Source organism: Thermobia domestica, chromosome 9 (assembly GCF_964235325.1).
Source record: "Thermobia domestica chromosome 9, izTheDome1.hap1.1, whole genome shotgun sequence".
NCBI classification, from domain to species: Eukaryota; Metazoa; Arthropoda; class Insecta; order Zygentoma; family Lepismatidae; genus Thermobia; species Thermobia domestica.
The window spans coordinates 61582387-61654475 of NC_137462.1; the positions used below are offsets into that span (position 1 = coordinate 61582387).

The 72089-nt window shown below is 33.5% G+C and overlaps 1 protein-coding gene across 1 annotated transcript; it reads right to left on the reverse strand.

Moving 5' to 3' along the window:
- Positions 1-32631: 32631 nt before the first annotated feature.
- Positions 32632-53571, reverse strand: LOC145694008 (uncharacterized). Its single transcript, XM_081770153.1, has 4 exons — positions 53440-53571; positions 46071-46178; positions 41359-41522; positions 32632-32688 (listed from the first exon to the last, which is right to left on the reverse strand). Exons 1-4 carry the CDS (start codon positions 53552-53554, stop codon positions 32662-32664), a joined length of 414 nt encoding a protein of 137 aa, XP_081626279.1. The 5' UTR covers positions 53555-53571; the 3' UTR covers positions 32632-32661.
- Positions 53572-72089: the final 18518 nt, after the last annotated feature.

Below are 72089 nucleotides of genomic sequence, written 5' to 3' on the forward strand. Positions count from 1 at the left end.
TGATAATGGTAAAATTAGAGAAATGAGGAATACGAGAGAAGCCTGAGCAAACACACGCATGGTGCTTGCTTACCATAAGCCCACTTGGCGTAGTGAGGATTGAAGCAGAAATCCCAGATAGGTGACCACTCTACTACTGACCCATCAAGACCCTTCTTAAAACTTGAAAAACGTATGATTATGTTAACACTGTTAAAAATGTGGTATTATTTAGTGATTTATATAACGTGTGATTATGTGAGAAAGGAGTAATATTTTGTTTCCTAAATTGTGAAAAATCTTAAGTTGATGCCGCTTTAAGTATAGCAAACAATGTATACAATCATAGTGTAGCTTAATGTGCTTCTATTTGTTGTAGAGCTCCCATGCTTTCGAAATTTTCCTAATATCTATAGTACTCTGTAGCAGAACACTTTTCGCATTGTACAAAATATTAAAATAACATATAAGGACATATCAATCTTAACATATAGGGAATTTAATTTTTTTCTCGGGTTTTAGAGAAATATATGCATAAATCATAGTAGATTGAAATATAAACAATAGTTTAATAGTTTTGTCATTTCGAGAAATGGTAAATAACATTTAACTTCTCTGTATGTAGTTCTTGGTCCCATGAATTACATTTAAACGTTCCGCATTGAAATATATTTTTTTGATAATGCAATGTGAGAAAATACAAAAATTTCCCACACTAATTGAAAAGAATTTTGATTCAAATAACTTGGATACTCATGACTGTTTATCTGATCTCCGCTCCGAAATAATATAATACAATCTGTATATTAAAAACATTTACTTTTTTATTTATTACTAATTTCATTTTACTTCATTCGGTTGCGTATGTGATCAGACTATGTTAGCTTTCAGAATATTATAGTAGATAATAAAACTACGGGATGTTTTTCATTTTAATTCACAAATTGATGAAACGAAAATCTATTTATAATCAACTTGAAGGTTTTAATAATTTACTAGTGCTTGAACAACACACTTGTTATAGAGAGTTTGAATACAGATGTGCCTTTGACTTCAAATAATACTTACAAACCTCAAGGATATAAAAAGAATATCTCAGACTATTAGTGTATGTAGATGATAAGAATGTTCATGTCTTGAAGAAAGTTCCAGGAAGTTCTGGATTTATTTATTCAGAATTAATATGAGAAAGTAAAGGACATATAAACGTCAATGTAATTGTGAAATTGTAGCGTAAATTACAAACCTTTGTAGCATTACTGAGACATGTAAAGTTAAATTTTAATCTTCCCTATGATGTGCAATTTACAGCTACATCCTTCATATTTATCGTTCAAATACCATATGATAAATTTATTTCATTCTTGTGAAGATTATTTTGTCACATACATTGCTCAAGGAAACTGTTGAGCTGTTCCAAAATCTAAAGAGCTGTGACAAATTATTAGAATATTGTAAGGAGATTACTTATATTTTATCTAATTTCAAACGTTAATTTCATATTTGAAAGTTTCATCTAGTATGTTTAATTTATATTAAGTCTTTACCTAATCTTGCCATTATTAAACTATATTCTGACATTAGTATTAAGATAGACAAGTGAACGCTAGTATTTATTCTTAAATATGGAAGTAGTTTCAAGGGCCAGATATGAAATTTCCTCTCGTACTATTGTTTTAGTGATAGTTCATTATTACTAAAAGCATTAGAAATGAATAATGTATCGGTACGGAAAGTCCACAGATGATACTGGGTATATGTGCAATAATTACCAATAATGTTATGTAGTACATAGCCAGTAGTGTATGTTTCTTTTTAATTTTCACTGATGTGATAATAATTACATTTACGAAACACTTTAATTCATTGTTTCAAAAATATTTATTTCGCCATATTGTCTCCAGTCTTTCGTTTGAATTTAATAGTCTTCTACGTACTATTCGTTCAACACAAACACATGCCCGTATTTAGGTAAGTGCTATTCTGTGCTAGAGCACAGGCGGCAAAATTTATGGTGCGTCAAAATTTGGAATTCTTTTTGCGATTCACAATAAAGTAATGTTTAAAACTAGCAACCCGCAGAGTCCCACATAAGCATGCTAATACATGTTAATGTGTTTAATTTTCTCCAATTACAATAGTTATTAATTAACTCGCTTATCTGATTATTTTTAAAAAAGTCATCTTCTCCCACCTCACCCTAAGGAGTGAGGATGAAATTGAACATCATGAAAACTGATACCTTTAAACTCAACGACCATGGAAACTATGAATCCAACACTAATATCTGCCGTTTTCGATTACTTTTAAAATATCGTTCTTTCCCTGGTGAGAACAGTATGACCTTGAAGTTGAATTGGATTTAACCTGTCATTATTCATCTCAGCGTTCCCAAAAACTATGAACACAACTCTAAGATTTGTCATTTTCTGGAGTGGCACCAAATTTTCTGCGGGAGCGGGAAATTATTTCGAGCACAGGTGCGCATAATATATAAATACGGGTCTGCACAAACATATGTATTTTTAAGTTCCTTAGATTTTGTTTCGCGGGACACAGTGATACAATGTTCTAACGCTTATCTCTGATACGCGGAGTCCTTGGAGTCCGAAAAAACAAATTTGTGGTGGACAAAGTCAGTTTCCTAGGTTATCTCTGGGTACTTCCCATTTCTCCTACATTCTTACTTCATCACCTTTTCCAGTATCATTTACCTACCTTTATCACATCTCCTTTAGCCCAAAGGCCATAGTTGTGGGACGTTAAAAGGGGAACATTTCTTTGCATTCTTATTTTTTTTAATATTCGATCGAAATGAAATCTTTCCAGGGTTATGCCGGCTAGGCTAAAGGAGATGGTGATGATGAGAAATGAATGAAATGGTGGAATAAAGAAACTGGGAGAAAACGGAAGAGTCCGGAGGAATCTGACGCACACGATATTTGTCAACCACAAAGTTCAATTAGCCCAATCTGTAATCAAACCAAAGACCCAATGCATCACGTTATATTCTAGTGTTTGGCCATGTAGCACAAGTTTTTGCTTTATCGGATAAACTCTTTTTCTGTAGTCCACTGCCTATATTATGTTCTTTCTTTCAGAACATGAAGTAAGGATAAACATTTTCAGGTGCATACCTACAACTCAGTTACCTATATAACACGAAGCAATATTAAGAATTGCTTTGTGTCATAGTAAATTCAATGTGACAGTCAATGTGACAAATGATGGATTGCAATGATAAATGGCGGATAAATCCCCTCTCCAGTCATTATTCTCTCGTTATGTTTTATTCAAAATCAAAGATTAGGAAGTATTTTATTGAATTGAGTACAGTTCAAGTCAGCACTACACAATTGTTACTACTGACTCATTTATAGTGCGTTAAAGGTGATTGAGAATGCTCAGAAAATTTATGCAATATTCTATCAATATCAATTGGTTTTTATTTTACAAAAATAAACTTAAACATATGCTGCCTTATGCAGAGTCGTTTTGACGTATGATTAGGGCCATACTAAAGGCCTCATTACTGCTGCAAACATATGTTAGTCGAGGTCTTTAGTATGGCACTAATCACACATCAGAATAACTCTGCATAAGGCCCATGTTGTTTATTTATGGAGGGAAGTTAAAGTGAATCCTATTTTTGACAGACAACTAATTCAAATAGAGAAAAATTATATAAACAGGGCAATAAACATAAACGTGTACTATAAAAAATATTTTTATAAACATTATTTTTAAATTGTAACTAAATGTCTTTAATCAAAGAGTGTAGTAGTTCACTCACATTATTATCTGATTCTTTAAGTCCCAATCCATAGAGAAACAGTATTACTTCTCAAAGAAAATGTACAACATGATGTACAAAACCGTCAATATGTTTTATGAAAAATATTATAAATCACAATTTCTAAATTGTGGGAAGTGTGAATTCACCATATTCTCCGTAATATTGTCCAACTCCAATGACCCAGGCAAAGTAAACAATAAGTCGTGTTGTAGTCGAATAATTGGAATACTTTATAAATTAAGTTTTTTTGAAGCTATAGACCCTATGTGCAAACTTTCAACACGAAATGGATTTTACCCCGTTATGCTCAGTTACGTATGCTGGATTATACTCTCAAACAACGGAATTATTTCCGCATGATGAGGAAAAGCACACAGAATTTTTATGAAAATTGGACGTTTTACAGAGTTATCGTAGAATAGACAATCGAACAGACCAATGTATACACAAATACTAATTGGGAAGAATGGTTGAAGCTTCATTACGCTCGTTTAATACCTTTAAAATTTTTGCAAATTATGTGTCTTAGTATTGCCTGAATTCTTTAAATTAGGTGAAATCTTTATATCAACAGAAATTAGTTTTACTGTCCAATACGCTAACCGAGGGAGCCAAATACATGGTATAAAATCATGTTATGAAATTTTCCAAAAATGCTTAAAAGTACTTATAATAGTCAAATCTTCTTAAACATTTAGTGAAGTATGTATTGCATTAAAATGGTGATATTTTTTCGAAAGAGAATTTCCTTTGTCGTAAAGAAACAAGAATTTGAGCCGCTTCCGATCAAAAAATATTTCTGTTTCTCGAATATATTATGAATTCCTTACTCCAAAGATGTACCCTGAGAAAATATACATATCTCTCCATTGTAGTACAATATTGACAACCGCCGACATAGTACATAGTAAACATGACATGCAGGAATTGATATTGGTTACATTGATATCTGTCGTGTGTAGTATTTTCATTTAAATTGTATTTAGATTTTTTGTCATGCTCCTTTTCTGTATAATTTATATTTGTGCTTTTGTGCGAAATTACGATACTGAAACATCGCTTTGTGTTAGTTTTATTATTACTAACACAATTAATTTGTGTTCAGTAAATAAAGGTCTAGTTAATTTATTTTTCTGTCACTAGCAGTAGTTAATTACCTTCAATTTTATATAAACATATTTATATACCAGTTATATATTTATATACCATTCTGGTGTAGAGGCTAACACGCATACTTTAAGTGCAAGTATTCCCAGGTTTAATTTTCGATATGAGAGCATTTGAAAACATTACTATGGTTTGGATGTAACCTCAAACTCTATCTTCATGTCTTATATTGCCTCACTGCTGAAAAGGGATGCTAAACAAATCGTTTTCATATATACTAATTTTAAAACGTTTTGCGTTTTAAAAGTTGTATATATTTCGTTGTGAGAATCATTCTAAATAGTATATCACAACCAAAAGGAGTAGAAAAACCTATCTAATACATTTCTCTGTGAATCTCGTAAATATTAAATTATAAATGTCTAAACTGTCTGCTAAACTAAAGTAAATTACTTATTTTATTTGTTTAGTTTAGTCAAATTTGTAATTTCAGCTTTAAGGGTTTTAAAATAATTTTCTATAGTTCTCTTTTGTGCGACTTTATTTCCATATTTTAAGAGTGAACAACATCTTATGTGATACAATTGAAAAGTTTTCTTCTCTGAAAGTATAAAAGACTAAAGGTGTACCTGTATACAAATATCTATCTAATGAGTGAAGGAAGTATGTACGTATGTATTCATATTACACAAAATTATGTTCAAAGATTTTGATGAAACATTTACCTAGAAATAGTCGTGCTTCTTTTTTTCACGTGATCAAGTGATTTTGTATTATATGACTTTGCGGACATATTATCAATATGTACGCAATATGTTTGCATGTGGGATGAAATTAATACCCTATAGTACATCAAAGTATTGTTTCACGAAATGTGAAATGCGCGACGTGATATATTAAAAATGATATGAAATAATTTTATAAATTGCCAAGAAATAATTTATGAAATTATTGAAATAATTTTATAAGTAATCAAGTCTCATTAGGTCTCTCTTCAGCACAATGTGGTATGCATGACTCATGTTTGAAAATTAGATTTCATATAGCCTATAATATTCATGTTTATATTAAATTTCAATTTATATTGATAGTATATTTTATTGTTGGAATATTTTGGTTTATTTATTCTATAAAAATTCAAGGAGTGTTGGTTTATAAAAGTCGCAACACATATCTAATGTAATTTGTTTGTAAATATATATTTTTATAAATTATATCACCGAACATCTTTATAAAATCAAACTTTATGGTACTTTACCATTTCTTGTTTACTGTTCTTTTATTAAATTCACACCAGAGGGGACCATTTCTAAGAACAAAAAAATATGTTCATTGTTGTTCCTAACTAAACTATGATTTACTACATTACTATGGAACACACTTTTTTCAATTCTAAGGAGGTTATCCATCCCTTTCCATCTTGATATATTTTGGCCAAGTTGTACGGATAAATTAAATATCTCGGAAAAAATTCTTTATTAAATAATGTTGTAACGGAACACCTATTCTATGTTATGCTAAGCTATACTAACTATTTTATGCTGTGCTATAATGGAAGAAGTTTAAACTGCACAGTTTAGATATTGAATAGATTTCTAAATCCGTATAATTCATAAATTACAATCTCAAACAATAGTTAATTTCCGCAAGTAGAAGTAGATCTTCTACAAAGATTTGTTAGAAACAAATGTTTGAGAGTTATTGTGAAACAGACGGACTGGATATTAGACATTTAATATACAGAAATAGTAGCTAAGGCGAATGGTCAAAACTTTTCTACGCTCGTTCAAATAACTTACAGTATATCAATTATACGTCTACAAATTATACATCTAAATAGTAGGTGCCCACATTCAAATTAAGCAGAAATTTTTACACAACAGCAATTGGTCTTTGCCTTCCAATAGTCTAACAGAGACAAAAGATATAATGCAATGTAAGGAAATAATTTGTAAGAAATATCTAAAAGTGTCTATCGTTACATTTTAAATCGAATATGTATTGCGTTCAAATTACTTCGATTGACGAAAACTAAAAGTTCCACGCAAAAAAGGGAACAACGCTTGACCAAATTTCGATGATGATTTCCTCTTTTTCCCAATAAATATTGCAGTCCTTATTCCAAAGATATATCCCAAGAAAATTCATCATCGACACAGTGCATAATAAAAATAGCATACCTACTAATGAATATTGGCTCCGTTCATATATGCTGTGTTTGTCAATTTCATTAAAACTCTATTTAGATATCTTTACCAGACTCACGTGTGACATTAGGTGTGCTGTGTGTGTCTACCATAATACCAATTCTTTGTTTCCTTTGATCAACATATATTACCGTTATACCTTATCTTTAAGTTACTGAAACTTATAGCACGGATATTTTTTCTTAAATAAAGCTGTATGTAGCTATTTTAAAGGCTCATATTTCCTTTGCAACAGGCAAAAATAACTTCTCTCTATACGCAACTTGGCGCTGAGAACCGACACTAACCTTCCACGTCCTAATGTCTCTTCTCGTGTGCGTGTATGATCACAACAGCGCTGACCACGTCGCAGTGGGCAAACATGAGTTCGAATATAGTCCAAAGAGTCAGAAGAGACATTTAAAAAGTGATCGTAATGCAAACGAAAAGAAAAGAAACTTGGGTTAGAACTATATAGCAATTAATGACAAAGATATTCCCGAAAAGCAATTTGCATTAGTGAACAGGTGCTGTAAAGGGATTTAAATGCTGAGGAACAAGAAGTGTTGTTTGCTTAATTGTACGGAAGTGGTTCAAAGCAACAATAGGAAGATGATTTCAGGCCTACTACAAGGTAGACGTACTCAGCCAAAGAACGAGACGTACGAACTCAGATGCTGTTGCTTGGTACGAGGAAGTGTTCCGTCAAGCCCAAACCATAAACTGAGAAAAAGACAGCGGGGATGCAGATTATCTTCATGAGTACGTTTTGCAAGCCATATATAATGCAAAGACTGTTTCCTGTGCGCAGGACTGCTACGTGTCTAGTTTGTACATAATGCATAGACTAATTTAACGTATTATTGTTACACATATATTCTTCTGCTTATTTTATAGTGGGTTCCTTACTTTGCAATTAAGTTTCTTAAGTCATTTTGACAAAGTGTAACACACAACTGCTGCCATACATATACGCGAGAATCCTGCAAAGTCGCACTTCCTTTTTTTTAAAAAGAAAGAAAAGAAAAAAGACTGCCTATGTAAAACCTTTCAAAAACATTCACATTTATGTTAAAGTGAAACTAACTGATTGTTTCTGTCCCATGAGATAGATATTAACATTAAGGTTGATGTATTCCGATTGACTGCCTGAGGTCGACGGGGTACCCGGTAATTTTTTAGGAGGTAAGGTCAACGAGAAGGTAGATGTGGTTAAGGTCGATAATATCCAACAAGACGAGGTGGTCAAAATAAATTTTCTTCAGTTATCAGCAAAGAAGTCGATGGTGATCCACAAAATCTATGAAAAGTCGATGGTAGCTGAGGGTATCAGCTAAAAGTTCAATGGTGATTGTGGAAGACGACGGTGAATTTAAAATATTGGAGAAAATATAAAGTTGTTTCACAGAGCTATTGAAATAATTCAGTTCAGATTGTAGTAAGACGGCAATAAACATATATATTATTTTCAAGATACTACAACTCTGTTCTCTGAGCTGCACAAAACTCGGGATATCGTGCACAAAAATCCACAAATTGGATACTAATATTATGCTTAAACGCATTGCTGCATTTAACAAAATTATTGGTTTGTCCTTACAGCGTAATTGTTGCCATTAAAATAACTTTATTTGTGTCCACTACTTTTCCCCTCTGTTTTATTTTGTTACCTCCTTTTAGCATTACTATACAAAGAGAAACAGAGAACAGTGTAAAGTTTCGCACTAGGTAACGTTGTGCGAAATATCAGCTGTGCCCATGTAAATATGTTAACCCCAAATCCAGTTACTTTATGATAAAAGAGTTCAGACAAGATGATGATGTGATGAAAACGGACATTTTAATTTGATATAACACCAAGTTCAGTGTATTCAAACAAAACATGCACAACGCTTGAGAATTAACTCTTAACATGAAGTTTCACATATGTTGAATGGTTGTATAGAAGGCACCACCAGAAATCAATGCCAAATTTTCTTCAGGCTGAACATCAGTTTAAATTGAATGTAGATGAAACTATTATTCTTATGCTATAAATATACCTGATCCTAAAATAATAGCGACAATGAAGACGCATTGTAGAAAGCACGTAGGCCACCAAGAGACAAGGAAAACGTATTAAACATTTGAAATTTGGAATTTCTCATTATTGTGAGGGTACAAAATCAAATATCGAACTTTTCTGAGAAAGTAAAGCTTGTAGAAGACGCTGGTGTTCTCAATTCTTGAATACGAATTGGTGGCGTTCGAAGTTAATGGTAATCCGTCATTATGAATTTAAAATTTCTCCTTAACTGTGAGGGTATAAAATGAAATATCGACATTTCCTGAGAGTACAAAACTCGTAGAAGACGCTCTTAATTATTCAAAACAAATTAGTGGCGTTCCAAGTTAATGGCAATTCAGCATTTTGAATTCGGAATTTCTCATTAACTGTGAGGGTACAAAACGAAATATCGACATTTTCTGAGGTTGTAAAACTCGTAGAAGACGCTGGTGTTAATAATTCTTCAATATGAACTGGTGGCGTTCCAAGTTAATGGTAAGACTTCATTTTCAATTTGAAATTTCTCATTAACTGTGAGAGTACAAAACGAGAAATGTCGAGGGTACAAGTGTCGAGAAAACATTTTCTAAGTGTGCAAAAGTCGTAGAAGACGATTATGTTCTTAATTCTTTAATACGAAATAGTGGCGTTCCAAGTTAAGAATTCGCCAATTTGAATTTAAAATTTCTCATCAACTGTGGGAATGCAAGATGAAATGTAGATATTTTCTGAGGATGCAAAACACATAGAAGACTCGGGTAATCTCAATTCTTTAATACGAATTAGTAGCGTTCCAAGTTAATGGTAATTCGGCATTTTCAATTGTGAATTTCTCATTAACTCTGTGGGTACAAAATCGAATATTGACATTTTTTAAGTCAGCAAAACCTGTAGAAGGCGCTCGTATTGTTAATTGTTGAAAAGAAGTTGGTGGCGTTTCACGTTAACGGTAATTCGTCATTTTAAATTTTAAATTTCTCATTAACTGTGAGGGTACAAAACGAAAAATCAACATTTTCTGTCGGTTTAAAATGCGCAAAGACGCTGGTGTTCTTAATTCTTCGGTGCGAATTAGTGGTATTCCAACTTAATGGTAACTCAGCGAGAAGACGCTGGTGTTTTTAATTCTTCAATACAAAGTGGTGGCATTCCAAGTAAATAGCAATTCTTCAATTTGAATTTGTAATTTCTCATTAACTATGAGGGTACAAAATCCAATATCGGTATGTTTTGAGGGTGCTAAACTTGTAGAAGGCGCTGAAATTGCTAATTCTTGGAGAGGAGTTGGTGGCGTTCCATGTTAACCATTCCTGCATGATTTTTTAGCGAAAAAAATCACTATTGGAAATCCTAATACGGGAACTTGAAAAATGAATTAAAACTCGAATTGTAGATTTTTCCCTTAATTCCGACGAGAACGACACCAAAATCTCTTATTGATACACACCAATATCTCACACAGCAAAGGAAACTGTCATTTTGTGCCTTTGATAAATCACAAAAAAGCTAAAGTGAAAAAAGGGTATGTGCCTAATATGGCAAGGCATGCAGTAAGGGGTTAATAGTAGTTCGGCATTTTAAATTTTAAATTTTGCATTAACTGTGAGGGTACAAAAGAAAAATCTCCATTTTCTGAGGGTGCAAAACTCGTAGAAGAGGCTCATGTTCTTAATTCTTCAATTCGAATTAGTGGCGTTCCAAGTTAATGGTAATTCGGCCTTTTGAATTTAAAATTTCTCATCAACTCTGAGGATACAAAAGGAAATATCGACATTTTCTGAGGGTGCGAAACTCGAAGAATACGCTGGTGTTCTTCATTCTTCAATGCGAGTTGCTGGCATTTCAAGTTAATAGTAATTCTGCATTTTGAATCCGAAATTTCTTATTAACTGTGAGGGTACAAATTGAAAGGTTGATATTTTCTGAGGGTGCAAAACGTACTCTACCTTATGGCAGGTCGAAAATTAAATTCCGCTCTTGTGGAAAATTTCGAATTTTGAATTTTGAAATGCTATTTTCTCGGTTTGGGTGAGGGCATAAAATTTTTGGAAGAGGGTGCAAAACGGAGCAAAACTACGAGATGATGATGGCCCACTTAAATCTTGAAAATGAGTCAGCATCTGAAACACAATTCACTTGGAACACCATTTTGAATTCTGAATTTCTCACTAATGGTGAGGTTACATTTTTTTTTTAAATCAAGGCGCAAAACGGCATTACATGGGTACAAAACGATGAGTTATAAGATAAAAAAAATTGTGATGGTGGAGTTCCAAGTTAATGGAGCTGCTGTATAAATCTGCTCAAAACTCGCCCAGGTTATATATTTTTTAAATTTGTTTTCGGTTGTAGGAACACAGGGCAGGCATACACTTGAAAATGTAAATTTGAAAATTTCTGTTTCTTAATGCTCACAAAACTAGAGATGTGTTGCACATAACGGCACAAATATTTACAGAATTTTGGTATAAGTTTTGTTTGAATTGGTCGCTGATGAATTCCAAGTTAAGGAACCTGAATTCCAAGTTAAGGAATTGGTTAAGTTACAATCAATTTCATATTCATTTTAAATATATATAGTTCAACAATATTAAACACTATTATGTTGACATGATTGTAATAATTAATTTGGCAGATTATAAACTGTATCACTCAAAGCATGTGTATGTATCCTTCAAACAGAAATGTCATTTACAAAACCATAGCCATTACTCTTTTGGATGTGTAGATATTGAACCCAGATCTGTTACAATATTAATATTCCAAAGTGTCGAACGTTATTGTTTCTCTTTTTGCATACTTTAGTGTTATGAAAAATGTATGGTCTTTATACCACAATATATTTTATAAAGTAAATTGTAAGTTGAAATATTTATTAAAATTGACTCTTGTAGCAGAAAGTGTCAAACATATACACATATTTAAGATATGAGAGATTCCAATTAATATTTATATTTACAAATTTCAAAACTATATTGTCGACTATGAATCTTCTCACATTTCTTCAATCCCATTTTCTAGGTATATTAGTTTTTTTTTTACAAGAAGAATCGCATTCTATAGAACCTGCATCATAAGTATTGAAGGTTAGTTGACTTCTCTTACTACCATCTAATTTTGTTCACTTTTCAAGTGTGAATGGTGTATATGTATGTCCTCCATTATATATAATAGTAGTACATACAGATGGTGTCTGCATGGGCTTTGAATTTACAGAATCTGAGCTCGCATACTACAATTATACGTTAGAATTTTAAAATTACTTGTTTCGTTTGGTGCTAGTGTTTTTGAATCAATATAATAAAAGGAGGACCAATTTTTATATTTTTCCTTTTTTCATTTCTATCTGCTAACCAATTTGCAAGAAAAAATACGAAAAAGAGCGCTAGAAATGTTCACAGCTACTTTTCCTCAAAAGTGTCGCACTTAACACGATCTCAAAATAATTAATACTTTCATTCCTGACCTTAAGATCGCCATTTTTATTTCTTCTGGGTTATGGAGAAAGTTATCGAAAGGTAAATATGAAAACGTATGAAGAGAAAAAGACACAATTGGTACTAAGTATAATACACTCTGTAAAGAAAAAATAGCGACACTCGCTCGGATATAGTTTTCACAACATACATTAACCAATATGAGTTTTTACATGAATTGCTGATGATATTACAATGCATATTCTTAATGAGCAGCTCATTCTTAATACTTGCGCCGCAGTTTAAGGTTTTTTATATGCATATAATGAATTTATATGTATATATTAGTAGCTATGTGTGTTTCCAGCAAAAACGACTGTGGGAAGAATTATACATAAAAGTATGAAAAATCAACAATAATACCACAAAACAAAAAACGTGATTTCTTAAAAGTAAGACATATTGTGTACGAACACTGAGAGGTACAATACATCAAACTAGATTTCGTATGTGGACCATGGGCTTTAGGAATTGCAGGGGAATCGTCAGGACTTTTGGTGACAAGGCTATTGCAAAATGCAACCTTGATTTCATGGAATCACTCCCAGATTATCTGTTCCGGGAGTTCTATTCTATCCGAGATAGTTGTCTATTGAGCCTTTTGCTCATATCGACCCAAACTTTACAATTGGATTCATGTCAGGTGAGTTTGGAGGCCACATGAGTCTTTGAATAGTCATATTCTTACACCACGTATTAACGATTTTCGTTCATTGACATGAAACATTTACGTCCTGGAAAATGAAGTAGTCCATATCTTCTTCAGGAAAGTTATCTTTAGCTGTTCGAAGAATTTTACGTACCAGAATTTGAAGACATTTTTGAACATCAAATGACTCTTCACATATATCAATTGTTCTGAGTCTTTGACATTGAAGCAAGCCCATACCATCACTCAGTAACTGAATATTTGCATCTCTTAAACAAAATCCGTATCAAGTTTCTCGCTCATTCGTATCCACAACTTCACACCACTATCGTTTCCAACTATTCTAAACATTTTAACGGAGAAAACAACATGCTTCCATTTGTCATAAGTCCAAGTAGCATATCGCCTCACAAACGTACGTGTTGAAGTCTTCAGTATTTTTGTTAGTTTCGACTTTCCAGACGTTTTTTTCTTCGTAATATCCTCCTCATACAGTTAAGACAATACAGTCGTACGACTGACTGCAGTTCAAAGATCAAAACGAATTTTTGGGGAAGTCATTCCTTAATTCTGCAGTGCCATTGATTTTATTTGGCGATCAGCTCTGGGTGATGCTTTCTTTTTTCTATTACACTGTTGACGAAGGGATGATTTCTTATACTATTTTAGCTTGTGAATTACTCTTTCTGCCGTCGAATGGTAAATTCTGAGTATTCCAGCCATCTCCCTTAACTTAGCTGTGCAAAGCAAGAAGTATGTCTTGTTCACGTGACACGTCACATTTCTTACCAATCATACTTGTTTACAGTTCACATGTAGCAACAATTTCATACAAAAACAACACTGCACAACAACAATATTGCCACTTGACACTGTTCAAACAATTACAAAGCATAGAACAATCACAAAATGCTAATTACCTGGGCTTACACATCACAAATGCAATGCAGAATTCTCACCCCAATAATTTACGAGACGCTCTCAGGTGCCATCTGGAGAGAATATTACTGATACATAAATAATTAGTAAGCGCCATTGTACACCATAGGTGTCACAGATAATGGAAATGAATTATCACACTCATAATTTCCTTTTATACCTCTTCTAGCCGGCTGCAACTATGGTTTTCTGTGTAAGTTTCCTTGAGAATTGAGGTGTCGCTATTTTTTCTTTACAGAGTGTAGCGGATAAAATGAAAAGTATATCCGCAATGTGGAGTGTATAGAAGGTTAATAGGGCCGCGGTTGCTCAGAGCTAAAGCGTTCACCTGTGGTCCTTGAGGCCCCGGGTTCGACCCCAGCCCCTGCGAAATGAACTTTGTGATGGACAAACACCGTATGCAAGGATTTCCTTGGGGTTCTCCCGTTTCCCCCCCACTTTATTCATTCCACTATTTCATTCATTTCTCATAATCTCCGTCTCCTTTAGCCTTGCCGGCATACTTGTGGGACGTTTATAATTTGCTGTAAGCAAAATAACAGTTATTGTTATTTGTTTCTTGGCGTTTAAATATATATACTAGAAACATAAAACGAAAAATTTTACTATTTGAAAAATTTAGAAATAAATTATTTGGTTACAACTTGTGATAAAATAAGCTTTCTTACAATTGATTTTTAAAAAATCAAAAGTAATTGAATTTAAAAATTCACAATTTTGAAATTTCAAACTTTGTTTTTAGATAATAGAATCAAAGTTACTTTGAATACGTTTTACTATAAGGAAGGAGAGTTAATTGATCTATACGCCCAGATATATATGGAAATGATTTTATAAGTCGTTAGAAATTCTCAATAATATCCTGATTCAGAGGATTGTTGGGAGTGTAATATTAGTTTCAAATATTACAACGTACAAATGTGTACATGTTACACAAAAGTAAGTGATAATTGCTTATTCTTGTATCCTAGTTACATCTAGTATCTTTGTAGATATAGTGTTTCAAGTTCCATTCTGGGGGTAAAATTGAATTTTATGCCTGGTGATTATTTTATGTTCTTCGAATATAATGTATAAATGAAATGTTGAGAGGTATGTCGTAAAAACCACACATAAAACGCATAACGAATATAATACAACTAACAAAAAGTATATGCCGTTATACAATAGTAATAATGGAAGAGTAATACAGTGTACATTGCGTACCTTTAAGTTTAGAAGTAATATCCATCGGTATGAAACACATTTTACCAAGTTTCTGATGCTGCGCAATACCTTGGTGATAAACTTCGGCTGTTGTGGAGGCAAAGAAGTTCATGAGTCCGTTCCGCAAACCTATCTCGTTTGCGAAGGATATCCCACGGAGTTTGTTGAGGGAATGAAACAAGTGGTAATACGTACCTTGTTTCATAGTACCATGAATATAGATGTTTAGTAAGCAAGGATAAACAGGTTCTCATTCGTAGTTTCTTTTCGCCTGCTGACAATGGTTGAGGTATTCACTTACTTATCTTATATGACTTCCCTGTCAAATGCATGTGATGTCTGACTGTTTTAGCGGAAACATAGAATCTTCCTGACAGTCCATCCATCAAATGTTAGACTACTGTCCTCCTCGACATCTGATGTCAGTTTCCCCGGCATCCCACACAAGTATGTTGTTCACAGCGAGGTTAATCCTAAACGTTCACATCTCCCGAACAGAATTTCTAAAACCAGTACATGGTGACATTTTCGTTGACGGCGTACACAGCAGCTGGCAGGCCTACTTTAAAGTCATAGAACACACACGCGCGAACAAGCTGCTTGGTACCTCTAGTTCTCTGAGATACTGGACGAACTATGACTGTTGTAGGTGTGCAATGTGCCTGTATTACTGAAGTTCAGACTAACTCCGGATCACTGATCAGGGACTGCGTCATTTTGTTTCTTCCTTATGATTAATGAGACGTCAAAAACGCCAGGAACGTTATTCGTTACCTACATCATAAGAATTGTAGGAAAAACCAATCCATTCGAAATCGAGAAATACTTGTCAATAAATGAAGAGAACACATAAAGTAAAGAAAAAACAATTTTAATGTCAGGAACTTATCGGGCAAGATATTTTTGTAACGTAGACGCTCAACCGGCCCCTGTCAGGCGCAGTATATATTTTAAGCACAGAACACGCAAAATTCAATGCCTATTGTCACATACTGTTCCGAGTAAAGATTACAATAGCCACTTGTTCACTATATAATTATGTGGCCATTTCATCTTATATTTCACAGAAATTTCACTAAAGTTATACAATGCCTCCTAGACCTCGGTTACGTCAGGAAAGATTTTCATTAAAACAAAATACATTACCTTTACCAACTCGATACATTAATGATTTTAATTTCCACTAAGGATAGAATAATTCAAAAGTTTATGTAATATAAATATGTATGGTTATTTACAAATTCGAAAAAAAGAAGCTACTGGGCATGGGAGGCCCCGGTTGCCCGAATAAGGGTTAAAGTGGAATTGATTTCCAATAATTTGTGACTTCCGGTATTTTGATTCTCTCTCTGAAACAATGTTTAGCAATAATAAGTATTCACATTATTTAATTCCAAAATGGAACATCATAAATTTATCGTTTATCCTTAAATATATCTTTAACTGCTTTGAGAACTTATTACGTGGTGCTAGACATAAATATTTTCATAAACGAAAAAGCGAATGGGCTCTGCTTCAATCCAATATATGTTAAACAACATCGTTGCCTAGCTTTGTCGGAGTATTTAGTTTTCTCTACTTTTTAATTCCATCTTCATTTAATTGTATTTGACATCTGTCTACTTTAGCCTACGAACACAAACTGATGATGAAATTTATCTTGCGTCAAGTCTTTTAAAGTCAATACTGTTACCAATCTTTCTAGTTTGAATTTTCACCATATCTTGGCAACTCTGACACAAAAGTAGAAAGTTAGAGAAACTGCAGGAATTTTATATTATTATTTCTATTTTCTTCTCCCCCTAATGAATACTCTTAAGTGATGAGCTGATTGAGAACGTTTGTACTGCATACGTTAATTTCTTTTATTTTGTTGTGCAATTTAATTTTCTCTCTTTTTCTAAATACGTCACATAGTTTTTCCCTCTAGAATGTATCGACTAACCTTGGAAGCATAGTACTTACGTCAGAAATCTTTGCGGTCCTTTGGAAGTCAACAAACATATTCCTCATTTTAATAAATTGAAAAATTTTCTTTCCTTCCTTGTGGGAGTTTTGGTTGGATCCCTCTTCCGTGTGTGTTTAATATACACCAGGTAGTATGTGGTTCGGTCGTTACTTTGACCTCTAGAAGCACGTCTTGTATAGTCTCGATGCTCAAATAAGATGTTAACCTTGAAACCAACGATCAAGTGAAATTCCTACACATAGCATAATGAATACTTAATAAAACTTGGAAATGATATTCAGAAATAAATACGTAATCATCGTTCAACCTCATTACAAATGGTATAAAATTAAATTTTATTATTATGGTTAAGTAAAAAAAAACATTACAATCTGGTATGAAATCATGATGTTTATGTGCTGTAAAGAAAGGCTATTCTCACAATATAGGCTTAGCAGAAACTTAATGTGTTCTCTTTTGCTGTGTGTGTGGTTGCGTATTCATACATTTTCTAAAATATGTCAAACATGTATAACATATTGCATAATTGACAAGTACGCACTCAGATTAATACAGTAAAGTATTAATTGAAGAGTTTTGGTAAAATATTAAATAAACATTAGTACTAATATTCATTTTGGAATGTATCTTTGGTGCGATCTATCTACTAGATTGTTTGCAACATTTGGTTAGGTTAGTCAAACTCTGCAGTCTGTGCGGTCTGCAATTTTGTGCGGTCTGCAATTTTTAAGATAGTAATAAACTATGAAACAAATATCTCCAATTCTGTTTACAAAAAAAATGATAATTCATTAAAAATTACTACTAGTTTAGAAGGCCTGTGGTAAATCAGGCTATCCATAAAGCCAACATACTTAGCCAACTTTCAAAAGACAAAGAGGTAACTGAAGACATTTCTTGTTCGAGTCGAACTTCAGAAACTCTTCTAGTCTAAACAATCGACAAACTATGTATAAAAAATGATGGAAAGTCGTCATACAAGCAGAATAAAGACTGTTATGGATGAGAAGATGGCTCATAAAAATGTAATAATGAAATGTTATATTTGTTCAATGAGAAGAATTTGTGAAAAACAGAATTTCACAAAGGAAAAGAATTTATTGAAATTACAAAGTACGGGATTAAATATGTACACGTAAAGTGGCGAGAAACTTAAGTTTGTTCTATACTGCTGAAAGAAACGTACGTAGTATATTGACATATAAAAAAGTTCATTAGCCACCGGTAGTGGTTCCAATTCGTCATTAAGCTATAAAACCATGTATCTTATATATCTTATATGGCCATAATCTTATATAGCCTCAATCCTGAAATGGACATTAAACTAAAATCACATCAATTCAAGTCAAATAGTACAATAGTTTGGGGATATCTGAAGATTATTTGTATTTTTAATTTGTAAGTTGGTTTGTATTTCCTTCTACCACTCAAGTATTTTAAAATATACTTATGGTCACATACCTTATAATAATAATGATGTATAATAACCAACAAACATGATAATGGTCTCTGTTGCACAATATGCAATGATTATATGCATATTGAGAACTGTTTGCTTTCACAATTTCTTATTTTCTTTCTTTTACTTTTATTTGATTTAATATGTTTCATAGTTTCTGATTCCATACCCGAAGATGCATATATACAGTCAATTCCATATTAAATTATAAATCTTTTTTTTTATTAGTTACGATATTCGGAAACTAACAGTGTAGGGTAAACAGTGAATACCATAGATTTGTTTCCGCATCAAAAGTTATACACGCTCCTAAAACACTCAATATCAAAATACAGTACCTTTAGTATAAAGTATAACTTCCTTATTCTTTAGATAACTTAGAATTTATACAGAAGGAAGTTATTCAGAGCACATAATACTCCTGAGGTAATAATAGACGAGTCATAAATTTGACTGATGGAATAGTGGATATGTATAATTAGTGTCTTACGTAAGTCGTATGAAACGTATGATCAATATAGCAGAATTGTAAATCAAGAAGTAGGTATTTGTAAATAAAAATGGAGAATAGTGTTTATTACATTGTTAATAACTTTATATTTCTTTAATTTGAAGTGAAATTACAACACAATTTGTATCTCATCTGTAGGCACATACATTACGCTGTCGCAATTGCTGTGCTGAAACTTCTAATTCATGTTCAAGTCTGGAAAGAGACCAAAAATGTAATTAAAATTAGCAGCTTAAAATTTGAACGAAATCTGCAATTATAAGCATTGTGAATCATATTTAACTCACATATCTTATAACAATTGCGTCCAAAGAAAGATTTGTAACTTGATTCGAGAACAAGCTTAAAATAAGCATAAACTATGTCGAAAATAAAGAAAAATTACCTTTTCTGTGTCAGAAGCTCACACGAGCCATGCACTTTACCAATAACTGTTGTTAATGTTTCCCGTGTGTATACGTTATGCCAAAAAGATGCACTTTATGCATTGTGCTACTTATACATTTTTTATGGAAGAACAGTACATTTTGATGTAGTTATTATTGCATTTCATAAACAATTTGCTTTATTTTTAAAATATAAATATGTTTCAACACTATAATCATATGAACTTGTGGAATTTGTTTGATAAGACAAAACACATCCCTAGAAATATCTCCGTTTAGCCTGAGGTTTCAATAGGAGGAGTTGTGTAGGAACGGCTATTTGTGTTCAGCCGATTTCCACTCTTGGAAATGAAGGATGCAAAACAGCCATTACTTATATCACATTTTCAGCTACTACTTTCTATATGCATCAAGAAATAGAATAATACTTATTTTACACAGGCTGTCGCCCATACCTTTCTTTCATAACCGCAAACAAATAAGAAAACAGTTATCATCTAATGGGTAGTGGTAGAATTTGAGCACTTATCATTTATAATTAACATTTCTCTTTTGATTTAAATTATTTCACCAATATTTATCTGGAATTGAACCAAATGTGTCTAACTACCATGCGTGTAGAATTATGCATTATCATGTCATGAACCAAATGGTCCAAATATATATTTCACAAACACTCACTCTACATTTTATTCTTAGGAATTCTATTAATATATATATAATGCGTTTTCCATAAGCACTGGGTTCCATTTCATTTCAATCTCCCAATAGTATTTATATCTATTTTATTACTTTGAAACAATTAATACCATTTAAAGCCATTTGCATAACTTGACGGTAGTGATTTGATGTTTGAAACATTATGAAGTCGTAAATTAACAAAACAGTGTGTTCTTGATTACTTACAATAATAGAGAGAAAATGCCTCGCATGTCATTTGCTACTTCTTTGTACATTTGGTGATTTATTGTAACGTTATAATTATGGTCCTTTTAACGTCAATAATTCCAAAATGTTGTATAAAAATTATCAGAAGTTGTTAAGAATCCTTCAGCATTATACATTTTACAATATGAATAAATGTTTGCAATTTAAAGGAAATGTTACTAATATAGAGAATGTTGGTAGGAAAATCTAGCAAATATGTAAAAAGGATATTTTTGAAGAAAAATGAGGAAATCTAGAATAAAAAGTAGCTTTGGCTCTCTGGTTAAATTTGATTTTTTTTTAGCAATTGATTCTTCTTCCCTCTCAACTTCCTCGCTGTCGTCCATCTCAGAGCGATGTCTGCAGCTCAGTGATGACATACTTTCAAATGCAAAGAAGGTATGAAGACGGGTATGACCGGTATGACCTACAGCGCAAATAATCCGTAAAACACGAGTAATGGACAGATAACGCGTCCAAGTTCGTACAAGGAGAAATACATGTTCAACGAAACAATTGATGTTACAATTTTCCGAAAGGCTATAACTTTCACACCATTAAGGACAAATAGTAAAATTTAAAGAGAAATTATATATACAATAGATAAAATATAAAGACATCCTTAATTATTATTTTTAGAAAGACATGATAATACATAATTCTACACGCATGGTAGTTAGAGTATACACACTAGGTTAGGTACAGTTTAGCTACACATTTGCAGATATATTAATTCTTTAAAAACACTTCTGATTATCATCTTTTAATTTACAGACGTGTTTCGGCGAAAGCCTAACGCAAAACTCTCATTTCAATGTATACTTCTAATCAGTAAATATTAAATGATTAATTTAGGTAGCTTAATCAAAAGATGTTATCAAATTATTAATAACAGATTAGTGAGAAAATTGATTTCACTTAGAATAAGTAATAAACTTTTATAAATTTATGGTGTTTATAATTAAATTGAATTCAACGCCCATTTCCATACCCAAAATTACAAAATTACTTACAAGTGTTTATCATTTGAAATTTTGAACTTGTAATTTGAAAATTTGTTCCTTGATTATCACTTTTTGCATGACGTATTACATTATAATTTGGTTGTGTTTTCTCTTTTAAACTTTAGAACCTATATGAATACACACTTGTGCTCTGACCAACAGTAATATTTTGTGGAACTATGTACAAAAAAAACAAATAATATATAAAAATGCTGTAAAAACTGATAATTAAAAGTTCAACACAGATAAAAATAAATACAAGACATATAATGCAAGTGAGTGTCACGAAATCTGGAGCATTGCAATTTGTTGGCACCATAGCATAAAAAAATAAATCTAATTATATATAATTCGTTATTTAAATTATTTACTTGTTGAATATGTCACATTCGTTTTCCAGGAATTTTGTGCTCCTTAAGTGAAAATTCTAAATTGAAAATATTTATAGATGCCTTCTTTATAATGGAAATTCATTTATGGTTCGCTCCTACGACTTGCATCAGGAAGAAAAAAGTAATTTCTAATTCAAGATGGTTGTCTGATATTTAAGGTACTTTAATAATCCACCACAATCTTAGATAACATACAGAGATTTTGCTTGAAGTATTGAGCTTTTTGCTGATGTTTTAAGACATATATTCCTTCATAGGAACGCACTTTGTGCTCTAATTTGACATTCGGTTAATTTCTATTACCATAGAGAAGAAGGGAAAGTAAAGCATATAGTGTCTTCGAAGGATGAATATTGATAACACGACACTCTTAGTTCTTTATGCGAGTTTACTTCTCGAACATCTTAAATGATTTTTTTAAATAATGTAAAAGACTGGACAAGATATCTAATTCTGTTACAACTGATCACTCCCACAGCATCAAAGGAAGAGAAATAGAGAAAGCAGCTCGCTGAGAGGAAAATATTTCAGCAATGTATGACTTAGATAATAATATCCTTTCACAGTCAATGCTATCTGTGATACTAAAAGTTAAAATGGATGGTAAAAACTTCTTTCTTCAAGTAAGTATTAGAGTGGCAGAGAGTAGTTGGAATATTCAGTTTCCCCTGAGGTTTTAAACCACCCTTACTTTGAGTAAGTACTGGAACTGAAACTATGCATTAGAACAAAATAATGGTTTTGCTAAGCACGTATATTAAGGAACAACACAATCGCTATAGAACAATTTGCAATTTGCTAGCCAGTCGGGACTTTCGACTCTCTTGCAGGAGAAACAAAATAACAAATATGTTAATATTTGAATAGTGTATTTTATATTACAATTTTATACTACAAACCTACTAACATTACCTAGGAAGAATGATATGTCAAACAAAACAATATACTATGTAATCAGTAATGAACTGCACAAATTGTGGTTCTGGAAGGGAATTTCCCACATTAAATCGGCTAAAATGAAGCATCAGCCATGATTTTACTTGACGTCAAGAACACATCAGACATGAGCCATATGTCTCTTCAAATTTAAGTGAGAAATAATTCAAACCTTAAGGGAAATTATAGATGTGGTTCCACAAATGCAAACTACTCATCTCCTGAGATTCATAACGAAATTGTTGAAATCACAGTGTATTTAGTAGGGGAGGACATTACTTTTCATGTAAATTATGTAATTCTGCAATTTGTACTCTGAACGTTTAATGTACAAGAGATAAAACTGATGTTCCGCATCTCTCGGTAATCGTGCGCTTTGTAATTTAATACCAAATGTGTGAAATAATTGTTGAAATTATATAGATTAATGATCAAAGTGGATCGGGAGAAGGAAGTATTAGGTGTGTTGAAGAGAGCAGATATCAATAAAAAAAAAAAACATTTTTGTCTGTGCTACGACGGCGCACATATTCTGTCAGGGAAATATGATGGCGCGAAGAAATTACTACAAGACTCAATAGTAAAACAAGTTAGTAAGTTCAATGTTCTGGTGATTTGTTGCATTTTCCTTATGCACGGATTTTCCTCAGAAAGCAGTATCCGACTGTTTTTTGGGGTATGTTACACAATTTATAACTATGTCAGGAAAAGTAATATTTGAACGAAGTATAAGAGTATTATGTTCAAATTTCTGTTGGAACAGCGATGCACCGAACATTTAGCAAGAATAGAATTTTTGTGTCCAGTTTAGAGGAACTAATAGTACCCTCCAGAATAATAAAAGAGTTTACTGACTTTGATGGTATTCCCTTAATTGAAGCTTCATTCACATTACATTGGTGAACACACATTTGTCTTTTTATTAAGTGCCACCACCTGAACATTAGGACCTCATTTAATTTATTCTAGCTACACCATTGAAGATTTTTTCTGTTTTTAACAGTTCTATATAGTTAGATTTCTAGAAGTTTTAGCTCCTATTGATTCGATGCTTTCAGTGCGATGCAATTTGAATTCTTGTCTCAACAATATTGTATTCAGAACAAAAATGCATGTAAATCACATTTTTGACTCACACAAACAATTAAGCAACAATGCTAATCATAATGATTCATAAAAACAATAACTTAATTAAACTAATTATGCCAATTTGTCTCGAATGTTGGCCTACAATGCTAATTTTACATCTTTTCCTCTCCTATATCATTATTGTGCTTTTTTTCAATATATTCACATCATTATATAGTTTTCTCCTTTCTATTCTGGATCTTACAGGATGCTGTGTCTCTTGTAACGTACACCTCTTACGTTTTACAAATTATGTTTAAATAGGATAACTTTCTAACAAGAATCAGGCTGATTTCGAACTTTATAACAAACGCGCAACGGAATTTTATTTAAATTAGACCTGATAACCTTTCAGCGTTCTTGCATTCTGGAGCAACCAAATGAACTTACGAACTTATAAGGAACAATATCATTAAAAATGTAACCAATCTTACCTTACTAATTCATTCATTAGTAGTCTGTTGACAGTCTATCTCTTCTATCGGTATTTTGAAAACACACACACACACACACACACACACACACACACATATATATATATATATATATATATATATATATATATATATATATATATATATATATATATATTACTTGGAGTATGTTTATTGTTCAAAAATCTTCGATAATACAAGGTTATAAGTCTGTTATATCCAATGTGATGAATGAGGACGCCTGAGAAATAATACGCAGCTTTAGCCAACTTCAGTAAAACGACGCACTAATCTACTCTCAGGGACGCAAGACAAGGACGACGTACATAATAGCACCGGTCAAGTATACTGCTTTACATCATTCAATTATAAAATTTGGACATATTAATGATTTTCCTTACACACCTTCGTTTTCTCTGATAAGAGCGTGAAACAATACACCTACAAATTAGTTCTAATTACACAATTACCAGTAAGAGTAATAACATTTACTTTGCTTAATATATGAAGGTATTAGCGCAGCCGCCGTGACTTACAATAAATAATAATACTGTCAAAAATTAGTTCCGAACCACTACAAACGGGATTACACTTTTAAAATACAAAAGAAGTCAGTATTGCTCTGACAGCGGGACGTGCGATTTATTCAGCAACAGTCACCCAAATATATTCACTGGTGATACGTGCAATTTACTCAGCAACCGTGACTCACCTCTCATACATCTGAAATGTAACCTGTGTAGACGGAACTCAACCGTAGTATCATCTATTTATGCCCATAAACTTGACGGACTTCACTGTACTGTGATGGTGCACTTCGACAAAATTATCAGGTGTGATAGGAATATTTCGTAATAACTTTCCAAATCGGGGTAGGTAGTTTCGCGAAACTGATGGTAAACGCTTACTTTCCTATTTTGACTAGAGAGCATCGAGGAGATGCACGTTCTTTTTATCAGAAGCCAGTTCTGATTAAAATGCACTGAAATACGTAGACTGAACCTGACAAATTATCTGACAGGAACTGCTCTTCGGTGTCATCTCCAATGACATAACACGCTTTTGTTTATGGAATAGTAACGATGATAAACACAAAATCAAAAGCACATTATTAGCATAAAAGCGTAAATATTTCGAAGCAAATTATATACTGTATTGAATACGAATAATGGCAAGAAATACCAATAAGCATATAAAAATTTCTTCTAAACACTTTTAGTTGTTGAATTTTTAATGGTTGAGGACGGGTGTTTACGCTAATAGGAATGAAAATTATCGAAGTTGTGGGAGCTCACTGCGGGAAAACACGTTTGTAATTAAGCACTCATTGTAATATTTTGCCACGAGACTGCTCAAATATAAATAGATCCCTTGTTAAATTATAGTAATCCATGCAATAGTTTACCTCAATACACCAATAAGAAGACGTTTTATTACGATGAAAAAAAAGAAAACAGTAGTACCCGGACCCTACAATTTATAATAACAAGCCCCCTGAGAGCTGGCTTTTGGCTCAAGAATTTCCAAGTGATGAAATGCATTATAAACCATCACTTTCTGAATATCAGATGATAAATCTCCTTGTTTATACTTCTGTAAAAGCCACAGTATTTCAAATATAATTAGAAATGTGTTTCCATGCAGTTCGTCCCACTGGCATTGCAGACCAAACGAATTTCTTCCAAAACATCTTGAATATATATACACTTAGTATCTAAACTTTAGCTGCATACGGAGCAGAAGAGGCGGAAAATGTAAAATAAGCCACCATGAACTCAGATGTCCACTTATACTACACTTCAACAATTATAAACACGTTTCCACATGTTGATGTATCACGGCTTTCTATATTTTATGATATCGTCGTAATTATATAAGTAACGACGTTCCTTTAACACACAATCAACTCTGTATGGCTTGTAATTTCTTTCTTCAAATAATGTTCTTCCATGTTAAATCTATTTGACTAATTTAAAACACTAATTCTGCGTATTTTTATAAGTAATAGATTGTACCAACAATGATATTTTGACGTTTTTGTTGAACCGGGTTTTCTTTCTACCATTATTCCTAGCGTGAGCTACGGTGAAGTACGTACCTATATACGTTATTTATCTTATTGGCTTTTAATACGTAAATACACTTACAAAAACACAATTGAACATTTAAACTTCCTTTAAATGGCTTATTTACTAAATATTACAATAAATATTTGTATAAAAAGCAAGAAAATTGAATTTTCTGATAGCTAGCCTCGTGCCGGGTCTGCTTTCGCAAATTCTGAATAACACAAACAGAAATATTTGAAATGGTATTGCCAAGCTTCGGAAATTTCGGTGTAAAAGTTACTGAAATATCTATACATTCTTACGTACAGAGAACAATAATATATAATTAACTGAGACGTAAAATCTGTCCGTCTCACTCTCAACTTCTTATCGTTTCTTCTTCAAGATTTCCATCTGGTTTTAAACTCGACTTTTTCTTCTCCTTACAACTAATGTTTATGTATAGTTAGTTATAGGGCAACAAGGACTATAGTCCGATACCCCATGATAACAAATCTTGTGGCCAGACTTGTTTAAGCTTGTTTTATCTGTGCTGTTGAGTATAATAGGTGAGGAAGCCATTGTGGATTGAAACGTATTTTTCATTTCTGCGAAATGTATTATAAGTTTCAGAACTACAAAGTTTAAAATATCAAAAAGAGTTTCTTTCAGAAATTACTGAAGTAGGGATTGGTGGTTATTAAAATAATTGTAATTGAAATGAAAAAATAAAATTTAATTACATATGTGTGTATTACGTTCTTTCCTTTTTCTGTAGTCTTAACAAGGATCCTAGGTCTTCTTCTTCTCTTAACACTTCCTCAACTCATATTTCTTAATATATTCTTAGTAAATTTCACTCTGTTCTTTGGTCATTTTCACTGTCTCCTTTTGATAGTACTATTTCTTTTTGTAATTTATTCCTCGTCCTTTATTTGTGAAGTAACTTCTCCATTTATGAAAACCATTGTACTTTTGAAAGAGTACAGTTGAATATCTACTGATCCTGAAGCTTCCCAACGTTTACGTACTATTTCCACTGTTGTTTGACATTGTGGTAGAATAGATACTACACAGATTTTTTTCTGTTAAAACATAACCTCGATTAACGTATTATCGTCTTTGGCAATATTTATAATTTTACTACATTAGGGCTTGGGAACAGCGTATTTTTCATCTTCTACTTGAAGCATTAATTGGTATTGATATGTATTTGCATATGAACACACAAAGGATTATCTTCCAAAGTTTCTTCACAAAATTAATAAATAATAAATTTTCTCTGCTATTCTTCCACTAGAGTTTCTATTAATACTTGTGTTTGAAAAATATTTTGTTATCAAATTTACTTCTCACTTGATTCTAACAAGAGTTTTTACCACACATACCGACATGTTATTTCACAGCATATAAGTTTCATTTTTCAAATTGCAATTGGAGCTTTGAGGCCATATCTGTCTTTCTCTCGACTCACGTGTTATTCCTTTCTCTGCCGATTACGTAGAGATCAGTAGGAAATACTGTTGTTTTAGTAACAATCGCTCTTATGGGTTTGTTTTGAATCGACATTGTGTGACTTCTCTTCCAAAATGCAAGCAAGTTCAACAAAGATTGTTTCCAGGAAAAACGTTGGAATCAGCCGCATTCTCTTCTGTTTCCATTTTCTGTTTCTGATTTTACTTTCCTTGACTATTATTTTCTATCTATTATTACAGCATTCTTCATTTTATTCGAACGCCGTACTATCCGTATTCACATTATGTTTATACGGTTCAAACTCTTTCACTTAAATCCATTTTATTTTAACCCGGCACAGGGCGCGTGGTGAGGCAATCCCTCACTCCTTGCTTTCACCATGTACTACTGCGCAATGGTTATGCGCACGTGTATATCCTTCTATGTATTCCAAGTTCACTATTTTTAGCTTCAATCTGCAACTACAGATTGTTGATGAAGAATCGTTGTTTTTGTTAGCAGTGCATTGTTAGAAGCTTTGCAATTCAGTGAGATTTTATCTCACCTTGCGCCCTGTTACGTTACTATTTCTGGTAGTGTTGAATACTACAAATACATTGACTGTAGGTAAATATATTAAACATGGATGACAAAACTGCACAAAAAGTGTTACAATGGATGGATGAGGTGGAAAGGGAGATGAACATAAGGGAAGACGCAGATGAAAGTGCAAGTGAAATAATGGACAGTTGCAGTGACAATGAAGGGGATAACGTTGAGCAAGTTGAACAAAGTAGTGAAAGTGAGTTTTCGGGAATAGAAACAGAACCCGATGTTGTAACTTCTGACCAAGTTGTGAGAGATAGACCTATATATACAGCGAAAGATGGAGTTACAACGTGGAATGTTCACTCCAGAAACACGACGCATAAAACTAGGCATAGAAATCTGGTGAGACATTTACCAGGTGTCAGAGGGCAAGCACGAAATGTAAAATCGCCAATGGAAGCATGGCATTTATTTTTCCCTGAAGACACTATAAAACAAATTGTGGAATATACGAATCTAAAATTAGCAGAAATTCGTATAGGAATAACACGTGAAAGAGATATTCGTAACACTGATTATGAAGAAATGTTAGCTCTATTAGGTTTGCTGTATTTATCGGGTATGATGAAGAGTTCTCGTTTAAATCTAGAGGACTTATGGGCAACTGACGGAACAGCTCCAGAATTGTTTCGTTTGGTCATGTCTCAGAAACGGTTTCGTATGCTTCTACGCGCCCTGCGTTTTGATGACATCAACACCAGACAGCAGAGAAAAGAAGAAGACAATTTAGCTCCAATACGAGCATTATTTGAAGAATTCGTATTGAAATGTGCGGCCTACTGGACACCACATGAACATGTAACTATTGATGAAATGCTTGAATCTTTCAGGGGAAGATGCTCTTTTCGATGTTACATGCCAAATAAACCGGCAAAATATGGCATTAAAATATATTCCTTAGTAGACGCACATGTCTACTACACAATGAAAATGGAGATTTATCCGGGAACACAACAGCCGCGAGGACCATATGTTCAGGACAACAGTGCGCACGCAGTTGTCAAACGTCTCATCGAACCCATTACTAAATCTGGCAGAAATGTGACAACAGACAATTTCTTCACATCAGTTCCTTTAGCGCTAGATCTTCTAAAGAATCACGGATTAACACTGGTTGGAACTCTAAGAAGTAACAAACCTCAGATTCCGGTTGAGTTCCTGAGTACAAAGGGAAGACCGCCATTTTCAAGCATGTTCGCTCATGGAGAAGATATGTTACTTTGTTCATATGTGTCAAACAGAAGAAAAAATGTGCTATTACTCTCCACAATGCATGAAGGAGAACACATTGATGAAGCAACAAAGGAGCAGGCTAAACCGGAAATCATTACATTTTATAATATGACGAAGAGTGGTGTAGACTGTGTGGATGGGCTAAAGAGTCTCTACACAGTTGCAAGGAAAACCAACAGGTGGCCGTTACGTATCTTCTACGCACTCCTTGATATTGGTGCTCTAAACAGCTACATCATATATAGATTTAACTGTGAAAATGCTGACGCAAGGAGACTCTATCAGAAAAAGTTAGCAATGGAACTCTGCAAGCCATACCTCACTAGAAGAGCAACAATACCATGCTTGCCTACACTTTTGCGATCACAGATAAGAAGGATCCTGGGTGACTCTCCAGCACCTGTGCACTCCGAGGCACCAGCAGGGAATAGTGATAAAAGGAAATGTGGCTTTTGTCCCAGGAAGAAAAATCGATACACCAAAACACGTTGTGCAGACTGTCTTGTCCCAGTGTGCAAGGAGCACGCACCAGGTGTTCTCTGTTGCAGGTGCCGAGGGCGTGAACAACATGAAGACAGTGAGTGATAACTGCCACATTCCGAAAGGATTTTCCTCGGTTTGAATAAACTGTTTATCATTTTGTTCATTTGTTTGTTTCTTGTGATTCTGTAGCTTTACTGTATTATTCAGTGTTGGAAAATTATTGATTTTTTTTATTGTGTAGTGATATCAATAAACAATGTAAAATACCCTGCATATATGACTGAAATATTCTAAAGTTGTAAATTTACAATAAAATTCACAATTAAATCTTAAACTGTGTTAATAAGAGGGATTTTTCCATTACTTTCATAGGTGAGAGAAAATCTCACCACGCGCCCACTTGCGTTACTAGTAACCACGCGCCCGGTGCCGGGTTAACAAACATCTACCTCAGAGTGACAAAGTGATTTGCACTTTAATTGTAGTACTCACTTCTCTACCAATTGCATTCATATTTCATGAGATATTATTTTCTATCTATTATTACAGCATACTTCATTTTGTTCGACCGCCATACTATCAGTATTCACACTAGGTTTATAGGGTTCAAACTCTGTCACGTAAATCCATTTCATTTTAACAAACATCTACCTTAGAGTGGCAAAGTGATTTGCATTTTAATTGTAGTATTCACTTTTCTACCAACTGCTTTCATATTTCATGAAATATCATTCAACCTATTGGCTTCACATATTTCACCACTCTGAATTGTTTTCCAATTCTCAGCTTAAACTATTTAAGACTATTAAGGTGATACGTTTTTGATGTCTCGTTTATTTCCACAATATCAAATTCCATTTCCTGGATGTCATAGAAGTAGGAATCATAAAAGTTAGGTTGACACATTGCACGCTCATCTGTCCCAACCACTTCACTAACGTCCACCTAACAGAGACGTCTGCAGTTCACAGATGCGATATTTTTAAATACGAAGAAGGAATGAACACAATCATATCCAGTTGTCGATATTAGTTAATGTTGCGCAATGGTACCCCACAGTACAAATGTTATTCAATTGAATTGATTTAAAATTGAGGAATTACAACTCCTGCCGGCAATCGAACTCAGGTCTCCCATTGCTGCGTACACTAACCCCATAACCAGTAATGAGCGCTAAATGTTATTGAAAATGGAACTCGCTCGGAACAAAAATAAAGCCCTAACTGGTCATATAGAGCCAACACTTTATGAAACATGCGTACCATTCAGATAGCATGTACAAATTCCTTTAGGGAAGAATACATGCCCAACGAAACAAAGGTTGTTATAATTGCCAATAAGGGAAAGGTTTTCAGAGTTTAACAAAAAGTAATAAAATGCCAAGATATAATAGATAGAATAGGTGAAATTTCAAGATATGCATTATTCTTATTAAAAGGAAACGATAATACATAAACATAAGCATACATAAATTAGCAGTCAGGTCCTAAGTTAAAAAAAACATAAATTTTAGTTTAGTTTGAATTTACAGGTTAATTATTTAGAAACAATTCTAATAATTATAATCATTCTTTTTATTTCCAGATGTACGTCAAGAATAGAAGCAGAGGTTTTCCCGAGGATGTTACAGATGGTAAGTACTCGTTGTAACCAATACACTAGGCTAGCTATAAGTTCATTTCTAAGTCAATATCTAATTAAGTTAACTAAGTTTATAAGTAGTAATAAAATAGTTGCCTTGTGGTAAGTTACAAACTTCTTTTGTACTGTTAATAGCATCTTTACTAAGTACCATTCACACTTTACTTAAAGCAAAATTATTCAATCCAGTGAAATTACTACATTGGATATTACTAGGTCGACACATTCTTCTCTAATAGTCTGCTTTGTGGTGGACAAACACCGTGTTCGTGAATTTTCTCAGGGTTCTCCCGTTTCCTTCCACTTTCTTCATTCCACCATTTCACTCATCTCTCATCATCACCGTCTCCTTTAGCCTAACCGGCATAAGCGTGGGACGTAAAACTTAACGATTTCATTTCATTTTCTAATACTCTGTACTGTCACCTTTCATTGTTACTATGTTTGATGAACAACGCAAGGTTTAGTAGAGGGGGTGTCGACGACTTTTCCTTTATAACATGATCAATATAACAAATATATATTTACTATTAATGAGATGAATTTCTCTTTGTTGATACTGATTGTATTTTATTTAATTTCTAGTTCAAAATTTTCTGGCCAATCCTATAAAGTGACTTACAGACTTACCTGCTATCATAAGATGTTAGAACGTATGCTGCTAGTTGTCTACTCTGCTGTAAGTTGTCTGTATTGAACAGAACAGAATCGTATAAAACAATTAAATAACAAAGTTACAATGGAGCATTAAATAATTAAAAGTTAATATATATATATATATATATATATATATATATATATATATATATATATATATATATATATATATATATGTATCTTAAATGCGCATTAGTATTACGAAATCTAGTGCATTACTCTTTCAACCATTTATTGAGATAAATCGATAAGTACCTTCAGATTGCTACGAAGGTTTCCCTTTTTAAAATCTCATTGTATGTGGCGTTGACAGTACCTCCAGTCTCCTGTCACAGTACCTCCATTTCGTGTTTAAAATGAACTTAGGCTTGTCTGCAATCTATATATAAAGTTCAATGCTCATTAGTCTAGGTGAATAATGGCGTCAAAATTGATTTTGTTGGGCTACATCCCGAAGCATGTTTGCACCCACTAGGGGATTCCAGCCAAGCAGTGGAGTCATATAATTAATATTTTTAAATAGAGCTGCTCCAAAAGCGAGTGCCTCTTTGCATCAACAATCTGATAATGAATATCCGGGAGAAAATACTCAAATTTGAATACCTTGCACTGAATTGCTAATAAAGTTATGTAATGCAGAATTATGATGCTTAAAATGGAAGTACTTCCATAAATAATAATAAAAAAAACATGGTGATAGGATATAAAGAGTTTACCAGCGAAACAATATTTGAGAAGTATATTTTCTCAAGAAATTTCAAACTTGTTTCAACTTATTGTGATGCTAGAATCCATAGAATACCAAACAAAATCAGATACTATATATTTTTTCAAAACAAAATATTTCAATCAACGTGCAAAAATAACATTTAATACATGTTCTTGCAATGCATTTAAATACCATTGTTGTTTAAAAGTATTAATTCGCCGTTGAGAACATTCATTTCTTTCTTATTCAAAATGTGTTACATTACCTGAGAAAGATTAGTACAATATTCTCAAATTGAATATCTGTGATTTTTGCAATCATCCTTCTCTAACTCGCAATTAATACTTGAGACGCTAGTATGTGCACGTAAGTTTAAGGGTAAGTGTGGGAAAGGTAATTGTCTGCAGAGACATTGAGAAACGTGACATCATTTTTCTGTATTTGTACCATCGCATTAGCCAATTATTTTATCCTACAAGGAAATGCATCTTTTTATAGGATGACGTATAAATTATAGGCCACTGCATAAATACCTTTATGACGAATTAGAATAAATTAAACTGTCAAGGAAATCTTCCTCTATATTTCGAACGTCGTCAAAATCTGCGAACACTGCTTGAACACATTACAATTAATACCGATTCAACATATTGAAAAAAATCCCCACATCACGACAAATGCTTGTGTCAACTTAACACGTGCTATTGATTATAAATAACCTAGCAGACAAGATGCCGACACGAAATACACCGAGGAACGCCAAAAGAAGACGGAACCTCACGGAAGGACCCGAAGAGAACAGATAAAAGGCGGACCACCGAGGGACCCAGTAGCAATTGACCAACTGATCGTCCAACCTTAAACCCTGGAAGCTGCTATGAAGCAAAGGGGTTATCCTAATCATAACTAGTCCCTGGAGGTTGCTATGAACCTAACGGGATCGCCGTCTTGAATACCAAAGCTCTTGAGGGCTGCTATGAGAGGATGTTCCTAAAAAATAAATCCTTGAGACTCCCAGACGCTGCACGCAAGCCAAGGAGTTGTCCGTACGGAACACTACAACCTGTAACCTTGGTCATTGAAGATATATTTTATTGTCAGAACTTTTGTAGACACAAAAGACTGAATTTTATAATAAAATTGGTGAAGGGATAAAATCTCTGTCCATGAAAACTAAATATATGGAAGTGCGTCGGGACCGGAATATGGCAAATTATAAATGCGTTAAAATATTATATAATACTTTTCATAAAGTGAATAGTTTCAAATATCTAGAATCAATATTAACAGAAGAAAATCATGTTCACGAAGAAATTAAATGTCGACTAAAAGCAGGGAATTCGCGTTATTATTTGGTTCAAAATCTCATGTCGTCGCGAATTCTGTCGAAGAATTTGAAGCTTAAAATATAGAAAACGATAATCATGCTAGTTGTTCTGTATGGTTGCGAAACATGGTCACTTACTCTGAGGAAAGAACATAGACTGAAAGTATTTCAGAACATGATCCTGAGACGAATATTCGGACCTAAGAGGAACGGGAATGGGGAATGGCGGAAACTTCATAACGAGGAGTTACATAATTTATATGGTTTACCCAAACTTGTTAGGGTCGTCAAGTTTAGGAGGCTTAGGTGGGCGGGTCATGTAGCTAGAATGTGAGAAAGTAGAAACGCTTTCAAGGTCTTGACTGGAAAACCAATCAGAAAATGACCATTAGGAAGACCGAGGCGCAGATGGAAAAACAATATTAAGATGGATCTCGCAGAGATTGGAATAGAAAGTAGAAACTGGATGCAGTTAGCTAAGAATAGAAATCAGTGGTGAGCTTTTGTGAACGCGGCATTGAACCTCCGGGTTCCATAGGCCTCAGAGTTAGTTAGTTAGTTATTATTGACACTACGAAAATCATTACATGATGATAGGCACCGGAGTTTTCTACGGGACGCTCTTTTTTATTAACTTATTAACAGGCACAAGGTGAGTACCAAAATTTGTCTAAGTTTTGCAATCAAAATTCAATTAAAATTTATATATATTATTTCCCTCTCTTTCTTCTCTTACCTTCCTTAAGTGTGATTTATGCCGGAAACTAGATCAAGTAAACAAACATATAGACCAGGAGAGAATAAAACAAATATGACACAGGGTGCATTTAATATATCCTTTAACATGCCACACCAAACGATGTATGCGGGACACGTGCACGAGGACCCGGACAGGTTTTTCATGCTTTTCGACCATATGGCAGGAATACAGGCATGGTTACCGGCTAAGAAAAAGGAGAGATTCTAGGAAGATTCAATCGGAAATGGATGAGCCAATAGGCTCATACTTTTTACGTAAGCTTCGTGTAATAAGGCACTTACTATAAGAAGCGACTGAAGAGGAAACGTTGCATCAACTATCAATGGAATTGCAGAGGGATTTCCTTAATAAATTAGTATTGGAAAGGTTTGCGACGGTAGACGCTCTACAAACTAAACTAAATAAATTTGAAGCGGTTAAGACATTTTAAGGAAAAGAAAACACGCAAGCTATCACAAAAATTGCACATGTTATACCGCCAGAATCATATACCTAACCCACAGACTATATCCTATGGCTTCCCGACCGAACCAAAGACAATATATCCTGGACAACAGTTATATCACCGTACCTATCCTGCACAGACGCAACCTTTTACACAACCGATGAACAACTATGCACCTACATATTAACACCAAATTATTCCTGATATGGCAATTTCTCAACCAAACCCTCAAGAATTTTAAACCCCAAATCAAGAAGCTAAGACCGTTCCCCACCATGGGCAAAACCTTCCAAAAGTGACTTTTCTACACTGGCCAACAAAATGGCAGAATTTTCGCTGGTGATAGCCCAGAAGAATTACAGAAACCATCAAAAGAATAGGAAACAGGGAAACAGAAGGAGACATAAAAATAACAACGGTAAGAACAATCAGCAGGCTACGGAAGATCAAATTTTGTGTGCGCAATATGCCGGTTGAGGGGTTATCGCGAATCTGTTTGCTACAAGCGTCAAAAGACGTGGGAGGCATCCCCTTGACAAGGTGGCTGACAGTCATCATCACACGAAATGAGAAGACCAAAGAGAAACTCAAAAAAATTACGAAATTCGTGTAATAAAAGAACAATCAGGACAATTAGCAGAAAGAAGGGAGAACGTTCCATTAGAGAGGACGAAAATAAGAGGTCGCATTTAACAATTAAAAACTAAATTAGACCCTCAGAGTGGGATAATTGACACAGGAAGTACGATGTCCTTCTGGCCAGCCGATGTCCTTCACCCTGGGACAAGTCTAATTCCATTTCAGACAATATTAAAAGGAATTTCAGGCAAAATTTTCGTTCGAACCTAATAGCATTAATAAAATTTTAAATAAGTTAAACAACATTCACTCATTACTTTAGAGTAATTGACAAGACAATGCCAATAATTATAGGCAACGACTTTCTCCAACGTTTGCATTCCACAATCGATTTAAACAAGCATACAATCTCTTTTATTAAACGACCGAGGAAGGCACAGCCACCAGCTCAAAACACAGAAAATACATTGTCAGCTCTTACGACTCAGATAGTATCTCAGACAGACCAGAACTGTTTGTACGTGACTAAACAAATAACTTTACTCTTCGTTCTCATACATATATACAAGTTGCAGGAAAGAAAAATTGCTGATCAAGAATATCTGTATGTATCACTGCTTCTTGGAATACGCGAGAATCAGTTATTTTTATTTCAAATTCCAATGGTAAAAGCGTAACTTTAAAAAGGAATACACCAGTGACGGTTCTCGAGGAAGGGCACGAAATCTTTTAACGCCTTAGAAGAACAATCTTTTAGAAAAAGGGTATGAATTTAAGACAAAAGAGGAAACGGAAGAACGCCTAAAATACACAAAAAACACTTTTCAATAAAGAGCTATTTGACCTTAACCCCGACCTGAACAGTAAGCAAAAACAAGCAGTTTATGATTTATTATTTAAATATAGAGACGTTTTTACGTATGCCCCTGATGATATCGGGTATTTTAGGGGATACGTTCAAAATTGAGATTTCTAAATCTGCCGTATTTCACGACCGTTTCCCACCGATTCTATTACAAATTAGATGTCAAGAATACAAACAGATTCAAAATCTTATCAAGGCAAGAATAATCAAGCCTACTGACAAGAATTAATATTTCTCTCCACTTCTTGTGTACAAGAAGCCTAATACGAAAGAATTTCGAATAGTTCTTAATCTACAGAAATGTAACAGTTATACCAAGTATTTAACTGTGTCATTTCAATCAACAGAGGATGTTCTAAACTCTGTAAAGGGGAAAACCTTTAATAACAACGTTCGATCTCTCGAATACATACTTTTAAATCTTTGTTGCATCCTAAGGCCATAAATACGTGACTTTCGAGTTCAATCATACCAGAAAATCATATGAATTTTCAAGGTACACAATGGGGCATAAAAAAAGTTTCCAAATTTTTAGCGTTTCCATGAGAATGATTTGGAAGGACTACCAGATAGGATTACAAATTTTTCCGACCACCTTGTCACCAGTTCATATAATTTTCCACAGCACCTGCAAGATTTAGAATTGTTATTTCAGAAGCTTAGGAAATACGAATTTCGGGCATCACCCAAGAAGACACACATTGGCTACCAGGAGCCTAACGTATTAGGACACCTTGTTAGTGGGTAATGCATTAAAATATCTCCAAAAATAGCTAAGGGAATACGAAATTTTAAGAGACCGACTACTAAGCTGATTCTCAAAAACTTTATCGGCCTATGTTCATACCTCAGAGCTCATATCAAAGACTTTACAATAAAAATTGAGCCTTTCCAGCAATAAGTAACATCTAAATCTAAATTCAAATGGACGAAGAAGCACGATGCTCTTTTGGAACAATTGATAGAAGATATATTAAACGCCCTATCACTCGTTCATTTTGATGACTCTCAAGAAATACGCCTTTACAGAGATAGCAGTAAAACGCAACTAGGGGTCGCACTGGCCTGCTATGACTGAAAACCCGACACTGAAAAAGTTGTTGCTTATTGTTCTCGGAGGCTAACGAAAACTGAAGAGAAAGTTAGCATATAGCAAAAAGAGTTGTACCCTTTCATATAAACATTGCGCAAATTTCTATACAATGAACACTCAAGCGGGCAAGGTCGGGAAATATACAAGATACAAGCTATTCTTAGCTGATTATGAGTTTGATATACAGTATTTCCTGGATCCAAACATGCAACAGGCATCATCAGTAGACTTAAAAAAAACAGATATTAAGAAAGAAGGAGAAAAGGATGAAAATGAAAAATGGGGGAAGACTACCATTCTTTTAAATCAAATAGTCTTCAAGTTAATATTATAGAAACAGGAGATAACGAGCTTTTACCAAACATCGCAAGAGTACAGATAACAATTACACAGACATCATTTCTGTTTTAAGGGGGAAGATACCGACAAGATTTCCACGGTTTTTTGCCTAAAAAATGCCAGCAAGATTTTTTGCCTCAAAAATGACATATTCTATAGAAAACGAAACAACCCTGATTATGGCTAACTATATCTTCTATGTACACCGAAGTCGTTAGCCAATGTGTGGTTCACAATCTTCCACCGCCAGGCGATCAATCCACATCTTGGGTTTTAAAAATCGTACAAAACCGTCATCAAGAAATTTTATATCTCAAAAACTATCTTGCTCACAAAATACTCGCAAGGAGTGCAAACGTTTCAAGAAACTACCACAGAAGAAGCAAGCTGAACTACTACATCATCCAGTGGCAGAGATAGCAACAACATGGATAAATGACGAGCTAGGGACCTTCCCAAGCACAAGCAGAAAAGGAAGAAAAAAGTCCATACTAGTAGCCACGGGACTAGCCACACGATATGTGATTGCAAGAATATTACATACCATAAACACGGGAAATATAGAGAAATTCTTGGAAAATGATATTATCCTAAAATATGGAGCATTTACACGCTGTATTGGTACAGATATCCAGTACATGGAGCGACTCGTTTACAATGTTTAGCACATCAGTATGATATAGTATAAGTACTCACCCGAATATAGTGATGCTTCCATAGGACTAGTAGAACAGACTAATAAAATTATACAGAATTGTCTTACGTTTTTCGAACGAGAACATCATACGTACTGGGAAAGATGGTTACTGCATGTTATGTTATGTGACTGATGGCATCAACACTTACGTACAAGGAGGGACCAAATATTCAGGAAGCTTCTTATTGTTTGGTTACGAACCCAGGATCCCGACAGAATGTACACTCCAATCAAGAGAACATATACAAGTTGACAGATATAAAGTAGATGCCATCAGGAACAAAGTACGAAACAACCTGGAACAGGTGTATAACAGACAAAAGCAGTTTTACGATAAGAGCCATAGACAGACAACTTATAATCCATGGGATCTTGTTTCGGTATATTATCCCACAAGGAAAATAAGTTTACCCGAACACTTCACAGTTCCCTATGAAGACCCGGCACGAATCTTGTAGAAGCTTAATTCAAATTTATACCGAGTAGATTTGCCATCTAAATTCAAGGACAACATTCAACAAATAGCGATCGATCGCTTGAATCCATTCTACGAGGACCAAACAGATGGAAGACAAAATTGAGGAGAAAGAGGCACAAATCTAAAAAGAAGAATTTGACAAAATTCCACGTACTCACCGGGAACAGAAGAGGTACCAACAACAGAAAAAAAACAACAAAAGATGCAGTGACATAAATCCGCACTTCTTTATTTCAGCTATAAATTATATCTTATTCTGTTATTTAACTTCGCTACATGAGTATTTCTGTTCTTGCAACATGCAAGATCAACAATTTTTTCTCCTTTTTTAGTCTCAAAAGTCATCAATCCATGTAAGGTCGAAATACAATTCTTTCTTGCTTCTCGCATTGCTTCTTCGATAGGAACATACGACACTTCTTCACCTTATATAGGATGTTCATAAAATCAGGCCCTTGATTCCATTATACAGAGTGACCAAAAATTTATATTCTCAATTTTTATTTTCTTAGGAAGAGAAGATACCAAATTCCAAAATTGATTCCTTTCTTTTCATTCGTTCTAATAATAATTAATCTGTTCCTCGCCTTACATAAGTCCCGTTACAAAACAAACCTTAACCAATTGGCTAAACATATCTATACAGTGTGTCAGTGTAGATATCTCAATAATATCTACAAGTGTGTCAGTGTTGTGTGCAACTACTTTTCACTAATAACAAGTATGTGTTTTTTTTCAAATAATCTTCCAGATTATTTGTTTTTCAGTGCGGGAAATGTAAAGATCCCTACATCATGACAAAAGCACGTGTCAAGTTAACACGTGCTATTGATTATAAAGAACGTAGCAGACAAGAAGCCAACACGAAAGACACTGAGGAACGCCGAAAGATGATTGACCTCACGGGAGGACCCGAAGGGAAAAGATAAAAGGCGGACTACCGAGGGACTCAGCATCAGTCGACCAACTGATCGTACCTACATTAAACCCTTGAGGCTGCTATGAAGCTAAGGGGTTATCCTAACCACAACTAATCTCTGGCGTCTGCTATGAAGCTAAGAGGATCGACTTGAATACCAAACCCCGTGAAGGCTGCAATGACCGGCGGTTCTTAAAAACTAAATCCTTGAGACTCCCAGAGGCTGCACTGGAGGTAACCAGTTGTCCCTACAGAACACTATAACCTGTAACCTTGGTCATTGAAGAGATATTTTATAGTCATAACATTGTAGACACAAAAGTCTGAATTTCATATTAAAATTGGTGAAGGGATAAAATCTCGGTCACTCTACCAAAATCATTACAATATTGAATACAAAATCACCATTAAAACACTGTTCACTTATTAAAATTATTTTGTTTCTTTGATAATATTCTAAATTTAATAATTTGTGTCAAAATTCATTTACCTGCACTTTACGTTCGTAAGATACTAACTCACACACTTCTTTATATGTGGTCTCCTTATACTGATTACTGAAATACACAATCTTACACCTCTCCTGCTGGATTATTCTGTTATCGTACCTTGTTTCCGAATAGCATTGTCCTTCAGGACACATGCTTCTCGTTTCTATGGAAAGAATAAACAATGAAAAATATTAATTACATTAATATCAATTCAGGTATTATCAGTATAAGCTACAAGTATGAACAATAGTTGAATAATTTTATATATTTTATAAGTATATTTCCGAGCTGCAGAATGAAATCGAAATGATAGAAACACTCATGTAACAGATAACATTTCCTAGTAACAGTAAAGCTTAATGAACTGATAGTAGTTTGTGTTAGACAATAGTGAGTAGTAGGAGGAGGTTCATTCTAGATCCATTGGTTTTTCAAAACAAAACGATAATAATTATTTTGATCGTGGTAACTGAAGCAATGCAATGTAGTGCTAGCCATTGATATTGCTTCTCTATTGGAAACGTATCAGCGCTACAACATATCAAATAAACAAACATATTTTCGCGGAGATCACAAAAGATATCGTCTAACTTAGATATATCTTCAGATGCAACGGTTATTTCCTAAGATAACGCTTAACATTTAGATATTTGTCATCAAATGAATGACATTTGCACAAAGAAGTAATTTCCTACAGATACTATTTCCAAATGTAGAAATTCAAAGAGAACACTTCTACTTGCTAGTTTTCAAGGCAATATATGTTCTGGCTTGCCCACTGACCTAACCCTCTATCATCCTGTATATATTCTGTGTCTTCGTACACTTCAATCAACTAATGAAATTCCAGTCTCTTTCAGAGAAATGGATGGTGGTTAGATTTTAATGGATATACTCATAAATTAGTGTGTGCAGTCCTCCCAAACGAAATGTGGGTTCGACATTACCTATTAGGCATATTTTGGATGGATGTTCCTTTAATTATGTATCATTAGGATTTGGATACGTAAGGACATCTTTAATAAAAATTGCATACTTGATGGCGTGAGACAAAAATAGAACATCTAAATTAGCAACTGTTACAACTTCAAATGCTATGGAACAAGCATCGTCCTACTTTCAACGATCTGAACGTTGCTATCTGGTGTCAACCGTGGCCAGCCTCACTATTACATGCGATTTGCCACAGGAGGGAAGCTTAGTTGACTTCTAATACGGTAAAGGTTTTATCTTTGCGCAACAATTGTTTTAACTCTGAAATATGATTCAACTCGGGCAACGTTTTTGTTCTTGGAAAGACAAATAGGCTATTGGTGGAATCGCCTTGATAAATTTATGCGACTGACTAAATGCCTTGATAAATTTCTACTTTACAGGTTGTTGAAGTAAGAGAAGTTTCGGAATATGAATGTTTGTTCACAACCTACTTCTAACTAGGTATAATCTTTTTACACCACATTCAAACTCTAGTAATTGTAACATCTCATATATTAATATAATTGCAATGTATATGTATTTATTTATACATATAACTGGTAAAAGAATTACATATTTTTCAAATAACTATCGTAACAATATAATATTTAGATCACATTTATTTATACACTAGTGTAGTAAGTAGTTTTTATTCTCAGCAATAAATAAAATTATCTACTTGTCAAATATTTATTTAATATGTATAAATAATAGCCATGGAGAAAAAATACACTTATTGAAACTCATTCGCTAGTTTAGTGGGTATGCCCATTGAAGTTATAAAAATGGATTTAATTTTACTTCAGTTTTGATAGTTTTCTTAATTTTTGAAGTAGTGAAACTATTTATTTGGCACATATATATGCAAAAGCACACACAGCAACCAGAAGAAATAAAATGAGCCACTTCTTATGAAAATCGGTTGAGAAGTTTACTCGGTATAGCGCTAAAAATAAGACATCGATATCGCCATTAGTGGTCATCTTAGAAGTATGACGTCATGCACCGGCTCGACCACAGTTTGAGACAAAACACCAGGTAGTACACGATTCTATAGTTCATTACCTATCCATCGCCACCACTCATGTAATTGCTTCATTCAAAATTCCACGGATTTTGTTATATTTACATATGCCTCTGCACTATTACCTTCTAATACTTGTTCGAAGTCCTGAAGGTCATTATTGGCAATGCTGAGTTGGGGCTGCATTATTGTGTTTAAGCTACATTATTGTGATTAAAATTGCGATATTTTTCTTGGTTCTCATCTGCAGTGCTATGATAGCGGGAATGTCAGCATCACTAATATAAGGAAACCTCAGTGTTCTCTGATCTTCAATGAAGGCACGTTCTCTTTCAGGAAACTTCCTGGACTTCTCACAACTGAATTTGGCCAAATCTTCACATTTGCATACTGCTATGTCTAATAAACTGCTGTTTGCTTCATCCAAGAAAATCTTCATTTTACTTTGAAAGTTTGTCTTGCCTTTATCTTGCAGGTAACTTTTCATCACTGATCTGAATTTCTGGTGGTATGTCAATGGGAATTTAAAATTCGAGGTTTAGAAACTATTGAAATTGAGGCTTTCTATACAAGTTTTCAATTTTTGTTGTTACATTTTCTGCTATTTGAGAAAACGTGGGTTCCTGGTTTCGCAAGTCAGGTGGAGGATTGAATCTTTCTTGGAAACAACAACGCAGGACGTCTTCATAGGTCGGCAGACGAGATTCTGCCAGTTCCTTGGGAGTTTCAAATAACGGACATGTAAGAGTGGTGTGTGTTAAAAATTTACCACGCCTATCATATGGGCTGGATGTCATCTGTAATGTAGCAAAAACTACAGACAACTACACAAAAATGTTAAACTAACATAGTTAATACTTGTCGGAACACTGCAACCTTGTGACAAAACAATTAGCTTTCCTTTACGAGTTCTCTGTGTAGAGCAAGCACTCTCCTACTAACATGTAAACCGTCTAAGCTTGATTTTGTTTTCTTTCTTCTCGTGAATACATAGACATAATTGTTGGAGAACGTATTCATACACATAGACTCGTACATAGAGTTAATTGTTGAAGTATTTGTTATTATGTAAAAAGGTGTGATAAATAGCACCATGAGTTCTCCGTTTATTCAATTAAATTTGTGACTAGATTGTGAAGGTTAACAACTGTATTAAAAATTTTGTAGTACAAAACGCTCTTCCATTTCATTAAGAGAGGATTAGTTATTAATTGCATTCTCAATACTTAGAAAATATTTTATACATATTTTTCAATTTTCCAAAATTTCACCCCACCTCGATTCAATTTTATTGAAATTTTCAAATTGTTTATGCAAGAGTGTCGCAAATTTTTAGCACTGTCGCTATTTGAATGCCGCCTTTTATATCTTATAAAAATATAATTTTATACCCATTTTTCTCCATTTTTTGAAACTTTGATCCTCTTGCGGCTGTAAAAGACATTAACTAATTTTGTTCAAATTTTGCAGATTTATTACTTAAATCAAGTAGCAACTTTTGTATACTGTTTCAACATGAGTGTATCATTTTCGATCTTCCAAAAAATTGTGTTCGATTTTTGCATATTTCTTACTTAACCAAGTAGAAACTTTTGCATACTATTGCAATTTGAGTGATTCATCTCCGATCTTTGCAAAAATAACTTTATACCACTTTTTCCCCATTTTTTGAAACTTTGACCCTCTTGCGGTGGTAAAACATATTAACAAATTTTGTTCAAATTTTGCAGATTTGTTAGTTTGATCACATTGCAATTTTTCAGTGCTATTGCGATTAAAATTTCACAATTTGATTGTTTTCGACCCATGCTAGTAATCATACCATTTACGCTGAGTAACGATCGAATATACAGTTTTCTCTTGAATATTTATACAGTCAATCATATACAATCAAAACATCACATTTATGCGTTTAAGATATTATTCTATTTTTCTATTACAACCAATATTTAATTTTATATTCTAAAGTAGTTTCAGTGATTGTACTGTATTGATTAAATAAGTAATTAAAAGTAGTTAAAGACTAAAATACATGTTTCATAGTCATTTTTCAAGAAGCTTTAAATTCATCAATGAATAAAAATTTGTTATCGTTTGGTTTTCAAATATTCCAATAGGAATGTAACTTTTACCAAACGTAGAAGCCAGCTGCAAATGCGATACACTGATTACTCGCTTTCGTTCTACATTGGAACAGGAGAATATATAAATAAAAATATGAAAGTTTTATTTGTAGCATCGTTCAATATATACTGACAAGTGTAATAGAATATTAAATATGTAGTTAATTTTCCCAGAATTATGTAAGCAGGATAAATGAGTTCGATGACCTACGTGCCAGGGATCATAATGTCAAGTAAGTTTATAACAAACATTATGTGACTGGTGAAAGTACCTTCTGGTACAAGTCTTGTAAGCGACATAATACGCATGACACTATGACAATGGGATAAGTATGAGATGCAATAAATAGTTACAAGGACTATAGACATTTTTAAATGTTGTTGGCTTATTAGTGTATGGGAAAACCTCGCCTCTTGTGTTAATCTAACGAACGTTGCTAGGGGTTTTTTCACTTAATTTATTACACTTAGCATGAAGTAGAATATTCACACGTTTTTTTCATTGGCAATGTATGGACTAAAACTCACTATACAATTTATTTTTACATACTTTCTCTGTCACGCACAACTCATATATATATGCTCTTACCATTTGCGCTGACACATTTTACTATAGGGCGAAGATCATCATAAGGATTATATAGACATTTGAATCCTTCTTCTCTACATTTTTCACATTCTAGTTGATAGATATTCGCTGAAATATATAAGTAGTAACAAATACATAAATAATATTGTTGTCTTATCAAAATCATAATACGTACTTTCTCAGTTGCAAATTTAAAATAACATTTGACCGAAACTTAGACTAATAACTGGAGCATATCATTAGCAACAGAACCTTACCATAATCACAGTTGATATAATTCTTTTCAGCATAACTCCATATTTCAATTTAACCCCTGATCTACCAACTCCCGAACTCAATGAAAATATTCCATGTTACTCTTACTTTGTCATGGACAAGTTGTTAAATTTCAAGTCTTGTTTCCCACCTAGAGGATCAGAGGGTTACTTTTAAATTATGACTTAGCCCTACATCGGATAATGTGAGAACATTTGATGCTTTTAGAAACTCGTTATAGACTTCACGCGCAGTTCATACTGATATAATTCATCGGTCGTTTCATGCACTTCCGCACCCTGTATAAAATACACTTTGCTTCTTATACTTACAATAGAGCTGTTAGGTTTTTTTGTAGGTATTTAAAAATACACAGGCGAAAAGGAAATCTAAATTTGATAGTATCTTCAGTTCGCACATTGATGTCAAAATTAAGGCAAATTGTCAAAATTTGTCAAATTGTCAAAATTTGTATCTTCTAGAACACACTGTATAAAATAAAGTATTCGTTTTTATAGTTCTAACAGAACGGTAGTTTTCTCGTAGATACGTAGAAATACACATGAGAAAAGAAAATCAAACTAGGAAAATATCTTTAGTTCGCGCATTGCAACTTAAAAATCCCAAATTTTAGGAAAACAAAAATTCTTTAGGTTTTGATCTGTGAATATAAATGTTCTCTCATTTCTGAATTTAGAAATAATCCAGAAATTACCAAGGGAAAATGGCAGCACTTCAAGTAGCTAAGCAGCAATCATAACCATTCAAGATGTTTCAAATTTATTTATTTTATATTTCTTGTATACATTTGAAGTCAGACTTCTTACTGAAATCTGGCACTACAGTGCGAGACAAGAGTGTAATCTAATAAAACCATCCCTATTTAAGGAGTCACACACTTTTGTAGCAGCCTCTGTTACAAATTTCAAGTATCGTTCTACGGACTGCGTGTGGCATGGACATTTTACGTAGTCAAACTCTGATAGTTCCTACGTCTTTAGAAATGATCAAATACTTTGATTTTCGGGAAGAGGAAACAAAGTCTTCAGCTATATTATAGGATCGATAATTTCTAGTAAGAGTTCCAGTAGATATTGTGATGTCTGAATCAGTACAGACATCTGAATTTTCACATCTTCTACAAACGAATTATTTCTTGTAGTAAAGCAGACTAGTGTCTACGTTTTAAAGTACGATGCTAATGTTTTCAGTTCAAATTAAGGATCTTTCGTCGAAATATGTAAGCCCAAACTAAGATTTAATTTAGTTAGCCATCTTGAATGATTTATTGTTCCAGAATCCTTTACTGTAAGATATCTTAAGCATTAGCGCTGTTTGTGTCTGTCACAATATCAAGAATATATCTTTGGTCTTTGCTTAAGTTATTCTTTTTTGTTTGTTACGGAAATATCTTCAGATGAAATTTTCTCATAACCGAGAACAGGAAGCTGTTCACAGCGTTAAAATGACTTACCAATATTTTCAGAAAATGATTTTGGGGCTTGAAATCTCACCATCTAGGTACTCGACTAAATGTCGGTAAAGTATTTTTATTTAACGTAGTCAATGAATGAACCACTCGAGTGTTCCTCCTATTCTGACCTCAATATTATGAATAATGTCAATTTTCCATTTCGTATTGGTTACTGGGCCATCACAGGCGATTGCAACCAAATCATTTAAATCCATGTCCTTGTAACTTAAATAAGAATGTATATTCTCAGATATATTCTTCACAGATTCAATTCTAGGCGTTAAATGGACAATAAACTGACTATCTGACTCATTTTAATGTATTACCAAGGACGTGTTCGATTCAGTAATTAAAACAAAATCCTGTAAGAAATTGCAAGTAAACGTTCGGATAAACCGAAGTCGCTCTGTCCGATAAACCGACCCGATCACTTGCTAAAGCTGTGGAAGTCAGTTTAAATCGCATTTGGTTTTGCTGGTCAATGTGATGCTTCTATGTTTCCTTCAGTGTTGTGTTCAACAGTTTAACAAATTTCACATATAACTGTTCCCAAGTGTAACACTCCGATTTTGATAAAACTTGACAGGTACACATAAAATAAACGTACGTCTTTGAACTTGAACTTTTGAGTGTAATGAGACACTCGAAATTCACTATATTGGTTCATATTTTTAGGTCACACCTCTATTGGTAAAATTTCACTAGTTTCACACTAGCTGTTTCGTATCTATAGCATATTTTATTGCATTTCGGGGTGCGCCTCTAACCCTTACAATGTATTTCCGAATAAACAAATACACGTGTCGATTTGTTTTCTGTTCGCTGTTGATGTGCAAATTTGAAGCATATCAATTGTTTACACTTGGGAAACACGAATCGCCTTATTTTACATATACAGTGTTTACACACAATTTCATTCGCTTCGACCCACTCCTGCCTACGCTTCTGCAATAATATTTACTTCTTTCGGAGAGACCTTGGCTCCAACACGGCTTTTCCGCACAAACTAAAAACACCTGTTCGCTTATATTTTTGCGTATTGTCCCTATACATGGTATCGTTGCTATTCTCCATACTCTTTAGGCATTTCTGACGTATACTTATTAGCACTTTTGATATTTCGTGATCAGAGGTTTGGAGGGGTTTCGCGCCCAACCAAACTGCTTTTTCCAGAAAAATATGAAACACACTCCCTCATTTTACGCCTACAATACCTGTGCACAACTTCATTCATTTCGATCGGCTTCATCTTGCTTTTCCGGCGCCAACTCTCAACATTTTGAGTTTCAACTTTTGCCCCCTGGAAACGTTTCTCCGCGGAAAATAAAAAACAAGTATTTGTTTATTTATTGCGTATTGTATCTACACAAAGTTTCATTGCAATTCTTCGTGATCTTTGGACACATTTTACATGCTGTTATTAGCTCTTTTCATATTTCGTGATCAAAGGTTTTGAGGGATCCCTGCAGCAAAAAAAAACTGTTTTTTGTTTTCAGAAAAACACATATTCCCTCATTTCACGTCTACAATATCTCTATACAATTTCATTCTTTCTGTATACTTCTTGTTGCCTTTCAGTTGTCAATTTTCAAACTTTTGGTTGGGGCTTTTGGCCACCAATGACCATTTTCCCCCAGGAAATACTAAACACGTTTTCGTTTATTTTTTGTGTATTGTGCCTTCAGAAAGTTTTGTTCCAGTTCTTCATGTCCTTTAGGCAAATATAACATACTATTATCAGCACATTTGATAGTTCGTAATCAAAGGTTTCAATGAGTCCGTACCCCACTCACCTGTTTTCTTTTTCAGGAAAATGCGAAACATGTCCCTTATTTTAAATGTGCAATATCTGTGCGAAATTTCCTTCAGTTCGGTTCACTTCTTCTTGCCTTTCGGGTGTAAACTTTCAAAATTTTGGAAGGGGGCTTTTGTCCCCTAAAACCGTAAATAAAAATATGTATTCGTTTACTTCATGTGTAGTTTCCATCAGCAACATTTGATCAGAATTGGGGTGTTACACTTGGGAAGTGTTACATGTCAGAAGATGTAGTGTCACCTTGGTACTGAACAGTATAAATTACAGCTTTCTCTTTCTTCCTCTCTTCCCATATCCTAATTATCGTATTCCTTTCAGTCTACGTTACCAGCAGTTGTGAGAACGCCTGAATAGATGCAACCTAACTTACACATTTCTTTTCTCGGCTTTGGCAGCAGTTGGTAGCACTGAGGCAGGTCCTTAAGTGAAATTGTGAGTAGATGAGCACAAAATATTTCTCGATTCTGTCAAGGGACATGTTTCGGTTCGAACGCGTGGATCAATATAAAACTTGGTAGATATATACAGGACTAAGTACTGACCACTGTATGGTGTCATTCCCGTGTAAAACTCGTTTTCCTCCGACAGCGCCACCTATCCTCCGAAACACTAGCAGTTAGATTCTTCGTTACTGAGTGAAGATCAGTCAGGTGCGTCAGTGTGTGGTGGTAAGCTCGAATTAGTGTTAGGTGTGATAGTCAGTGTGGAAAAAATAGGACGGGCTGCTGGCATTAACCTCCTTCATGTAGTTGAACTGTTAAAAGACGAACTAAAGAGCAGAGTCCTGTATATATCTACGAAATTTTATATTGATCCTCGCGTTCGGAATGAAATATGTCCCTTGTGAGATGAATTGCTCTGCTTCAGAGCACGCTGTCCAGTGAACACCATATATTAATCTCAACATTGCTGTGTGTGTAATGTATTATTTCATTATATACTGTATATTCAAAGAAATAAAAACTGATCAGAAAATGCTTGAATATAGACGAAAATATCAAATCTAAAACAACTGCTGGAAATAAGTCTTTTCATTACTGTCTCCGCTGACAGACTTCCAATTCTCCTTATTCCAACATCTTTTTCTTTCTAACGAAGATAAGATCTTGCTTGTCACACTGCGTATGCATTGAAATTGAAACATTTGAAAAATCATCTGCAAACATGCTACGTTCCCATGCAGTCACGAACGAAGGTTGATACGGATGACGTAATTTTGTATTGTTGGCATTTCGCTTGTGAAGGAAATCGTCTTTTAACAATATTTGTTTTTCCATTAGTGTTGCTATCAGCTTAAGATCTTCATGAATAAGGTGAAGTTTATTATGTATCAAATCACATTTCCTCTCCATAGTTATTATATACAAAATTTAACAAAACTGAATATTATTTTTCTTATTATTATAAAAAAACTATTCCCCAACTTAAACAATACTGTAAAGAAAAACGAATACATGGTTATTCAAACCTTAGGAAGGCAGAAATAATAACTTTAATCAACGAGCACAAAAATAAGTCTTAAAGAACAACTGCTGCAAATTCACAACAACCACGTAATTCAAAAATTAAATCCTGAACATATCGTTAACTACCTTCAAAATCCGCTTTGTAGAAATATAGTTATAGATGCACTTAATACTCGAAAATTCAAAGAATGTAAACAAATTTCAGAAATAAACAACTTATCTGATGACTTTCTACACACCTTCGAAAACAAGATACATTGGTATTTAGTTACATCAAACCATAAACTATCACTTTCTTTTTATTGAACGTTATGAAGAACACATCAATAGGGCTAGATTATGAAACAGAAAAATAAACTTACTTAAACACGAATACTTATTAATAGGTATGGTGATAAACTTTTCTGGGACAAATTGTGTGAACGAAGGTATGGTTCACGGTGTTATCGTTGTTTAAAACCAGAATTCGTAATAAACCATAAGGAACATACAAGACAACATATTCATTGGAAAGACTACACGTATGAAACAAATGACTGAAGATTTTCTTAATGAGTTGAAAGAGGAAGTTGATTGGCTCGTGTTTAGTGAAGAAAATAACTGTGGAAAGTTTTAACTAAAACAAGCTGTTGAGGTTTGTTGTACACAATCCAAAGAATATTTACATTGGGGCATACTTTCTTATCAAACGGATTTACTCAAATTTACGTTCCTAAAAACCTTTAAAGAGGAACTCTATTGGGATATAGTTTCTAAAAGTTGTCGTATCACAGGAAAAGAACTAACAGCCTTCTTGAGAGAATTTGATTCTCTTATCGATTGGTACGCTCTTACACCACTGCTAGATGAAACAACGTGAGAAAATATCAAAATAAGGTTTATTGGCCAACAGTTAATATACACGATAAAAGCGAAAAATTAATTCTCGAGTTCGAAAGCAAAGTTTTAGAATTAAACAGGATAATACACACTTGTTGCGATAGGAAGTTCTCTGAAGACTTTCTAAAAAAAAGCAGAGGTTAGATTAATATGTTTGAATTTTTAAGAGTAAATAAGCATGTTCACAATTATCTCAAAAACACACTAATGCTACTCTCAACAGGGTTATGCTTAATAAAAACTCAGAAGAATGTTCAATATGTAAAGAAATAAAATGTCAATTGTGTAAAACGACGTGTAAGCATGAGTTATCTGTTAAATGTATGCTTAACTGGTTAAGAGATAAGAACACTTGTCCTTCGTGTAGAACAGTTATTAGACTTAACAACAATAGCAACAACGAATATCGTGAAGATGATCTTAAGTTTGATAGCCCGGTTTATTTTGATTCCCTTGAAGAAGAAGAAAAAGATCTCCCCTACCTATTGCGGATATCTCACGATAGCCATCTATAATAGTAGAATCTATTTGCTATATATAGTGGAAACAGCAAGTTTCCTATAAGTGAATGGATTAAAACCAAATTTGGTTGTGTTGCAAATATCGAATCCGATCCGTCATACTGTTTCTCAATGGTGGCTGTTTGAAAATTTTAAAACTTCATAATTCCCTTAATTTTGAGTCATATGATAAAAAAATATTGATTTGTAATTTTGGTTTTAAAAAGAAACGGGACAGTTGTCTAAAAAGCTTTTCAGTATTTTAAGTTTCGAGAGTTACTTTGTTACCTCAAATTGTTGTAAATTTGTTACATTGTTGCGTATGTGTTCAGTATCACCAAAAACTGTTGAAAGGAAGTTGTTTATATTTAAAATTTAGGAAACAGATAAAATCTCACACTAAAAATATAATTTCATTGTGTTCACCTTGCTGAAGAAAGGAATATTCCTCACACATATATATGTCTCATTAGATTTCAATTTTAATTGAATTTCAAGATACAGGATTTGTTGAATTTGTATTCTTTCCGGCTTTACAATATACAGTTCTATTAGGTTCATATCGACCTTTTTTCTTTAAATTGGTTTTAAACCACCCTGCACCTGTTGAAAATGTTTAGTAGATCTATTTTTTGATATTATTAATAGTATGTATTTAAAAAATCCCTACCAGAAGAGAATTCAAAATAATATTTAAAAATATCTTCCGGTATTAGATTCTAATTATATTTTTATCTTCCGCTCATCCTTGTGATCTCCTTGAAACACTCTCGCGACATCAAGGTTGAGAAACCATGACCTATCTAATTCGCATTGTTTTCTTAAATGAATACCAACATTAATGTATATTCACAACACTAAGAAATGAATACATCTGATATAGCTACGTTCATTATATATACATATACAAGTAAATGCCATTAATGGATAAGTATTATGCATTTCAAGTTTGAATGACATAAATAATTTTCTCACTTACCATACACTTTACGTGGTTTTACACAACCATACTTAATCAAATACTTGTTTTCGTAATTCGACTCGGTTCTTGGGATTAATTCCTTGAGACATACCTGCCCGTCTTTACATGGCATACCAACGCACGCAAGCTTAAGATCTGTAAGAATGTACAATGGAATATTATTAGTTCATAACCAAATATCAAAATGAGTTCTAAGCTTCCTAATTTAATGAGTATACAAATCAAAATCCCTTGGTCCCTTGAACTCTGTCGCATAATATTTGCATGCCTGTAACATAGTCACATAATTTCTATCCCTGTCTGACTTCTAACTACTACATAGCATTAAGAGTGGATAGTGCACCGGAATGTACTCTAGTAGAAACTTATGACATTTAACATATTATAATGTACCACCTGTTTGTGTTTATAAACAGTAACACATGCTCCTATTTGCATACAACAACCGCGTGTATTTACTACGGAGTACTACGTCGCACGTTGGATAACTACAAGAAACAGATGACGAAACCCCTGCACCACCCACAGTCACATAGGCAGATATCAATTAACCAGTATTAATATAAAACTATTAATTCCAATATTTCCAGGATGTTTGGTGGTTAGATTTCGCTTTAGTGTCCCTTGTAACACCAAGGTCATATGATACGTGGACCTATAGTTTAACGTATGATCCGAACCAGATAATCTCCACAGATGATCGAACCGAGATCACCCGCGCTAAAGTTCATACCCTAACCATATACGCACAAGTAAATTCGTATTAACGTATTAAAGCTTATTATTATTATTATTATTATTATTATTATTATTATTATTATTATTATTATTATTATTATTATTATTATTATTATTATTATAAATGCTAGTTTCCCATTACTACTATTTCTAAACTATGCTCTGAATTAAGAAAAAATTAAGTTAAAACACGCTTAAATCACTTAGGTTGCTACGGGGATCTATGGCACTGTAACCCCAAACTGCTTGTTTCGGAGCATTGAGGTTTACTACGCCACTCTATCTAGCTTCCTTCGGAGCTCTATAGAGATATTGGCCTAAGGTTTCATGGTTTTGGGCTACCTTTTCTTACCTTGCATTACAGGAAATTGTGTTTTACTATTTTGTGTAAATACTGTGTTTTATTAGAGGAGTTTTATAATAACAGTCGGTAGAGGGAGTCGATTCCGGACGCTCAGGTATTTAAACCTATCCCTTCACAGGAGGAATTTTACAATAAACTTTTAACAGATAATAAGAAAACAAAGAAGATTATAACAGAATAAACAATATGTATTAAACTCTTTTACGGAAGTTACAGAATTTTAAAAGATTCAAAGATTAAAATACAGGTTCTTTCCGTTTGTGTGTTATACAAATACTAGGATAGAAGCTTTCTAAGATTAAAAGGATCGCAACCAATTCGTATATTTTTATGTTTAGTTATTATGAGATATATTCCAAAGAATATATATTTAGATAGATAGATAGATAGATAGATAGACAGATAGATAGATAGAGAATTTACAAATTACAGCAGCAATATCAATTAGCAATTTCTAAGGCAGGATATGTATAAATATAAAGATTATATTTAGTCTCCATAGAGTCTATAGCTCACTTCCTTCAAAAACTCCTTTTAAAAATGCCTTTTAGTATATTAATTACATTGGACTATTTGAGGGCAACTTTTTATCCAGAAACTCAGCCAGAGTACTATCTAATCTAAAAGGTGAAGATATTGGAGTAGAGAATTATGATAATCTTAATTTGTTTCGATGTTCAGAACAGAAGAAACAAGAATTATTTAAAGAATAGTTAGAAACAGGTACGTTTGAAAAAAAGAGAAACAGAACTACAGTAAGAACTTTGTGTTAGGTTGATTTTCAGATAGGATAGCATTATTTTATACTATAGGATGTTCGTATATGCATGTTTAGGATTAAGTCAAATTCAATATTTAGTTTTCCTTTCTTTTTTAATATTTTATATGACACATAGTGTGCTTTGTAGTTATATCGTTATTTTTAAAAAAATCTTAGCTTATCGAGAACACATAAATTCAGAATGTTTTACGAAGCTCTCTTACACATTAGGTATAATGTAACATGCTCCGAGATTTTTGGACATCCTGTATGTATATTCACAAATTTTTGTTTACTAGAGGCTTTGTAAATATTCAGAAATTTATGGTACTGTAGGAGTAAGTCGCAAAATTTTCATAATTTCCTCAAAAGAGGAATATTTAAATATAGATTCCATAAAGATGTATGTAATAATTAAATTATTATTTTGAAATTTGCTTATTTAATCTGAATATTTATTTGTTTAGGAAATAAGAGTATATTTTGTAGTTTTCAGTGGGTTTATTTTATTTCCAATGGAATTTTTATGTAGGGAGTCTTTTTAAGAAAGCCTAAAAATTTTATTTCGTAATTTCTTCAAACTTTTTAAGTTTAGAAATTCTACCATAATTTCTTCTTGGCACATCTCTTTTTTCGGTGAAAATTATCTGCATTTGGATCATCAGAATTCACAGCTGCGTTTGAGATTTGCGGTGTGTTTGATGTTAACTAGATAAAATCTCGTCTTATCGTTACATCATCAAAAATAGCCAATTAGTACTCATCTTCATATTATTCCTTATCTTTTACCAGAAATTAGCATAGTAGACCAGACACAGAAAAATGTAGTGTTATACAATTTTGCAAAAAAGTGTAGAAACCAGCGTAATTTTCCAGTCTACTAAACTGAAAATTAGTGAGAATGGCCACTCCTTTCTGTGAATGAGAAAGTTCAATCACGCAATGTGCTGTTCAGCGGACAGAGAAGTTGAATATTGAAATTGTCATCTAATAGTTGTGGACTGGCTTTCAGCCATCTTCGGATGTGGACGCTAGCCATAGAAAATCGTATTTTGAGAGTGCTCTGATGGAATCTTTTCAAGGTTATTGCAAAACTAATCTACAACTAATTGGGTAAGGAGAAATAAAATCCTCTTCAAATTTTGAAGTAAGTAAACCTGTTTTGAATATGATCCAGTGCTATGTCTCAAGTTAAGAAGTGAACCGAATTTATTGGCAACTAAAAACCTCGAAATAAGATTTACATTTGGTTATAATAGTGGAATCTATTGTGGATATATAGCTTCGAAATGCAGTGAGAAAAAATTTAGTTTTCCCGAGAAATTACATACATATTCATAATGTGAATGTAAGAACCAGTCAATGAGGGGAATATGTTAGTAACATTGGTTGTCATAATAATTACAAATGTATGTACAATGCGTACATACGTTTGCACAAACTTTGAACCATGTCTTTAGGCTTTGAGTATTTGTAGAAATCGTTGTTTTGGATGACGAGAGAACTGGTCATTGTCTTCTTTTCTTTTGCTAAAATTCTCGAAAATGCTCCTTCAGTAAATATGTTCTGAAACAACTAGAAAATAGGTTACATTGGATTCCCATTGCATTAGTTTGCTATACAACGTCTTTTAAAAAGTACATACGTGCATTTTGTAATGTACCTGTAAGTTGAGATTTTCATTGACGACGTGTCTCGACTATCATATTCTTATAAGAAAGATAGTAATTCATATCAGTTAAATAATTTGGATTATACAAATTCGGAAATCTTTTAAGACAAAGAGACAGCTGGTTTGATAGTATCACGTCTTTGGTAGCTAGAAAATGAAATTATTTTTATTTTAAAGTGAAAATGTCAATGTATGTATTGTTTCCTTAGGTTAAGTTAGTTTAGTTAGTTAGGTTAGGGTAAGTTAGATCTTTTAGGTTAGGATTAGTTCATGTGATTTTCTTGTATGTTTTGCTATGTTTGATGTGAAAGGGGTCAGTAAGATGAACATGGTAAAATGAGAGGACTGTGTTACATGTATGAGATAGCTAAGAATGCGTAAACCCTCCAGCCGGTCATCATTATGTTAAGCTGACATCGACGCACAAGAGGAAAAAGAAAGGGGGTAAATAAAAACGAAACTAGCTTACCACAACACAAAAAATAATGTAATCAGAGTATTATTGGAATGTTGTACAACCAGGCTGTTCTATTTTTTAAAATGTTATTTTGTAAACCTAATAGATATTGACAATATGTAAAATAGAGGAAGTTAAGTGACATTTTTTTAATTTTGAAAGATGCAAACAATTTATATGTTGAACAAGATTGTTCAAGTTAAAGAAATTTTACTGAAAACTCTTGTGATACTGGATTCTAAATAGAATACTAGTATGCCAAGTTTTTTTTACGTTATTATTTATTTTCTTCAGCAAGGTATGTCAAATTTTAAGTTATGTGAATAAAGTGTACAAGCCGTAAATTGAATGTTTCCTTTCAAAGCAGAAAAATGGGTAATCCCACTTCAGTTTTATGTCATTAAGAATATAGTCATGTTTACAACTTGCATAGTATACTGATGAGGTTTAAAGCAGTACATGAAAATGTTCTCACTTGCGGAAAAGGACGATTACAGCTGTGAAGGATGCAAAACCATTTCTCAGTGTGACCGGGAATGGAACAACCGAATTCTGAGGTGAAATTCGTTCTTTCAGATCTCTCAAAATTTGCAGTTTGGATTTTTTTTTATTTTTTTTTTAGTTGCATTAAATTTTGTTTCGGAAGTTATTGTGGATTTCTTATTTTCGGGACATTGCAGACTTCAAATTTCCGAGGTCATCATTGCCAACACAACTTGGAGATCTACATCCTGTGTCGGTAGTCTGTTGTTCGCAAACTTTCACGAAGGGTTACGGATGACGAACTGCAGGCCTGGTTGCCGAGTTGTGAGTTGTGATGGAAGAGGCTGTGGAATTCTCTTTCGGGCAAATTTGAATTCTATTTTTCGATAATGATTGACTTGGTGAACGGATCAGTGATTTTTGGTGGCAAACCCGCACGGAGCCGAGTAGGTTCGAGACCACCAGTCAGTGATACATTCACACAGTCTATAGTCCTAAGTGAAATGAACATCATAAACGATTATTCCCACACTACATTTTATATCTACATTTTACATTTAGTTAAATTTAGTTATTTATTATTATTAAATCTTTGTAAAAGGTGTAAGAGATAATACTTGTTCAGCAAGTTATATGTTTAATTACGATTTCATGTAAAAAATATAGTTAATTTCATTTTTAAAGATTTTCTTTATAATAAATAATGAATATGAATTGTGATTTAATACATGATCAACTTATACATATTGAAGAAGATGTTAAACTTCTAGCAGCACTAATAGAAAGACAACTACTATTAAAAGAAAAAGAGATGCTGCGAAAGGAAATTGAGTTAAAAGAGAAAGAGAATGCGGAATTAGAATCAAATTGGGATAGTGATAAAAACATGAACCGCCAGAGAGATATGATGACGTAATATATAGTTTGAAATTTAATTATCTATGGATTTTATGTGATAATCTCATGGAAGCCGCTCTATGATAAGATGAGTACTGTTAAGAAAAAATGAAATAAGATCAAAATTTACAAGGACAAAACAAGAAAATGAGTTTAAGTATTAATAGTAACGATATAACAAAAAAGAAATCAAACCAAAATTTGCAAGGACCAAAGGACAAGATGAGTTATAATAGACGTACTGCCGTTCACTTGAAGCAGCTTTGTTGAAAAATTGGTATTATTTTTAGGTTATTCTCAACTACTGAAATCTCAACTTATTTACTTACTAGAGAAAGGTGATCTTAAAACATTCAAGGAAAGCCTAAGAAGACAGAAGGTATTCCCATTTGAGCAAGACATCTTTGGGGAACTGAAATAAAAAAAAACTAGATAGAAAGAAAGCTTTACTATTCCCATTAGAATACGAAGTAATTGAAGAACCAAGAGTGAAACTTGAATCGTTATTAATTGATGTAAAGCTCCAAGACTCGGCATTTAAATCACGATTAAAGTCGTGGAGATTGAAAACTGATTATAAAGAACATGATCCTCTTGAACAATAAGTTACTTCAATAGCAAAGGCTTTAACAAATAGACTGAACATCAGCTTAGTGAAACATGGTTCGTTATAGGCTAATCTCTTGATAAACTGTCAATATAGCAAAGGTAAAAAATTCAAAACCTTGACTTCAACACTAATAATAAAGAGGTATTCCAATCAACCAATCTAAAAGAGTTCATATGTGATGCTAAAGAAATATTACAAGCAAGATTGGATGACTTCCAAGCTAGAGGATCTGGGTGGGCACTCATGAATACAAACTACATAGAGTTAGCTCTTAATAAATATGCACCGATAGAGGATCATCATATATACAACTACCAAATTAAGTTAAAACTAAACTGACTGTTATTAATGAAAAGAACAAAGGTGAATATGGTTTCTTGTATTCAATTGCTTCTGCATTACATTCTGTTGAAGAACATCCACAACGACTATCAAAGTACAAGCATGATGTTAAAGACTTCGAAGAAAATTTAAAAAATACATTGATTGTCCTGTAAAAGTAAGTGACATCCGAAAAATTGCAAGAAGACTTGATATATCGTTTAACATTTATACGTATAATGAAAAATATATGGTGTACGTTTTATACCATCGAAAAACAAAAAAGACACCCATGTGAATCTATTATATGTAAAAGAAGAAATTAAACCACACTACTGTTGGATTGAAGACCTAAATAGATTACCTAGTAGTCAAATAACTAAATGGAGAGCTCGAAAATACTTATTTGATACATGCTTGTTATAGTTTTACTTCCAAAATGCATTAGGTAAACATGAGAAAGATTGCTCTACTCACAAAACGGTTAAGATAGAAATGCCTCCAGATGATACATACTTTGAATTTCAGAACTACCAATATACTATGAAGATGCAATTTGTAACTTATGCTGATTTCGAATGTCTATTGCATAAGGTTATTTGATGAGAAAAATGTTACCCAGAAAAAGAATAATATACCAAGAAATATCAACAACATAAGCCAACTGGGTTCTGCTAAAATATTGCAAAAGCTGATAGAAGTATAATATACCCTGTTGTGTATAGAGGTAAAAGAAGTTAAACAAATATCAAACATACATATACAAAATTATAACTTATCTTTAAAACCCGAGCTGCTACAACAGTTCGACAAATCTGAATTCTGCTCTTACTGTAAAGTAGAATATACTCCAGAGAACCATAAAGTTAAACATCACGAATATAACAGGAGAGATTGTAGTTGTATTATGTAACAAAAGCAATCTAAAAGTTAGAGTACCTAAGTTTGTACCAGTGATTATACACAACTTATCAGGATATGACTCCCAATAGTTTATAAAAGAGCTAGGATGGAATTAATACCTAATAACGAACGATACATATCATTCAGTAAAAGTATGGAACTAACTAACTAACTAACTCTATGGCCTATGGAACCCGGAGGTTCAGTGCCGCGTTCACAAAAGCTCCCACTGACTTCTATCCTTAGCTAATTGCATCTAGTTTTTACTTTGTATTCCTATCTCTGCGAGATCCATCTTAATATTATCCTCCCATCTGCACCGAGGTCTTCCTAATGGTCGTTTTCCTATGGGTCTTCCAGTCAAGACTTTGAAAGCGTTTCTACTTTCTTCCATTCTAGCTACATGACCTGCCCACCTAGACTTGACGACCCTAACAATATTGGGTACACCGTATAAACTATGTAGTTCCTCGTTATGAAGTTTCCGCCATTCCCCATTCTCGTTCCTCTTGGGTCCGAATATTCGTCTCAGGATCCTGTTCTCAAATACTTTCAGTCTATGTTCTTCGCTCAGAGTAAGTGACCATGTTTCGCAACCATACAGAACAACAGGCATGATTATCGTTTTATATATTTTAAGCTTCAAATTCTTGGACAGAATTCGCGACGACAAGAGATTTTGATCCGAATATTAACACGAATTCCCTGCTTTTAGTCGACATTTAATTTCTTCGTGAATATGATTTTTGTCTGTTAATATTGATCCTAAATTTTTGAAAGTATCCACTTTATCAAAAGTATTGTTTAATATTTTAACGCCTCCACAATTTGCCGTAATACGGTCCCGACTCACTTCCATGTATTTAGTTTTCTATGCATTTACTTCTAAGCCATGTCCCTGCAAGCATTTCATAAGATCTCTGCAATTATTTCTACTGTTTTCGTAGCATACCCTATTAAATTTACATCATCAGCATATGCCATAACCGGGTGAATACCGTTCAACTATAGACCCTTGTTGCTATCTTTGATTTTCCTTATGGCGTATTAAAAGTTTGGAACTATCGAATTAAAATTCATTGAGTCGTTTAAATTTATCGCATTGAAGTTTAGACAAATTTTCATCAAACCTAACGAGAGAACAAATTGCTCATACACAACACTTTTGCCCTGACGAAAAGGAATCCAAACTTGTAATAAGAAAAGGTTTTTACCCGTATGATTTATGTTAGTGACTGGGATAAGTTTAGACAGAGACAATTACCACCAAAGGAAGCATTCTTCAACAAGCTTGCCAACACATATATTATAAGTGATGAGGATTATGAGCATGCAAAGAAAGTATGGGAAACATTTAAAATTAATAATCTCGGAGAGTAGCATGACCTATATCTAAAAACTGGTGTGTTATTGTTAGGAAATGTGTTTGAGAACTTTAGATAAACATGTTTTAAAGCATATGGCTTCCATCCAGCATGGTATATGACAACACCAGGTTTAGCTTGGGATGCAATATTAAAGATTACAGATATAAAACTAGAGTTACTAACTGATTACAATATGGTCTTGATGATAAAGAAAGGCGTAAGAGGTGGTATTAGTTAATGCTCGAGAAGATATGTAAAAGCAAACAATAAGTATATGGTATATTACGCTGTGAATAAAGAAGGTTCTTACATTATGTACCTAGATACCAATAACCTCTATGCCTGGGGTATGAATCAATATCTACCGTATAAGAAATTTAGATGGTTAAGTGAAGACGATATACGAGAAACAGACTTCTAAAAGATACCTGATAATTCCGATACTGGTTATATATTAGAAGTAGATTTTAAGTATCCAAAAAAAATACATGACTATCACAAAGACTATCTATTAGCTCCAGAAAGCATGTGTCCACCTGGTTTAAACAATCAAAGCTACTAGCAATCCTATATTATAAAGAAAAGTATGTATTTCACTATCGGAACCTAAAGACTGCCTATCACTTGGATTGAAACTTAGGAAAATACATAGAGTAATAGAGTTCAGTCACACTGGTTAAAGAATCACATAGATTTAAACACACAGATAAGAACTAGAGTAACAAATGACTTTGAGAAAGACTTTTGCAAGCTCATGAACAATTCAGTATTTGGGAAGACAACGAAAAATATTAGGAAGAGATGTAAACCTCTAAAAATAGAATGTGACCCAGCAAGAGTAGAAAAACTAATTTCCAAACCGAATTTTAAAGATAGAATTATTTACACAGAGAATCTACGTGCGATTATAATGAATAAAACGAAATTAACTTTCAATAAACCGACAAATGTTGGAATGAGCATCTTAGATTTATCAAAGTATTTAATATACACTTCCAGTACAATGTGATGAAGCCAAAATACCAAGACAAAAGTGAAATATGTTATACAGATTCTGATAGCTATATGCATCATACTGAAACAAAAGAAGTGTACGAGAACATGAAAAATTATATTGACTACTTCGACACAAGTGATTACTCTAAAGATAACAGATATAAGATACCCCCAGACCAATAAGAAAATACTTGGTAAGGTGAAGGATGAGTTTAAAGGTGTCATTTTAGAAGTTTGTGGGTTTAAGATCAAAGATGTGCTCGATAAGAGTACCACAAACTGATTTAAAAGACAAAGACCTTTTATAGGTAAGTTCGATAAAGAAAAATGCTGTAAGAAAGCCAAAAGTATAAAGAAAAGTTTTGTATATAAAGAACCGACATTTGATGAGTATAAAGACTGTTTGTTCAACCAAAGGAACTACTATAAGAAGAAATTGATTAGAAGTTATATACATTATATCTATCTATCCATCTATCTATCTATCTATCTATCTATCTATCTATCTATCTATCTATATATATATATATATATATATATATATATATATATATATATATATATATATAAGCTGACTTTAAGTTGTACAGATGATAAGAGGTGTGTTTTATGTGAAGTGATAAGTACTTTACCATGGGGTTATTATAAGATAGAAGAGTTATAAAAATGAGTTTCGTATAAGTTAATTATAATTTTAGTTGTAAGGTTTATGGATATCATTAAGCCTGTGCGTAGAGCATTATACATGTGATTCTACAAAAAAAATCAGTGCCTGAGGAATATACTTCATAAAGAGGTATTATAAAGACACTATTTTGAAAATAGTATAGGCAAGTAGAGAGGTTACTAAATCTAGTTACAAAAAAGTCAAAAATCAGGTTTCTTGGAAAAAGTTGCAAAATCTAGTTACAAAAAGTTACTAAATTTGGCGCTTTTTGGAAAAAGCTACTAAATCTAGTTACTAAAACTTACTAACTAGAAGATAGTTGCAGGCTGCTAGTGAGGGATAAATTTCTTCTGTACTAACGGTCATTGGGCAATGTCATTAGTGTGATAGTTTCAGTGAGGGGGTGGGGAAAAGTGGCCCCGTTGTGAGCTATCTACTCTACTTAAAACCTTATCCGCTTACTTTGTAATATAACAACATTCTCTCGGTATTGTTAAAATGAGCAAAATCTAATCTAATTGCCTAAGAATCCAAAATCATTAATAAAAATTGGTCAATTGAACACCATCATTAATCTCTGTAAATTTTGTTACTACTCTCTATACCCATAATTCTTCTTCCTCGTCTTGCCTGATATTCTTTCTTCTAATCTTTCTAATATTTTCTCTATATCAGAAACCTTAATCGCAAGTCTGAACCTCCCAATCTCTTCTAGTTAATTAAATATAAAACTAATTGTGTCTACTACTGTCTCTAGCTTAACACTAGATATGTTAACCTAACTAATTCACCTCTCTCGGCATTTATCGACTTACATTTTTGTTCCATGCTTGAGATCTCTTTATTTGGTTATTTAGCACTTTCCTTACTTGAATATTTTCTTCTTTTTCGTTTGAATTACTAAACTTTCATACTTATTTGCACATTTCTATTTTGACTTCGTTTCCTTATACTTCTTTCCTAAATAGCCTTATGTATTCTTATTCCTCTCTCATTCTTATAACTCACTAGATCACATTATGGCAAATTCCACCGATTTCTCGGTCTGTACTAGCCTTTCGGTCCTTTAAATTTTTATCTGAAGCAATGATTTTAATGCATAAGTTTCTACATCTTAGAGATAATCCATTGTATCTAAGGTTAATATTCAAGCCAGACTAAGCACATTTTTAGCCACAACATATGCTAAATCTACCTACTTCTTCACTCAGTCCGCATCCGAAATTCCTTTGGAGATCTCTCATTCATCCCCAAAATCCATCCCAGAAACTTCCATTCCGTAGTGCCATTATAACGTAGTTCATCTTTACTTCATAGATTGCCTAACACAGACAGTCCGCAAGAAAGGCACTCTAATTTTTAATGGGCATGTTAACACTAATTTGCGCTGTAATTATTTTCATCATTTCTGACTATCGGAACCTAACGATAAAGAAAAAGTGGAGCTTAGTCCTGATTTGCTTCCTTTTCTTTCCTCCTCTTTCTTTGCGTATCCACTTTACATACTCTGGTTGCTTCATTTGTGGAGCATTGAAATGGATTAACTGTTTCATCATGTTCTACAGCAAAGTACATTACAAATTTCTTCGCTTTATGGAATGTTGGAGAAATCGCAGCCAACATTTGCCTTCTAGCCACATTACTTTTCAGGCTGAAGATTATCTGGTCCATTAAAGAGTTAAGAGGACAGGACCCACAATTGCAATACGAGGTCTGGTTTCTAAGTGCAATTATAATTTGTCTCCAATCTGGCTCTCAACGGGTCTAGGTCAAAACCCCCACACTCAAGAAATGTCAAAACACCCACACAAACGGTCATAACCCCCACACAAATGGACAAATCTCCCAAACGCACGAACGGTTAAAAATCTCACAGCCAAAACCCCCACACTCAAGAAATGTCAAAACGGCCACACAATCGGTCATAACCCCCACACAAATGGACAAAACAGCCACCCATAGCAACGGTCATAATCCCCACATAAATGGACAAAACTCCCACACAAATGGTCAAAACTCCCACATGCAGAAATTGTCACAACTGCACACAAATGGACAAAACCCCCACAAAATCGGACAAATCCCCCACACTCTGAAATGATCGTCATTCCGCGTCTTTGTTGCGGCTCTTTATGACGCCCAAGAAGAATAGTTGCAACATCAGTTTAATTGGAATAAAAAATGTTATTAAAAAGTACAAGGGCAATACATGCAACCAGGATCATTTCAGATTGTGGGAAATTTGTCCGATTGTGTGGGGGTTTTGTCCATTTGTGTAGCATTTGTGACTATTTCTGCATGTGGGAGTTTTGTCCATTTGTGTGGGGTTTTTGTCCATTTATGTGGGGATTGTGACCGTTGCTATGTGTGGCTGTTTTGTCCATTTGTGTGGGCGTTATGACCGTTGGAGGTTATGACCGACTACCAGTGTGGGGGTTTTGGCTGTGGGGGTTATGACCGTTCGTGTATTTGGGAGTTTTGTCCATTTGTGTGGGGGTTATGACCGATCGTGTTTGGTTTTGACATTTCTTGAGTGTGGGGGTTTTGGCTGTGGGGATTTTGACCGTTCGTGCGTTTGGGAGATTTGTCCATTTGTGTGGGGGTTAGGACCGTTTCTGTGGGCGTTTTGACATTTCTTGAGTGTGGGGGTTTTGGCTGTGGGGGTTTTGACCGGTTCCCCTCTCAACCTGAAAATTTGTACCTCCTGCTATTTCGTATGATTTTCAACGTAATATCTAGTCACGTCCTTTAACTTTGCATATGTTTTCTGTGCAGGTATCTGTGGAGCACATACATTCCTAAAGTTCCTTGTATACTGGTCACTCCAATACCGACTAAAATGTAACTTTTTGTTTTCTGGTAGAGATGAAGCCAACATCGCTTCTTCAAACCTTAGCAAGGAAATCTGTATTCTTCCAGTGAACACGTAAAGCGGTGAAAAATTTGCAAAAGTTGATGTCTTTAATTGTAAAGTATGTTGGTTTGACAGAATACACCACATGTTAAACTTTACTTTAGTGTAGTTTCTAAACGAGTAATATCTACTAAGTAAAAACAGTCACCTCTGCCAAATAGCTTCGGTACTTTAATGCTATACCAACTTTAATAGGGTAAAACTTTTAGTGAACGACCTAAGGCTTAGTACTTCGAAGCACTATCACCATTTATCCTACTTTAGGTATGAACCCTGTACATACTGATAAACTAACTCATTGCATATCTACCAATTATCAAAGCAATATTAACTTATTCCAATACAGATATAACAACATATATTTGCCGATTTCATTCACTTTCGCTCTAAATACAAACTCTCTACAGTATATTGTTATTAATTACGCATTTCAACTGTTCTGCATAACTACTAATACCTTGTCTGATTCAACCATTCTGCAGATCAACTAACACCTTGTCCTTTTACTTTGCCATATCCCAACAAATACTTATGTTTATACTGTATTCAATATACCAATAAGACTTATAAGTTAACACCCTCACTGACAAAAATTCATTGATGTGTAAGGATCAGATAAATGTAGCCTTACTGTCATTAACTTCTTTTTCAGTGTTGACTGATATCGAATGTTCATACTCTGGTTTGAAGCGATCCCTTACTCTGTTCGCCTATGAAAACAGAAGTATGATATTAGTGTCATATAATGGTACAATACTACCAAACTGAAATTTGTAAAATATTTCGTTCAACTTTTTAGGTGTGTGACTTTTGTGCTATAAGAACCGTGAAGATGTTACAATAAGTTATAGGCCGTGATTGTGGTAAAGACGGGTAAATGACAGGAAAATATAATGGAGATATGTTCTATGCATGAGACCACACGATAGTTTTCGTTCAAAACGTGTCTAGTTTGCCAGTAATTGGGAAAATTGTCAAAATGTACTCATTTATATATTATATGATAGCCCAGGAAAGATATGCTTCGATATCGGACTAATTTATTGAAAGCTGAATTTCTCAGTATTGCTATTTCAAAATAAACCTTAAAACATACTAACAGACGCAATCGATCCCACGCCGTCTTATCTCTCAAAATGGCGTGTAAAGATGGCTGCACAAGAAGTCGTGACTTGACAAATATACATAGAATTTCATCTTCTAAACGTTTTTTCACTTTCATTTTCCTTCTGTTAATTTAAAGTCTCCGTTCAAACTATAAGTAAAGATCTTACGTCAGTGGAGTTCAAGATGTATTTAATTTTTCAATTAACCTTTAGAGTCAGGGTGGCTAAAATGTCACTAAGGGTAGTGACAATTCTATCATGTGTGAACACTAATTAAGATACCGGATGATTTGTTTATGCTAAATATGATTGGACTATAGTTTATCCTGATGGTATTATTTATCTGAGTGTCGAATTTCCCTCTGAAATTTGAGCCCAAAGTTAAAAATTTAAGATTTTTCGAGTAACGAATTTTTCTTTTAGTTTTTTTTTCAGTATATCTTCCTTCGCTTTAGAGAGAGCTACTTAGGATTTGGCAGGTATATACCTCATATAGAAACCTAATATTAAGGGAAATTGGAGCAACTCACAATCAGTATTGCGAAATTGGCAAATTAAACTTGTCTATTTTATAGTACAAAAATTCAAAATTTTCGAAATTTATGTTTATAAATCCGTATTTACATGTACGAACGCAAGTAACTAACACCAGTCAAACGTCAGGCCTTACTGGAGTAAAGCAAGTACAGATTGTTACAATTGGGCAATTAGGTGTAATGAGTTTGTAAACAAGAAGTTTGCGTCTTGAATTGTATAATTTTAGGGGGATAACCCGACTATAGCCCTGTAGTTGCAATCTGCAGAACTATATCTATTCGAAATTTACGTCACTTGTGCATCTGAAATCACACTGGTCTGAATAAAATTATGTATTATCAAATTTAGTGAAAAGTGAGTAGATAATCTTGGATATAATAGTTACTTTATACCAATTGTTCCGGAAGTAAGAAAAAAACGCAATAAGAATATTGTGATGTGATCCCAGTTAAGAGTTGTATTTGGTGAGTGGTTTTAAATGTTATGTATTTTTCTTGAAATTAGTGGTTAAATAGGATGTACAAAGATTGTAAGTGATTTCTGGTTTCATGATTGAACTTGCTTTTAATAGAACTTCCCTTATAAAGAACAATTAGTGAAATGCTCGAATTATAATCAAGGTTGCATAATAACCAGAATTTGGAACAGATGGACTTGGTATCCCACATTGGAAGAAGAGGTAAATACTTTTGGTATGATTAATTTGCTGAATATGCCGCCCGCTAGTGTTTCTATTGAAAACTATCAGAGAAAGAACCCTGTAATATCATGTATAATTGAGTGTTTCGAAAGAAAATCAGTTGATGGTTATAAGTTAGTAAAAGAAATACTTTGTAAAAAGACTAGGGTAGTAAGAAATCATTATAAAATATGTATACCTAAGAGTTTATCTAAATCAATTATCGAATACCATCATTCTTGCATTATACTGGGTAGTCACCAAGGGATTTCAAGGACTATAGGTCGTATAGCATCACGTTACACATTTGATTGGTTAATAAATGGCATTAAAGAGTTCGTTTCCAGTTGTGATCTATGTCAGAAACATAAGAGTGACAATAAAAAAAGAAATAGGTCAATTAGTATCTCGATTTGAGACTATGGTCAACGGAATTTCGTATAGTGACGTAATAGGTCTTGTCTGCTAATCGCTATCCGGACGATATTGTTTTACAGTGGCCGATTAGCAAACTAAAAGAGTATTTCTGAAACCATTTCGAACTTTATCTAGTCAGAGTATTATAAATAAACTATATAGGCTTACGTGCATTCACGGTTTTCCATTTTGTTTAACACATGACAATCATAGTAAGTATACTTCATCAAGATTTAAATAATTTTTGTATGGGCAATTTATTAGGAATGTACGTATATCGAGTTATCATAGTACCTCGAATAAGGCGAAGAGGTACATTCATGTAGTGAAGGATAGTTTGAAACTTTATTTTCAGAATGAACAGACCCAATGGTGTCTTGGAATTTATGAATTCGAGTTTTCGATTAATTCAGCTATTCACTATGAATTAAAATGTTCTCCGTTTGAGTTGATTTATAATTACAATGTGAACGGCCTGTTAGAAGTTAAATGGAATATTCAAGAAATTGATATACATCCTAAGAATAAAAATAATTGGGTTAATGCCATTCAGAATATGAAACGAACTTCGCTACTTATTTTTGATAAAAAGAGTATACCTACCACATATCGAATTGGAGACACGGTACTTTTAAAAGCTCAGTTTAAATCTTCCTTAGCGGACAAGATATCCAAATCATTCTGTCCAAGGTGGCAGGGCCCGTACGAGATTGTCAAATTTTTCCGTCCAAGCAGTATTCAAGTAAAGGCTGTTGATAATGAATGAAATTTAAGAAAGACTCATGTATCACTGACTAAGATATATCGTAAGCGTAGAAATGAATAAAAACGTTTACTTTATATGGTCGTAGTATGTAAGGATAAGATTAATAAGCTTAATTACTATATAATATCTGCACTGAGATAACTAGTCAAGAGCCAATCTGTGACAAGAGGTTGTAATTTTAATATTTTAATGTGCTTGTTTGTTAATGCTTGTCTTTTGTATTCCAGGTCTGGAAATCTGTATTGTTGATAAATGTCTTTGTCTGTTCCTGTATGTATCAATAGTGCCAGAACCTAAAGGATAAATCGATGTATGTAATTTCATGTATACCTGAATCAAAGTAAGTGAATTGTCTGATTAAAGAATTTTACTCGATTGTAATTAGACTGGTATCTTGAATTACAAGAAAACTATATAAAAGAAAACGAATAAACTAAAAAGAAAAAACAGACGAAAGGAATTGTAAAATATTTATGAAATAAATTGATCTCAAATAGTGACTACTTATACTAACATATGGTTTGTAGTTAGTACTAGTGGGTGTATGGTGTATGGCTGTTGATGTTGTAAGTAGATTGTAAGCGGTGTGAAAGTTTTATTAGAGGATTTATTATTTTCTTTGATTTCTTAATGTTTGTGGTAGTAAATGTGGAGTACTATTATCAATAGTTGGTGTAATTGGTTTAGGATAACTATTTAAAATTTCGAAAATTAATAATTTTGACCTTAAGACTAGACAGACGCTTAGCAATATATTCATAAATATTAATTAATTTTTTGAGAAGTGAAATATTTTTCCTAGAGGCAAATGTTTGTAATGAATTTCTAAGAAAAGTTAGCGTGTTGAATTGTATACATGTCAGGGGTATAGCCCGACTATAATCCTGTAGTGGTAATCTGCAGAACTATATCTATTCGAAATTTACGTCACGGGGTATAAGCTTCAATTGTGAAGCTGAAATCAAACTTGTCGGAATAAAATTCTGTATTATCAAGTTTAATGAAATGTGAATAGATAATCTTGGATCTTGGATAGTTACTTTACAGCAATTGAACGCGAGAGGGAAAAAACTCATTAATAATGTCGTGGTATGATCCCAGATAAGAATTGTATTTGTGAGTGTTTTCGAATTGTATGTATTGTTATTGAAAGTAGTGGTTAAATAGGATGTACAAAGGTTGTAAATTATTTCCTGGTTAAATGATTGAACTTGCTTTTAATAGAGCTTGCCTTGTAAAGACCAATTAGTTAAATGCTCGAATATCAATCATATTATCATTTTATTTTTATGAAATTTAAATTGGATTATATGTTAAATCTCTCGTTTTTGGAACAGCTATACTGTTGTTATTCGTTACAAATTTCAGAAGATTGTTGTTCAAGTCGCTTTAACTAGAACTTTCCTTACTCATTTCACCATTTTAAACTTGCATAATATGAGAGTAATCCAAAGTCGTGATTTGGGATTTAGTTCTTTATGCATATATAAATATTGTGAAGAGTTCAACAGTTCTATGCAATTCTCACATAACTTCCCCCAGAAAATTATTCGCGGAGGGGGCCATTTATCCTCCTGGGCCAGTGACGTTGCGGTATTGGATCGCCATTACTTACATCGCATGTTACATATTAGACGTATGAGAAATCCGAATTTAGTGTCTTAACCTTGACTTTTTTTACTTTTCTCGTTACCTTAATCTATTTTTTAAAATTACAACTTGGTTTCTTAGATATCGACATGATAGCTGTAGGATATATTAGTGGTGTACTAAAGCTTATTTTAAGATAGTTTGGGTCTGCGTGGTAGCATAGTTTCCAGAAAAATTGTAATTTGCTATTATAGGGAAAAAATTCGGAAAATATCCCACTTTTCCCTCCATAACTTCCCTCTTGTTAGGTACATTGGAACAAACGTACCAGTATCTAAAAGCCTCGTCTTATGCACCATAGAAAGTTTCACTTAGATAGTTAGGGGAAGTACAGTTGAGGTTT

Bases quoted from the DNA above. Each gene is read 5' to 3' on its own strand.
- LOC145694008 (XM_081770153.1), bottom strand. From the start codon at position 53,554: ATGCCATGTAAAGACGGGCAGGTATGTCTCAAGGAATTAATCCCAAGA. The intron at 46,179-53,439 runs GTAAGTGAGAAA...TATATATTTCAG, and splicing joins AAAACCACGTAAAGTGTATG to CGAATATCTATCAACTAGAA. The intron at 32,689-41,358 runs GTAAATGAATTT...TGTTCAATACAG, and splicing joins CTTACGAACGTAAAGTGCAG to ACAACTTACAGCAGAGTAGA.